Source organism: Arachis stenosperma, chromosome 5, assembly GCF_014773155.1.
Source record: "Arachis stenosperma cultivar V10309 chromosome 5, arast.V10309.gnm1.PFL2, whole genome shotgun sequence".
Lineage (NCBI taxonomy): Eukaryota > Viridiplantae > Streptophyta > Magnoliopsida > Fabales > Fabaceae > Arachis > Arachis stenosperma.
In genome coordinates, this window is record NC_080381.1 from 20,768,433 (window position 1) to 20,833,188 (window position 64,756).

General features: G+C 38.5%; 6 protein-coding genes and 2 non-coding genes across 9 annotated transcripts; 4 read left to right on the forward strand and 4 right to left on the reverse strand.

The window, feature by feature from the left end:
- The first annotated feature begins 12,019 nt into the window (after nucleotides 1-12,019).
- Nucleotides 12,020-13,277, forward strand: LOC130979667 (uncharacterized protein At2g34160-like). The gene is made up of 5 exons (XM_057903154.1): nucleotides 12,020-12,261; nucleotides 12,508-12,556; nucleotides 12,824-12,886; nucleotides 12,998-13,059; nucleotides 13,174-13,277. Exons 1-5 carry the CDS (start codon nucleotides 12,112-12,114, stop codon nucleotides 13,258-13,260), a joined length of 411 nt encoding a protein of 136 aa, XP_057759137.1. The 5' UTR covers nucleotides 12,020-12,111; the 3' UTR covers nucleotides 13,261-13,277.
- A 519-nt stretch (nucleotides 13,278-13,796) lies between these two features.
- LOC130982211 (protein CDC73 homolog) lies at nucleotides 13,797-15,567 on the forward strand. The gene is made up of 3 exons (XM_057906107.1): nucleotides 13,797-14,959; nucleotides 15,102-15,184; nucleotides 15,309-15,567. Exons 1-3 carry the CDS (start codon nucleotides 13,885-13,887, stop codon nucleotides 15,399-15,401), a joined length of 1,251 nt encoding a protein of 416 aa, XP_057762090.1. The 5' UTR covers nucleotides 13,797-13,884; the 3' UTR covers nucleotides 15,402-15,567.
- Nucleotides 15,568-16,350: 783 nt separating this feature from the next.
- On the reverse strand, nucleotides 16,351-17,457 carry LOC130982213 (non-specific lipid transfer protein GPI-anchored 5-like). The gene is made up of 3 exons (XM_057906110.1): nucleotides 17,048-17,457; nucleotides 16,784-16,879; nucleotides 16,351-16,693 (listed from the first exon to the last, which is right to left on the reverse strand). The coding sequence occupies exons 1-3, from the start codon at nucleotides 17,388-17,390 to the stop codon at nucleotides 16,569-16,571; spliced, it is 564 nt and encodes a 187-aa protein (XP_057762093.1). The 5' UTR covers nucleotides 17,391-17,457; the 3' UTR covers nucleotides 16,351-16,568.
- A 1,654-nt stretch (nucleotides 17,458-19,111) lies between these two features.
- Nucleotides 19,112-20,362, forward strand: LOC130982212 (non-specific lipid transfer protein GPI-anchored 20-like). Of its 2 annotated transcripts, none has more exons than XM_057906108.1 (4): nucleotides 19,112-19,564; nucleotides 19,684-19,710; nucleotides 19,836-19,910; nucleotides 20,005-20,362. In XM_057906108.1, the coding sequence occupies exons 1-4, from the start codon at nucleotides 19,225-19,227 to the stop codon at nucleotides 20,202-20,204; spliced, it is 642 nt and encodes a 213-aa protein (XP_057762091.1). In that variant the 5' UTR covers nucleotides 19,112-19,224; the 3' UTR covers nucleotides 20,205-20,362. The 2 variants fall into 2 exon arrangements, with proteins under 2 accessions (XP_057762091.1, XP_057762092.1); XM_057906109.1 differs by having other exon boundaries at nucleotides 20,029-20,362.
- Nucleotides 20,363-20,759: 397 nt separating this feature from the next.
- LOC130980541 (non-specific lipid transfer protein GPI-anchored 25) lies at nucleotides 20,760-21,577 on the forward strand. The gene is made up of 3 exons (XM_057904208.1): nucleotides 20,760-21,105; nucleotides 21,219-21,275; nucleotides 21,372-21,577. The coding sequence occupies exons 1-3, from the start codon at nucleotides 20,760-20,762 to the stop codon at nucleotides 21,575-21,577; spliced, it is 609 nt and encodes a 202-aa protein (XP_057760191.1).
- Nucleotides 21,578-21,864: 287 nt separating this feature from the next.
- Nucleotides 21,865-26,491, reverse strand: LOC130982210 (probable RNA helicase SDE3). The gene is made up of 5 exons (XM_057906106.1): nucleotides 26,339-26,491; nucleotides 25,003-25,820; nucleotides 24,713-24,886; nucleotides 22,740-24,191; nucleotides 21,865-22,394 (listed from the first exon to the last, which is right to left on the reverse strand). Exons 2-5 carry the CDS (start codon nucleotides 25,789-25,791, stop codon nucleotides 22,158-22,160), a joined length of 2,652 nt encoding a protein of 883 aa, XP_057762089.1. The 5' UTR covers nucleotides 25,792-25,820; nucleotides 26,339-26,491; the 3' UTR covers nucleotides 21,865-22,157.
- A 21,976-nt stretch (nucleotides 26,492-48,467) lies between these two features.
- LOC130984806 (small nucleolar RNA R71) lies at nucleotides 48,468-48,575 on the reverse strand. Its single transcript, XR_009088714.1, has one exon. It is a non-coding gene; the product is annotated as a small nucleolar RNA R71 (small nucleolar RNA).
- A 9,753-nt stretch (nucleotides 48,576-58,328) lies between these two features.
- LOC130983622 (small nucleolar RNA R71) lies at nucleotides 58,329-58,436 on the reverse strand. Its single transcript, XR_009087604.1, has one exon. It is a non-coding gene; the product is annotated as a small nucleolar RNA R71 (small nucleolar RNA).
- Nucleotides 58,437-64,756: the final 6,320 nt, after the last annotated feature.

The window sequence follows — 64,756 nt, forward strand, 5'->3', positions numbered from 1 at the left end:
ATCAAAATTTCCAATATTAGGAGGAGAGAATAAGCCTCTTGAAAAGGAACTTAATTGAAATGCATCATTTTTTATGCGTTTAGATCCTCGATCAAGGCAATATGAACTAGAAGTTCAAAAGATTATACATTTGCAAAGAATAGCAAATGAATTGCCTGATGCATATTCTGATACGAAAAAGATCACTAAATCCTATATACCAGCTGAAAATACTATAATCTGAATTGATGTCCCAATCAAATAAATGGCCATTAAAACAAATTCACGTCAGAAGCATGGTAGGCCTGTCGGTTCCAAAGACAAAAATCTTCGAAAAAGAAAAGAGGTAAATACTATTCCTATTAAAAAAGATAATGACATAATAAAGACACTTGCAGTTGTCCAAAATTCTGATATAGTTTTGATGCCAAAAGATGTTCAGGTACCTAAAAATTGTGAAAATGATGAGATCTCGATAAATCATGTCTTTACAGGAGAAAAATAGGACTGAAATAAGACAATTGTCAATGAAATATTTGCATATAATGTGGCATTAAATAAGACAATTGTCAATGACGGAAGCAGGTCTTTCAGTGACCTAGGCAAAACCACGAATCGTATAATTTAAGAGCTTCGTCATCAGGTCCAAACTTTAGAAGGGAGAATTGCCACCAATGAGCACTATCAAGCATATCACACAAGTGAGGCGGCCTTTCGGACTGCATTCTGTAAATATTAAAGAACTAGATCTCCAAATAGGCGTCATAGAAGACGAAGAAATTGCATCCACTCATGGGAATCTGACAATCGGCGAGATAACAATAATGGAAAATCCTAAAGAGACCTAAAATGGAGAAGAAATTAGCATGTAGTGATGAGGATAACCCCCTTTACCAAGAAAATCTTGAGAGTCAAAATACCAAAAAACTTTGACAAACCAACGGACTTGAAGTACGACGGTACCAAAGACCCTAAAGAGCATATCACCGCGTTTGAGACGAGGATGAACCTTGAAGGAGCAGTAGATGCGGTCCAATGTCGCACCTTCTCAGAGACTTTATCCGAACCAGCCATTAAATGGTTCAATGCATTACCACATAGCCTTTTCGATGCTTCCCTTCCTTGTTCGGAATGGTACAGAGGAATAAGTATAGAAAAACCTTGACCCGAGCAGAGATCTCTAAAAATTCGCACACCAACTCAAAAGTACGAATAGCCGCCAAATTATTCAAAGCAATTGAGATGGTGCCACAAAATATCTATTCAAAAGCGACTAAACAAAGTCAGAGAAGGAAAAACAAACCCTGGTCTTTGTAATAAAGGCTCATGAACCTAGATCCAGTTGGGGACCAGGGGAGACTTCAAATTAAGGTAGCAAACTCTCTTGTCCTCCCCGAGAAGCACCAATTCATATTGACGCTTCACCTCAACGTCGCCTCATATGGCACCCTCGTCCCGTAGTTTTTGCAAGTCGTTCTCATCCAACCTAGAGGGCGTCCTCGATATATCAAAAGTCACCCAGTAATAACGATCGGGGACGCCCCTTGTAGGGAAGAATGGATCCCGATATTCCTGGTCAAGTCTCTTCCCTCTATGCGCAACAAATGAAGCAAACAATGCCATATGTATAGAAAGCAAAATACAAATCATAATACAAAACAAAAGAAGAAGGATGTGTGTACCTTTTTCTAAAAAACAGTAGGAGAGAAATGGCAACAAAAATTAGAATCACACACAACGATAGAAAAGTTTCTAGAGTAAAAGAAGATGGAAGAAAGGAAGGAGAAGAAACAATTTTCACAAGTTTGGAGAAAAAAGAGTAGAGAGAAAATAGAGAGGAAGAAGAATAATGAAATAAAGAAAAGGGATAACAATTAATAAGCAACAAAACCCTCCCCCAATCAAACTGAAATATAAAAAGACAGGGGTAAAAGGAAAAATTCATGAGCAAAGGGTAAATTTGGAATTAACCTAAAATCCCTCGATCTTTTCTGAACACGCCGTTATGATGCCTAAAAGGGCATAACACGTCCAGTCACCAACATATCCAGAACCATCCAACAAACTGTCGAAGAGGCTCGGCTCCAAAAAAGACTCACGTTGATAGCTCATCGATCACACGAAGACATGAAAATAGTACCCCCTGATGCCGATAACGTCAATCAATCCTCTTAACGATGAGACCTGACCTTGCGAACTCTTTTGCTTCGAAGACAACTATTAAAGGCATTTTGTGATATACAATAGCTTATATATTCATGAGAATCTTGTGATAGCTGATTGCTAGTAACAAATATCTGTTTAGTGTAATACCCTACGACATAGATCTTTACGCCTAGCTCGTAAATTAAAGGTGGTGAGGTGCTACGACCTCTAAAAACAAAATTCATACATAGACGTATATGAAAAATAGTTTAACTAGGAGTCTTGAAGAAAAAAAGTTAAGCAAAACCAAGACCAAACAATAACGTCACACTCGAAAAGCATTAAGATAGAAGGCTTATACATAAAAAAAAAGAAGAGACATAATATACATAGAATTTCAAATACAGAGATACATAATCAAGCTCTAAACTCGAAAACGTGTATTAGAAATTTGAATTTGTTTATTCGACCTTTTTTAATATTTTGAAATATTCGGAAATATTGAAAGTATTATGCAAAGATTCAGAAAAATAAATAATTCTATTTATATGTTCACTCTTTTTTTATTATTAACTGAAGCCTTTACAAAAGAGATAAAACCGACGAATAAGAAATAAAACTCATTAGGAAAAAAAATATTTTATCTTTTATTCTTATATAACCTAAAAGAAAATCAAAAGAAAATACAAGTTCTAATTCTCTAAGTATACCTCTAAGAGGGACAAAATATAAGTGTATATAAAGTGGAGAATACACACACACACATGCACACACACACAGGCTAAGTACATAAAATAAAAGTTCCAAAAGTAGATCTTCGCTTCTGAAAGAGTCTCCAGCATGCCCAGCGAGGTGCCTCACGTCCTTCATCTGAAAAATAATAGAATATGTATGGAATGAGAATCGGGAGTTCTCAGTATGGTAACAGTGTCCAAATAGTTAAGATATAAAGTTCTAGGAAGCCGAAGATAATCCTAAACTTCTACAACTCAAATCAAAGCCTAGAGTTTGCACTAAACCAAAATTAGGGTGATTATATCTAAGGATTCTAGTCTAACACTTCATATTCCGTTCTTTGCAAACCTCCCAATCGCCAAATGGAACAACCCTTAACATTCATCCACCACTGAGGGATCTCTCAGAAACAAACATAAACAAGAGAAACAAGACAAATAAAGAAAACACAAATATAAAAAACAGATACAACAATTAGATCAAGTAGCAGTTAATTACAGTTAAGCAATTAGGCAAGCCAAAACAAATACATACTCAAACAAAACATATAAGTGCATATGATGCATGTCTGCCCTATGGCTAATGAGTTCATCTGTCGGTTATACAGGCAAACCCGACATGTCCGATAGCTAATCCAGACATTGTCTTTTTGTTGTGCACAAATAACTCAGCACATCGGTTGACATTAGAGGGAGAGTACCCTATCACCATTAGAGGGAATACGTGCCATGTCACCATTAGATGGGATATGTGCCATGTCACCATTGCAACCAAAGAGAAATTATAAACAAACGGAATCATCCTCTATCATTGCCAAACTTATCACATTCAATGTCTTTTTATCCATTTCATTCGTAATCTTATCTCACTCCATCCATAATCACTATCATAATCGATCAATATCATCATCGCTATCGATCATCACTCAAAGTTTCAACATTCATAATATATTTATTCACATAATTCACATTATTATTACCTCATTCAACAGTATTAGTTCATCATTAACTCAATTCGTCACTCCACAATCTCTCTCAATATCAATCTAACTTCTTCAATGTGTTCACTCTTATTTCAAAGCCTAAAGACTAGCTATTGGACCTTAGATAGGGATGACAGATGTTTGGAAAGTTAGAAAAATTGTTAGAAACTAAAAAATATCACTTTTGCAAAATAGGATGGTCATGCGTATACATGCCACCCCTTACATACGCATGGCTTAAAATTGACAAAGTCGCGTATGTAAAACAGTACTGTGTATACGAGAGTGCTGGGCAAAACCCAAAACTCGCATCGCGTGGAGCCTTCCGCGTACGCATACCTTAGGTTTTTTAGAAAAGCTGTTAAGTTGCAGAAATCAATTTTTTTACACCAAACTTCAAACGCGCATAACTTTTTTGTTAAAATTAATTTTAGTCTGTTATTCAAACGTCATAAATTTCACAGACCCAATTTTTATTTAAAATAAGTTTTCCAAAATTTGGGGGTCCGAAGGCCAAGTTATGGCCCGCCAAAATTAATAAAAAATAAGCTTTTACCAAAAACTTACGAATCCTTTAGTTTTCCAAAAATTCTCAATTCAAAACCAACCAAACCACAACCAAATTTAAACTCAAACATTTACATACATCACCAAATACTAATCCCCTACTTATCAATCACCTAAACACCTAAAATATCAAATTTCTATTTTTAACTCATCATCATACTCATCCTACATCACATATAAACACATTCAATAACTTCACAATTATTCCAACACATATCCTTTTCAATTCATATCATCATCATATTTCATAATTCTATTAAATTTACGTACACATGTCCAATATCAAAATCAAATGCAAATATATGCACATTTAATCCACCAAAATCAACAATTCAAAACATTCAAGCCTATCTTATGGCAACTAGCCTAAGTTTTTACGCAACATTATATATTAACTACAAAAAATCAAAACTATACCTTGACCGATTTTTTCCAAGTTTAAAACACCACAAAACTCATCTTTTACAAGATTTCAGACCTCCAAACGAAAAATCAACAAATCCCGGCCACCAAAGCTGAGTTCCATGCTCTCCAATTCACCGATTCAACCTTAATTTCACATAAACTCAATCTAATTCATATAATTTACCAAAATTAATACTAGGATTCACAAAAATGACAAATCACAAGGGTTTAGAGGATCTTTACCTTATCCATTGATGGTTGGAGTAAAACTCAATAATTATCCAAAGTTAGATTGCACCTAAACCACAAAAATCATTAAAATCTCTCAATACCTACAACCAAAATGTGAAAACAGAAAGGAATGGAGAACTGGGCATAAAAATCAGAGATCCTTACCACTTTGTTTAGATGGATTTAAAAAAAAATTTAAGACAAAAGTGTGACCGCATACAGCTCGTTAATCGGAGTTTCGAATTGAAAATTATGAGAAATTGAAGTTTGAATGGATTTGGGAATTAAGTTTTGTTTTCCTTCTCCCCTCCTTCAGCGTGGCATTAAATGATAGAGCGAAGCTGATTTGCAGCCTTATATGAAGTTTAGTGTGAGTAGACTTAAACCCGCTTGGACCCGGTTTATTCAATTTAATCCATTGGCCTAACTTTGAGTTAAAATATTTAAAATTAATATTTTAATTCATATTTTAAATACTTTTATCTCTTCAAATTATAAAATTTAATTTCTTAATTTCTTTGACTCTTAATTAATTTATTATTTAATTATTTATTAATTTATGAAACTTTACATTTAGCTCTCTTTAAGAAAATCTTTTAAGCTTGTCCATATCTTAGTGGTGACAATTCCTGTAGTTCTCACAATAGATCAAATTTATAAACTATAAAGTAGTAGTACTTCGAAGTAAAGACTTATTCTTGTTAGGAAGAGGAAGTGCACAAAAATTTAGCTCACGACTAAGAACAAAAATTTCATATTTCATATAATATATCTATTATATTTTACTAATTTTATAATTAAAATGTGTAATATTACTTTTCATTGTAATTAAAATCAAATTTTTCATTTTAAATTAAAGAGTTTTTTCTCTCTCTTTATCTCTCATATATTATTATTATTAGAGTAAAGTATCGTTTTTGTCCCCAACGTTTGCGGTAAATCTTATTTGTGTCCCTAATATTTAAATTGTCCTATTTGTATCCTAACGTTTGTAAAAATGATTCAATGTTATCGTGCCGTCAATTACACATCATAAACACTTTAGTTTGAGTTTTAAAAATCTCTTCTTGAAGTTAGAATACAAATATTTGGGATATAATCGATGATCCACTCCGAAAAATAGCTTATCAAAAGTTGAAATTAATTCCTACAACATTTACATAATTCACTTTTCTAGGGACATAATTGAATCTAAACACAAATAGTGGGTATAATATTAAAATCGAACACATCCAAGTGAGACCTAATTGAGAATGAATACATCTAAGTGAGAATAATTGAAAAATATAATCTGATTTATTAGTATAATTGATAGTAGGATAACATTGAATCACTTTTATAAACGTTAGGGATACAAATAGGACGATTTAAATGTTAGGGACACAAATAGGACTTACTCCAAACGTTGGGGACAAAAACGATACTTTACTCTTATTATTATTATTATTATTATTATTATTATTATTATTATTATTATTATTATTATTATTATTATTATTATTATTATTATTATAAATTTGACAATAAAAATATGTAACATGATATTCTCTAATTATAAATAAAATTAAATTAAAATTAAAAGTGAAATATAGCTATATTATATTATTAATTTAACAATCAAAGTGTGTCACATGACACTCATTAAAATTGATATGAAATATTTTTCTCTAAAATTAATAAATTCCCTTCTTCCATTCTCTTATCTACCTCTCTCTCCTTCTCTATTTCTCTCTACCATTCCTACTATATATATAGCTTATAATTTATATTTTATATTAATAATTTGACAAACCAAAATGTATTATGAGATATTTTTCATTATAATTAAAATAAAATATTTTTCTTTCGAATTAACAAATTTTTTCTCTCTTTTTTCTTCTTTTATCTTTCTCTCTTTTTTCTCTCTTATTTTTTATTTTTCTTTACTTTTTTGTTCTAAAAAAATAAAATTAATAAGATAATATAATTCAAATAAATTAATAAAATTACAAAGAATACGTTAAATTTATAGTTAAATATAATTAAAAAATAATCCTGTAATATTATTCATATAAAAAATATATTATTATTATATTCATATTTTATTAGTTTTAAATTTTTATCTTTTATCTTTTTAATCTATATTTTTATTTTTTTAAATATTTATTATTTATAATTTGAAGAAAATACTTTACATTGTGACTAATAATTAGAATTAATATTCAATTATTTTAAAAAAATGACTTTGAATTAATTTTATAACTATTAATATAAATTATTTTATACTAATATCTAATTATAACGGTAAAAAATATTAGTAATATACTAATATTCAAGTAAAATTTATAACGATGAAAGAAGTAGAACCTTCTTTTTTTTTTTGGAAACAAGATTGGATGGTAAAAGATCATTGATTATTCATATCAATGTATAGTTAATAATTAAAATAAACTCTTTTGAAAAAAAAATGTGGTTTCTGAATAGAACAATTGGATGTAAGGACTATTGAGATAGTAGAAGGGGATCATAATAATGGCGGGGCATAGCGATGATTGAATTAACTGTGTGTTTGTGCTAACATACTCGGTATGTTTTCTCTCTATAGTCTATTGTGCTACCCTTTTTGACTCCTTTGGCTGCGAAATCGCAGATCTCATATCCCATCCCAAAGTATCATATATTTTGTGTGCCCACGTAATTAAAAATCCAAACTGATGTAATTGATGCTATACAATAATTAATTGTACGGACTGGTATGTCTAATTAATTAGTCTTAGCAATTAGCAAAAAACATTCAAATTGGATTTTATTATGCACGTATCATTATCTTCATAGAAACATATAATTGTAATTTGTGGCATAAAACATGCACCTAATATATATATGATTGCTATTTATATAGAGAAATTTTTTTTCCAACAATTTTTTTAATATTTCTTGTGATTATTTAGTTAGTATAAATATTAAATTATTTTATTAAATAAATTTTATAAATATATGTGTGTCAATTTTAAAATATTTAAGTGCAAATTGTATTAATTTATGTGTGTAAAATTCTAATAAATATAGATACAAACTATATGTTTTTTATGTGCAAAGTATTTATAAATATGAATGGAAATTATTGTTGGCTAAATACCGATAAAAAATAATAATATTTACTGATGATATAAAATGTTTATTTATATTTATTAGAAATATAGATACAAATATGTTTATTATTTGTTTAATAAGACACAAAATATAATAATACACAGAATATATATTAGTGTTTTTCCAAAAAATTAGGACACAAATATTATATTAAATGACATAGCTTTTTATTATAATTTTATCTTTTCAAAATTTTTAAAATTCTAATTATCACCTTGATTTTCAACAATTTCTTCCATATTAGAAGTAAATTAATTTTTAATCAGAAATGTGTATATGACCTTTTACTAGTATTTCAATAACCAAACAAACTAAATATATTTATATCATTACATGTATTTCTGTGTATTAGTGTATATATATATATTTTTGTATTTGTGTTTCTATTATCAAGAGACAGTAAACAAATTAAACAGAGAGTATATTCACATTCACATATACATATGAGCAAAGGATTGGAGAGTCTCATTGCATTGGATTGAACAGTAAGGCGTAAAGGCATAGAAACAAGACCATGAGACCCACAAGCTCATTCATGCATGGCAGCATGACCCACACGGTATTGAAAAGAATGGTTATGATTGCAGTCTTAGGGTTGAAAGAAACACAAACTAAAAAGATACATCTTTCATTGGTTATTTATTACTTTGGTTTTGGATCCCTCCCCTCTCATCTACTCTATAACTCAAAAAGTGAAAGCTCCAAAACTTATATTCTTTGCAACCCTTCACAAGCAAACCCAATTAACCAAAACTTTTTTCAGTCACATTTTCACACTCAGACCTCTTTGTTTTTCAACCAATTTGTTGGAAAAGAACAACTAACTGACAGTGCTTAATGAACCTCTTTGTTTCATTCAAATTCATTCCCATTTTTCCTTCACTCTGATCTCCTTCTCTATAATGTATATAATTACTCCATGACCTTTTACATAATAAACTGGATTTGATGTTGTTGAAGACTAAAGGATTCAAACACATGAAAACAGAAAAACTAAACTAGTTACCCTGCACTTTCTCTACTTTCTACAGCAAATAAATTTGAACAAAGGAACATATAAGCTTTTATGTAAGAGAAAAGAAAACTCTTACACCCTCATTGAATGATAGCAAACACACCTTTGGAGAAACTTTGAGCTGGGGGGAATGAAGCCTGGTCCGAGATCATTCTGACCATCCGCATATTGGTTAATGGAAGGAATGGTCTCGAACCAGACAGCATTCCCCTCAACTCCTTCATCATATGTATACGTGTGTGTGCGGGGAAAAGTGGGAGAGAATTAAAGAATGGAAGATTAGTTAGTTTGAGAGGAGAGGGCAGAGAGCACTGTTGGATATTGATATGGCCATGCATTGCCTTTCATGGTCCCTTCTTATATACGTGAATGTGGGGAATGTGTCGGAAAATAAAACTCCCCCACTTGCTTCCCAACCAAATTGTTGCCATGGATTCACTATTTTACCTTTTCATATATATATAAATCCATAGGTATGTGTATATTGTATAGTTTACTAAACATATAATAAAGTAAGCTTTAGTATTTTTAGAGTTCAGGTCATGGATTTAAACCGTAAAATCAGTTATTGATGTAATTATCAGATTAGGCTATTTATATTCTTTGGGTCTAGTTTTTTTTTTTTTTTTTTTAACTCTACATTAAGATAGGATATTTGTATACTGAGTTGTCTTTTCTCTACTTTTTATTATCTTTTTTCTTGCAACTAAATAGTGAATTATCTTTTGAATGTGAATTTCCTTTGTCCTTTTGATGATTTTTCTTGTGTGTGGGTGGGGGCAAGCAGGTAGAACTTTCTGACCTATATGGTTGTCTGTTTATAATTAGGGGTTCCCATTTATATTATTTATAGTTATACTTGTTGCAGATGTGTACTTTTATTTGTTTTTCTTAAACATAGGCAAATTTATATAAGTCTTTGAAAATGAAAAGGAAAGATAAATTTATGGAATGTAAAGTGGTAAATAACTAAACAGGACCCATATTTGCCTTATTGATGGTAAATGCTTTCACATCAATAAAAGATTGGTTGGTTAGTAGTGATGCAAAAGTAACAACCTCTTTTAGTATTTGTTAAAGGACCTGCAAAGCTCCCTTTAAATCCTGCCTTCTTTATTCCCATTTCTTGGAATATTGATTGATGTCTTTATGGTGGAGAATTATATTTTTCTTCAAACAATGAATATGTAACATAATTACATAGCATTCTTTGTTAGCTAAATATATAAAATTGATGATATTGTTTTACTTATATACAATTCCATGGACATTTTGCATGAGTGTGAGACCAGAGTTATGAATTGTTGCATTAAACAGTGATTAAAAGCAAATAAGACAGTGTGTATAATGATCAAGATCTTTAGATAGGTGTTTAAAGTAGTTCTCTCTTTTGCTTGCCACTTGAAAAAAAAAGGGGCCCCTAGAACAGTGAGATTGATCAAGGGAAGAAATGGGGAACCTTTATATTCTTCATTGATCAATGATGCTCTCAAACAGTGAGATTCCAAGCTTATATAGAAAGAAATCCTGGTTGTGCTAGAACAGATGCAGTGATAAAGAGGAAGTGGTAAGAAGACAGAGGATACCCAAATAGAAAATTTTTAAAATGAAACAAATTAATTGGTTGAAAATGAGGAAAAGGTTAAAACAATTTAATGGGCGGAGTCATTATTCTAAGTTGTATATTTTGATTATTTTCTCGCTATGCCCACATGTCTTGCCATATTAAGACAGGGACATTAAATAGCTTGAGATAATGTTAGTATTTTTATTTTATTTTTTCTCAGTGGAGGACAATGTTAGTTTATATTACAATGCTATTTAGCTACATGACTATGCATCATCTATGGATATTTGGCAATTATTTCTGGCTGCTCAATTGGCTACAACAACAAAGAGAAGAAAACAAAATGCATTTAATACGAGTGTGGTCTACAAAGTAAAAACAAACTTGAGGCTGTGAGTTTTGAAATTGAGAAATATTTGTACTACTATCTTATTTTGTGAAATAACATTGAGAAATGCTAAAATAATTATGCTGTGATGATAAGTCTAATTGATTATATAACAGATGGAATGTGTTTGTTTGAATTGATTGAAAAACAATTGGTTTTATATGTTAGAATTACATACTACTATTCTACCAATAAATAAATAAAATGATCTTAAATCCACATGCAATATAAGGCATTATTTCATCAAAGTTGCAACGCGCAGATTACTTCAAATTTATTTATTGACCTATGTATACCCTTATTAATATCCACTTACAAGTAAAGATAGTGTGGAGTTGAATTTTTAGGTGAATGCCATGGCATCTATAATATTGTGTTTAATTTATTAAAAAAGACAAATAAAAAATATTTAATAAATTTTAAATATTTTATTTTTATTTTATATGTTTTATTGTTTATTTATAAAAATAAATTAGACAATTTAAACACTATAATAAAAGACACCATAAAACTCACCAAATTTTTATAATGTAAATCCTTAATATCCACTTCTCTTCATTAATGTAACTGAATGTAGGTGAAATTAAAAGGATAAAAAAAAACTGTTTCCAACTATAAAAAGAAAGTAATTTAATAAAGAATGGCGATGACGAGACCCCATAACCGCCAAAGAGTAAGAAAAAAATCCATAACGGCCAAAGTAAGATGGAGGGAAAAAAATGGACACGCGTCGCAGTGTGATAGGTAATGGTTTTGAGAAGTTATAACTGAAAGGCACTATAAGAGAATAGTGATCACTTGATGGAACGTGCATTTCTTGTTGAAGAAGCTTCTGAGTTCTGAGCTGAGAGAAAGAGATCGGAGAGAGTAGCTAGCTAACTACGAAAGTTGAGTTCAACAATTGTCGCTGAGAAAGAGAGGGGAAAAGCGCACGCGAAGGAAGAGAGAGCTCGCAAGTTGCAATAATGGAGGTGATAGTGAGTGCTGATGCTGTTAGTGCTGAGAACAACAACGAGGCGAATCATCGTCGTAATGAAAAGGAGGAGAAGAAGATCGTTCGCATTCAGGTTTCCAAAACCAAGAAACGCCTCGATTTCTACCTCAACCTTTCTAAGGTATCTTTCTTCGAGTTCACCTTCACTTAATTTTCGGTTTCATTATTTTTACATTGAATCAATCTGTTTCGGTTTTGGATTAGTTTAGCTTTGTAGTGATTCTTGTACGTTCTTGATTTGATTTCTTACTGATCGTTCACCTTACTGCAATTTGCAATCCAATGATAACATAACGTCTTCAATTCATATATAGATAGAATTAGATTCAAATACCTTATATTTATCTGTATTTTTTTGCTGATGCAGAGGTATATAAAGCAGAACAATGACGTCGCTCTCTGCGCGCTCGGCATGGGTATTGATTTCTTTCACTTCTCTGCTTTCTTTTGTTTCTGCACCTTATTACCACATTACTTCTTTTTCCATTAGGCTCCATCAGGAAAATTATCATTGTGTTTCAATATAAACGATGGAGTACAACTACTTCACTGATTGTGGGAAAAGCAATTAAGAATGAAGATACAGGAATTTTAGAAGATGAAATATGTTCCTTTCTTTCTTGAATTGCGATCCATTCTTTCTTGTTTTCTAACTGTATTTTTTGTTTAATTGAATTATTCAGCTATTCCAACAGCTATACTCATCTCTGAAATTCTGAAACGCAATGGGTGGGCAACTGAGAAAAGTACGATCACTACTACTGTCCTTAATTAGTGTCTACAAAGCAATACGTTTATTCTAACTAATGCTAAGTTTCAATGGAAGTGGATTTCATATGGCCCTGTATGTGATGCAGATTTAGCGATAGCCACTGTTGCCGCTAAAGTCAAGGAAGGCCGGGCGATTCACAAGCCTAAGGTTTTTTATTATTACCCTGCATGCTTGCTTTCTTTCTTTTATATCTTGATTGTCACTTATTTGTTCAGTGTGCTGTGTTAGTGACCTAGCTGATATTAATTTCTTTTTGCACAGATTGAGATTGTTCTGGGTAAGGATAATGAAGTTGACGGAAGCACTGTTGCTGAGACATTGGAGAATGGTGCTGAGAATAAGGCGTAAAAGTAGTGTCGTGCATGATGATGCTTCTCCGCATCTTCTGTATGCAATGGAGTTAGAACCTGTATATGTTCGTTCGTTCATTCTGTTAATCTTTTTCTTTCTTTCTTCGGGGATGAGTAGGTGATAAAATGCAAAGTGTACTCTACCCACACTTTCAGATCTTTCAATGATACTTCATACTATTACTGAATCACAATGAAATGAAATGCGCGCTAGTTGTCTTGATTCAGCCACATTACTCTCTGTCTCAAATTACATTTTAAAGCCACTTATCAAATCACACCAGTTAGAGTTAGAGAAGCCACAATTTGGCTAACGACAAGTCACAAGATTCACAACTTTTGAGATTTTGATGAAATATCGATAGGTAAATCCTTGTTCTGCATGAAGCCATTAATTTGATTATATTATTGTTGATGAAGGTGGCAAGCAGAGATTGGATGATTATTATTATTATTATTATTATAAAATAAACTTTCCATGGGTGGTCGCTTACGTTCTAATGACATTCAATTAAAGTAAGTGTGTATATTTATTATTAACTACGGCAAATAAAAACCTAATTTGCGTCTTTGGGAGGCGGAGCTGCTAGTGTGAAAACTTGCAAGTGTAGTTAGAGAGAGAATGGATCCGCTGTCAGCTCTGAGAGACTTCACGATGAGAGGGGAGCTGGAGAAGATCGTTAGGGTGAACGGCGAGTTCCGGTTCGGGGAGGAGTACTCGTTCCCCTGCTCGGCGGAGACAGCGTATCGGTCGACGAAGGGGAACAGGTACACACTGGAGACGCTGGTGCACTACATAAACAACCACCAGCTGAAGCACACGGAGTACTTCCAGAGCACCTTCGCCCTCGGCATCCCCTCTGTCACCCTCCCTGATCGCAAGCCCCTCCTCCAATACCTCCAGGGCTCCCTCTCCTCCACCGACTCCGTCGAGTATCGCCCGGAGGATATCCCCCACCCTCTCCCTCTCCCTCTCCCTCCCAACCCTAATAATCCACCACTCCTCCACCAACAACAACTTCCCTCCGGCGTCATTCCCCAAAATGCCCCTCACCCTCACCCTCCCCCTTCTCATACCCCTGCCGCCCCGGAGGAGCCCCAATTGGACTTCATCTCCCTCATTCGCTCCGCCGAGAAGCCCCTCAAGGACCGCGAGTCCCTTCTCGAGTGCAAGAACAGGGACTTCTACAGCGTCCTCGTCGCCGCCACCAAGCGTGAGGAGGAGCGCCAGCGCATCGAGTCCCAGCAGCGCAAGGACGGCCTTGTCGCCAAGAGCCGTCTCATGGGCGCCGACGAGAGGGGTTTAGGGTTTGGTGACGACATGAGCTACGACCCCACTCCCAAGCCCAAGATGCATCTCAAGGGTTCCAAGATTGGGGAAGGGGTCCCCATCATTTTCGTGCCCAGCGCGTTTCAGACGCTGATCACTATTTACAACGTGAAGGAGTTTCTGGAGGATGGGGTCTATATACCCACCGATGTTAAGGTGAAGCAGATGAAGGGCGCCAGGCCTGATTGCGTGACGGTGCAGAAGAAGCTGAGCAGGGACAGGGTGGTCACCGCTTATGAGGTCAGGGATAAGCCCTCTTCCCTCAAGGGTGAGGATTGGGATCGTGTTGTCGCCGTTTTCGTCTTGGGCAAGGAGTGGCAATTTAAGGAATGGCCTTTCAAGGATCATGTCGAGATTTTTAACAAAAGTCAGTCAATTTTTTATGCTTTGTGTATTTCTATCTGTGCTTACGCCTCTGCTCTCCTATTCGGATTGTCAGTTGAGAAATGCCACATTCATGTTTTTTATGTTGATGATGATCGTGTTGACCATTTGAGATGTTCTTGCAGTTATTGGGTTTTACATGCGTTTTGAAGATGATAGTTTGGAATCAGCAAAAATTGTGAAGCAGTGGAATGTGAAGATTATATCGGTGGGTGCCCTACCTTGTTGGTTTTATTTTGCATGCTTGTTCAAACTATTGCTCTTCTTGCTTCCTATATATTTCCTCTTTTCTGGCTTGCGATCTAACTAGAAATTTCTAATTTTTTTTGCAGATTAGCAAGAACAAGCGACATCAAGACAAGGCTGCAGCATTGGAGGTCTGGGACAGGCTAGAAGAGTTTGTACGGTCACGATCACATTCTTAATGTGTGTACCATATTTATAACCCTGTATGTAATATTCGTTTCCTCAAACTGAATACTAAACATTTTTGGCTGTCTTATGATGTGTTATGAGATGAGATAAATAGTCCAAATAATTTATTGTTAGTGAAATTAGTATTGACAATTTGTTGATTTCTTTTTTATGCTACCCTTGCTTGTTTTCCAATGCATTAGGTAAACATAATTGAAGATTGTGTATTGCTGAAAGTTGAAGCATTTGCACTCTCAAGTAATCTGATAAATTATAGGATTAGTCACCTTGGCTGGAGTTGTTGAACTTAGTAACTTTGAGGATTTATTAATGTCTAGAATCTAGTTGAGCTTTTACAGTTTTTCTGTTAACTCTTCCATGGCTAGAAAACTACAGAGTACAGAGAACCCTTCAATTCCATAACTAAGATGTTAGAAAATAGATAGAAAAGTAATCTTGAATCCATGGAATGATCAGTTATGCTCCAATTACTTGGTCTGGTTTCACAGATTTTGAAGCTTACTCGAGTGTCGTTAGTCATTAGTCAAGGTTGTCGTTACTATTAAATGTAAAGGGAATGATAATCTCCTGAAATCTTATGAAAAGTTTTACAGGGAAGCCGCTGATTCAATAGATACTAAGTATATAATTCCTTCAGAATTGTGGTTTCTTAATTGGCTTTATATTCAGTCTTCCATTGCTTCGGCAACTTTTGTATTGTTAAAAGTTAAAACCATTCAAAAACTTTGCATATTAATATTCATTGGACTAGGTGTGATAAACATACATTAGTTTCTTTGACAGGTTTCAAGTGATAGTTGATTGCCTTTGTCAGTGCCTAAAGGTGCTAGAAACAAAAGCTTAGCTTGTTATTGTTTTTTGTGTTTTCCCCCTTTGGGAGCTTGGGTGAGGGGGGCAGGTTGTCTCAGTAATGTTTGTTTCGAATTAGGTCATAGTAGCAAACCACAATTACAAGCATTTATTCATATGGGAGAAAATGATATCTCCATGATAATACAGAACAGCATAATCCAATATAGGTGACAAAAATGAATAGATTGAACCCCTCAGCCTAAGGGTTTCTCAATAATACATGAGGAAAACAATGAAAATTGACAATGGCAATAAAAAGGAAAAAGAAAAAAACATAAAAGGCAAGCCAGCCAGCAGGGAAAGAATCAGTATGTTCTGAAAGCTGAAGCGTATATTACTGCCAAAGTAAGGAACAGAGGAACCGATAACTTGACAGAATTGCCACTGGATGAGCCACTATCCGTTGTAGGTACGCTCTTGGATCCGGATCCTGCAATTTTATGTCAACTTGAATGGTTAACACAGACAAACTTGGAAAATGAATTCATCAGGTATAAGCTGAGAAGTTAGTATATTGTACCTGAAGAATCTGTGGTTGGAGAGTTGGGAGACTCTGCTGCTGTTCCTGTTCCTGTTGCTGATCCAGCTGGTGAGTTTGCTGGGGAGGGAGAAGAAGCTGTTGACAAACACATAAAACTTATTAGCAGAAATGATGTGGATTGGAATAGGATGTACTTGTAGTAGAGGTTTCATAAGATTAGAAGGTTAGATATTTGCCTAGTATGTCTCCATATTCATTGTGAAGGTTTGGATATGCATATTTGAAGGGATTTGTTGCCTTTACCTTTACACTGACTGACAGATGGGGTTTTCCCCAACTTGCAAGCACTGGGAAGAGCCAGAGCCTGAGTTTGGTTGATGTTGATCCCCAATGATGAACCACCTCCGTTAAGGACCTGGCAGAGGCATTGTGGCTGCGAGCCCAGCACACTGGAAAGCTGGGAACAGCATCCTGAAGATGGGGTTGAGGAGTTCCCTGTGATATAGTTAAGGCAGGGTGACAGGCTCACTATAACATTGGTGCAACTCGACGATTGTGCTGCAGCCCCTGCACACAGCATTGCCATCACCACCATAGCAAAGCTCATCTTAGATATTCTGTGTTCCATTGTAATTGTTTGATGCATATATGTTTTCTTTTTGTCTTTTGGTATTGAAGAAATACTATGTAGTTTGATGAGAATGGTGTTGAAGGAGGGAGGTAGGGGATCCCTTTTGTAGAGAAAGGATGCACAGAAAGTCAGAAACTGACAATGGGAAGGTGATGCTGTTGAACAACTCCTCCCACTCTCTTAACGGAATTCGTTTAATACTTTGTGGCGGCCATTATTCTGTAATATAATAAGCGTAAATGTGAAATTCGGTTATGCAGATAACCAACTTTTTGCTCATGTGTTCACCTGGCAGTGGGCCAGAGGCAGACTTTGAAAACATGACATATCCAGAGATTTCCACGTGTCTTACGGTGGGACAATGTTGAGCAAGGAGTCTAATGGTGTCCTTGCTTGCTATATTGTAACTTGTATTCTTGTAACCCCAGTTATCAGATTGCGGGCATGACTGGGCATGCTAAGCTAGTGATTTAATTTAACACAATTTTTTCGCACTTTCTATGAAGAATTTAATTCGATTATTTCTTTTGTCACCATTTTTTTCATTTAAAGAATATATATATATATATATATATATATATATATATATGGTGAATTTTATCATACTCTCTCTAAAATAAAGGGTAAATTATCCCTTGTGATATATATATATTGAAAATGATTCACCAGATGAGTTTTATGAAGTGGAAAAGATATTTACGAATGCAATTGATGCACTCGAAGGTAAATGAGAGCTTATGGTCCGTGATGATAAAAGTCATAAAGACATTTGAAAATATTCTTTAAATCCTCAAGTCATAAACACAGTTAAAAGCATTATTGTTGATGATGTCAAATACAAGTTTCAAGGGATGGCAGACAATAGGATTTGCAAGATGAGGTGACAATTATGCATTTAATCACTTTCATGAGATAAATTTTGCAGAGAGTGAGCTTCGAGAATGTTATCACCATACAGAAGAGGGTGGAGGAGGTGCAGCGAGTATATGCTGAGGTTGGGAAGGAGTTGTGCCTATGTAGCAGAGATTTTCCGTACCTCGATAGTATAAATGTTGCGACGTGTAATAAGCTGAATACGTACTTGCACCTTGTTGATGGGTTTGTGAGTTCACCGCAAAGAGATTTTTCTGGCGGTGACAGCCACCACCACTATCATAAACTGGTGGTGCTAAACTAAATTTAAATAATCACAAGAGAGAGAAAGAAAAGTAGAGAATATATACTTAATTATTATGGTTAATATTCAACTTAATTGTAATTATAAACACTATATAAAAAATAATTTATTTTTTATTTTAAAGAGGACATGGTAGCATTCACATATATATATATATATATATGGCAATTTAAAGCGATTTTGATACTTGTCATATTCAAGTGAATAATAATAATAATAATAATAATAATAATAATAATAATAATAGTAGTAGTAGTAGTAGCAGCATCTGCAGCAAAGACAAAAAGATTTGGTAAGCTATGTTTCATTGGCAAGTTGACCAAATTTAACATTTGGTAAGTCATACGAGTAACAATTAAATATTCAAAGTAGTAGAGGGGCAAGGAAACCAATGAAGAAAGAACTGCTACATGGATTCGGTTATCCACCTTAGCGGCTGACCTAATAAAGAATGATTCTGTTATCCATTTCCCAACGATTAGTGATTAGTTATGGTAGTTGAACTCTTGAACCAACTTTGAGTTTCCCTTCCTAAATATAAATTGGTTCATCCTGTTCTTTCCCAATCATAAAACTCCCTGACCCAGTTTTTCTTTGTACTTCCTGAGCACAAGAAGTCCACTAGAGAATCCAAACTCCTAGCAAATCCAAAATCTTAAGTAGAAAACACACATGGAACGCTTGGTGCCTCTGTGCCACATAGTCGCGGTATTAGCCGTGGTCATGGCAATGGTTGTGCCGGCCTATGCCCAGATCAGTACCCCTTGCAACACATCAACGATAAGCACTTCCTTCACCCCATGTGTTGGCTACCTCACAGGCAGCAGTTCCAATAGCACCTCCCCCACCGCGGCGTGCTGCAATTCAGTCAAGTCCCTCACAAGTGGCGGCATGGATTGTTTGTGCCTCATCGTCACCGGCAGTGTTCCCTTCAGAATACCGTTCAATAGAACCTTGGCCATCTCTCTTCCTCGTGCTTGCAATTTGCCTGGTGTTCCTGTTCAATGCAAAAGTATATATATTTCTTCAATTTTATTACTCATTAGTAATAATGTTTATTTGTGAAATCTAATTCTGATTTCCCATCAATAAGACTAAGACATTTAATTTTCTCGCTTCATTACTTTGCAGGCACGGGTTCTCCTCTTCCTGCTCCAGGTAATGCCAGTATTCAATTTTCCTTCCCTTCTGAAATTTCTTGGCTTCTTTTTATGCAAGTAAAGTATAAATCTTTTTCATTTGAACTAACTAGTACTTTGAATGATTTTGATTTGTTCTTGCAGGACCAGCAGCACTTGGACCATCTCTTTCCCCTGCATCTGCTCCTTCTGGATTGATTCCATCTCCAAGTCCTCAAGGTACTTTACTAATATTCACCAAAAGAACTTAGTGCAACAAAAATACTTATCTCAACTGGGAATACCAATATCAGCTTCTCTTTTGTTTTAACAGATTCTCCTCTTCTCCCCTCACCAGTTACACCTTCTCTGTCCCCGGAATCTGACACGACCCCTCCATCGGTGGACTCCGGTGCCCCTTCTGCGACAAGTGGCCGTGCCGGTCTGACTCCATCATCCGCCGTCTCATCTTACAGTCTCCTGCCTTCTGCCGTACTTGTTGCGTTGGGATATGGTGTTCTTAAACACTACTAGGTTGTGTGCAATGCATGGTTATTTCTTTGGGTTTTGCTCTGATTCATTCATACCCGCATTGGGAGACACACTATTTATCAAATGAAAAGGCAATGATTGTATCCACAAATGACCACAATAAATTCTTATTGTTTCCATTTAGTCTACACGTTAATTTACTTATTCTACTTCATTTTTAAGTGATAAAAGAAAATGGCGGAATTATGCACCAACAAACTTTAATTTAACTTTTATTTTTCATAAAAATATTTTTACTTGAGTTGTAATGACTCAACGCAGTTATGCAAAAACTCGAAGGGCAATTGCGGGAATTCAGTTAAACTGTGCGGGTTCCCTCCCGCCAATGCAGAATTAGTCCCAACGGTCTGCCTGTTCAAGTATTCATTTAAATCGAAATTAAACTGGAATTAAGATCAATAGTAAATGAAAACACAGCCAAACGCACCCTAATTGTTTGATAGTTATAAAATTAACTAATAAAAAGAAAGTTTTATGCGTAAAGCTAGTGAGAGCGTAAACGTAATCTCAATTCTCTTGCTCCCGTGAATGCCAACGATGGCTACCGGCGTCACTGCAGCATTCGTCCTCCTCCTCGCACTGGTTGCACATACGGAGGCGCCGACTTCCCCGACGGCGACAGGTGGCTGCACCGACGAGCTGCTGTCGTTCTCAGCGTGTCTTTCATACGTGTCGTCCCCGCCCAACGACCTCAACGAGAGACCTTCCGCCAACTGCTGCGCCGCCTTCAACTCGGCGGCGGAGTCCGGCCGCGCAATCTGCCTGTGCTACTTCGTACGCTACCCTAACATCCTCGGGTTCCCTATCAACTCCACAAGGCTCATCTCGCTTTCTTCCATTTGCAATCCAACTCCTCCTCTTTCCTTGAATTTCCTCTGCTCAGGTTCTTCTTCTTTCTTTCTTTTCTTCAATCTTTCACATGTTCTTGGTTTTTCTATCATCACGATTCGCATCACAATGTTCTCACTCATCCATTCTTGTTCTTTTCACGTGCAGCATCACCGGCTCTGCCACCTCTCAACAGCGCAGCGACACTGGGATTCACCATATCTGGTTCTTTAACTCATTTTTGGCTCTTATTCTCTCTAATCTTTAATGGTTTTCAAGTACGATAATGAACACTAACGTTTTGGTGTTTGTGATTGACAGGGATCCAGGGTGGCGGTGGAGGAAGTTCAACAGCACCTAAGATTGGTGGTAGGTCACCAAAAAGCGCCGGAAGAGGAAGGCCGTTTTTCTTTCCATTGTCATCAAATGGAAATGGCGCAGCATCAACACACTTGTGCAGCAGCAACACTCTGCTACCACTCTCAGTAGCACTTGCCATCTTTGTGTCACTCCTCAACACTCAATAGTGTACAGTGCTCAATGTGTATGTGTAACTATTACCCTTCATAACTGGTTGCTACGTAGCATGATTTTCTTTACTATCATTGCTCTCAGTAGCAGTTGTATATACGTGACTAGTTGGTAGTCTATATCAATAATCACACTTTTTTGCTAACTACTGCTATTAACTGTTACTGTGTTACGCCTCCATTACTTATTATTGAAAAAATGATAGCCTTTTCACAATCCAAATGTTCTCGTTTCTTCAACACTTCAGGATTGAAACTCAGGAAACTTGTGAAAAATCACATATGGTTAAAGTTTTCTTTTCATTTTGGAAATACATCACCAATGGTTAAATAATACTATAAATAGTGATTAGTGAATTCCTCCAGGTTTTCAATATCACAGCTTGGCCCGGGTTTATAACTGAACGGGACTCTTCTTTTCACCCCATCGTAACAAAACGTAACATTGATATTTTTTCCACACATTCCTAAGTAAGACTTCTAACATAGTAGTAGTTGTAGTAGACTAGCAGTAGCGAGTACAAGTTCAAACTTGTAAATAACATGCAAAATTATATCATTTCTAAGTCGGATATCTTCAACTACTTCTCCAGCCATCAGACCATTCAGCCTCATCAGTAACAGGTTTGGGAATCTCCACCTGGTATAAATCTTGACCCCATTCTACAGAGTCCTCTCCATTGACCTCTCCATAAGGCTTCACATTGTTGTCTCCAGCGTCCTCAACATAAGTCTTTGGCCTATCAGGAAGTTTACAACCCTGATAAGATTTATTGTCGACGCAGTGCCACAGCATTTGGCTCCAATAATTGTCCTGTCAAACAAGTGGAGATTAAAATGTGTATAACTATCAAAACCAAGGATCTATCTAACAATAGGGTTTTATCCACTTTTCACTATTAATCATCTTCATTTTTGTATATTTTCTAGCAATAATTATCCTCTAGAAAGACCAACCGAATTAATGTCTAAAGTAAGCATTTCCGATTTCTCGGTATCATTCATACAAGTAATAGTAATACTACCTTTAAGTGAATATGGAATGCAATCTTTCAGATAATATATGGAAATACCCCATTCATAGCATAAAGCTCATCATATAGATTATAGACAACTAACTGGACATCAACTCATGGCTAATTAGAGAAAAAGGCAATACCTTGCAGATAATGTGTGGATTCCCGATGATAACCAACAATGATATGGCACGAGTTACAGCCACATTAAACCTTCTATGATTGCTCAAAAAGCCAAGACAGTGGACTCTGTCAAACTCATTGTGTTTGATGGTTGATCGAACAGTTGATATGATAATAACTTCCTTCTCTTGTCCTTGAAACTGTTCAACACTACCAACTTTGATATCAGGCATCTCTTGATTTTCAAGAGTCTGTTTAATTTTGAGTACTTGTTGCCTATATGGTGCTATTATGCCAATGTGTTCCTCCATTATATTCCCACCAGCTGTCAGCCTCTTGACAACTTCGACAACTTTGCTCACTTCAATTCGGTTGAACCATGAGGGGTTATTCCCTTCTCTTTCATCACATCCTTGGATGCCAAAGAAAAGAACGGGAAACTCCTCATTAGGGAGGAAGCCAGGACTCACCATGAAAGTTGTCTTGTCTCTGCATGCAATCAACGCCCCATTATAAAACAGCTTTGAAGGGAGATGTAATATCTCTGGATGGCATCGATAATTATTAACCAATGTCGTTGCATAATTTGCATCTCCACTTGCATACATCTCACATTGAAACAGTCGTGCCAGGTATGATGTCCCCAATCCATGTGTATCTGCTTTCTTCGAATAAATTACTGGACCCAACTGCATTGGGTCTCCAGCTAGAACAACAACAGTTTCCCTTCTGCAGAGATGGGATATAGGGATCATGGTTTCAGGTTCTGAGGCTTGGCCAGCCTCATCCAAGAAAATGTGAGAGAAATGACCCCGTGAAACATCTTCTGCATAAAGAAGACAGGCACTCATATATGTTGATATTATAATCCTATAATGCCTGAGGGCACTGACTGGCGGGCACTTAAATATCAGCTCATCAAAGAAGCAGAAACGGATAATTTCAGGTTTGACATCCTCATATGGCCTGGTAGAAGCATTGAGCCTGAATATTTCATTTTCTTGAAACTCAACAGACTTCTCAGCAAGCAGTTTCTCTAATATGTGGTCTGCTGCACTATTTGATGGTGCACAGACAAGAATGCGGGCATTCTTATTATGTTTGTAGAGCTGGAGAACTGCTTCTACTACTGTCTTAGTCTTTCCCGTACCTGGAGGCCCATAAATCAGATACGGTGGCGCCCCTTTGCAACCAAGAATACTTTTGATTGAAGAAATCTGCTCATCATTAAAAGTACCAGATATGGGAATCAGATCAGTGGTTTCAATGAACCTCTTCCTGGATAAAGTAGATGGAAAAAGGAATTCGGATCCTAAGCCACTGGCTGCCTCAACTGCTTGATACAACCTTCTCATATTGATCCTATTGTAGGTGAAGTGAACATCATAAAGATTTCCATCTCTATGGCGCAGGTGAAATTCATTATCAAACTTCAAATAGATCTCATCAGCTTCAACACGATGGATAAATCCCTACAAAAATTGACATATGATTTTACATTGGCAGAATACTGACAGTAACTTGATAAATATATTCTCAGACTTGTTTGAAAGAAAATCAGATATGAACATATTATGAAAAATAAAATATCCAATATATATATATATAGCTTTGGCTAAATTAAAGTTCAGAATACCAGTCTGTAAGTTCAAAAAAAATTATAATAGTATAATATAATTTCTAGATTCTACAATTTATGATTACCAATTATATATCAATACAATCATATTCATATGCATATCTTAACAGTAATTGTCATTTCCCAATTGCATGCAATCAAATTATAAATGCCATAGATTCCTAATTAAGAGTCCAAACAAAGTAATAATAACTCCATTGATAAAGCTGAAATATATGAATGAATAATTACTGTTAAGCATCTGCAGACTAGTTCTAACGACCAGATTCTGGTATAATGATTTCTAGTTAATAAATTGATTTGTGCAAGGAGTATGAAAAGACAATGTGATATGCAGCTAAATAATTAACAAACCTGATAAGGGCGTCCAGCGTTCTTATCATTTTCAGATGCTAGTTTGGCAAAGATGAAATCCCCATGAACCAGTGATGGTCTTCTCTCAGCAAGCCCAGGAACCAACATGGACAAAAATTGATTGGGTCTCTTCCTCATTGTTACGCACTCCATGTCATAAGTCCTCATGTCTTCCTGAAGCATAAGTCGGTGACAAGAATACAGAGGGAACCAAGATCAGTCTTTGCATATGATCATTCGTAAACTACTCTCTTTTTGTTCTTTCTTTATGAATAAACAAATTAGCTTACCTCCAATTGTATTTCTTCCATTATCACCAATGTTTTGAAGAAAGAAGCATAATTCTTTCTTGTTAGACCACCTTCAACAGCTTCAGGGATCTGATTGCTCTCAAGCAACTGTCTAATATCCCCGGGAATATCATATTTTGGAAGCCTATTAATGTAGGCCCGATTTGTTTTCCCTGCAGGACGTGAGCCTGCGACGAAATTATCTACTGCAAATTTGTCCTTTCTTCTTTGTCGAGAATAAGGCCTCTTAGAAGCCAACGATTTCGAAATCTTGTCTTCAACCAAGACAAAAACCACCCTTTCTATTCTTTCTTCTCCAACATCAAAATACACAATTGATTGGTACATGCCCATTTCTTTTGTCTTGCAAGACAACCATACTTTTAAAATCTCACCAGGCTGAAGCATTCTATCCTCCAAATCAAATGATTCGAGAAAGCCCTCATCTGAATCTCCATTTGAATTTAAATTTGCTGATGGAGGTTCCATCAGAGAAAGAGTGAAAGTGTCCTGAGGATTTGAGGCAAAAATATGAACAGTCCACAACTGCACAGGCTCTTTGGTGGTATTATTGATGGTTATTAAATCCACAGCAGTATCTCCAACAAACACTGATTGAGGCTTCCCATCCACAAATGGAAATGGGACGGATATGATAACCGGATCGCCATCATCAATAGCAGCGTAACTACAAACAGATTTCTCTTCTTCAAAATCTAGAAACCCGATTTCTCCCTTTCCTCCAACATAAGAGCATTCATCATCTGACCTATATCCAACAGTACTCATCGGGGATGAATAGAACTTCCAACTCAGTTCTGCAAAAGATACAAGATGAGAATTTCAGAGAAGGAAAAAACATAGATGATAAAGTCAAAGCATCCCTAAAGAGAGTAGTTGTTAGGTCACTCCACCATAAAAATAGTGTATCTCAGATAAGAGAAAACTCTCTTGTCATCAAGCAAAAGGAGAGGATCCAAAATCATTACTAAGTTAAAAGATTATCTCTCAATAGAACCTAAATTACACATTTATCTCTTCAATAACATACAACCAAATACAGGAGAAACAAACACGAACCAACAAAACAAAATTACGCCCACAAAACAATACGATAGCATTAGGTAAACTTGCAAGCAGCTCTTCAATATTTGTGATTTTGCAGAGGACATAAATCGCAAACAAAATACTGAGAAAATAAAAATAACAATGCGATGAAAATTTGAAATTTGCAGGGTGGCAATTATGTGACGTGGTTTTGTTATTTATTTCTACGGAAAAATGACTTTGGGGAATTCGAAAAAGGAAAAGGAGGATTTTTGCGATTAAAGCTTACCAGAGAAGAAATTCTGGAGATGAAAATGGGTGAGAGTGAGAGTGAGAGTGAGACAGATACTCACACTCCCCTGCTTCCTCGGAAACACTCTTCAGCTTCGGCAACGTTTAGAAGGGAGGTGAAGCGAGAGCCCAGAGGCTGAGACTATTTTGTACTGATATAAAATGTATTGAATCGAATTATGTCTAAATATTATTTTTTATTTAAGATAAATATAAAAATTAAGAATTAAATTTAAAATTTAAAATATTAAACAAAAATATTTTAAAAAAATATTATTAAAGATTTTTTATTTCAAAAACTTTTAATTCTCTCTTCTTATTTTTAAAATTATCTAAAATTAAAACTTTAATTTTAATATTTGACTATTATCGGGAATTTAATTTAGTCCCCAAATTTAATTCAGTCTCAACCTACTGCCCACTGTTATCACATTAGATTAAACACTCGAATTTGGTCACTATCAAGTAACCAAGAAGTTGTAATCTCTTTGTAATTTAATGGATGCGTTTTTAATAAAAAAATTTATTAAAAAGTAATTAACTTTTTAAAAATATTATTATAAAATAAATTAAAAACCAATTCGTCTGAGAATAATAAAGAGATTTATCAACAACAAAAATACTCATTCAAAATTTTATTTTATTTTATTTTTTGTTTTTCACTAATTTGGGTGTCTTGCTCCATTTCTTCCTTCGTACTCCAAATGAAAGGAAACAAAAGTAAGGTATATGAGGTGTGTTATTCCCTTCCGTTTCATGCTTACGATTTACGATACTCGATCCACTTATATAGTCATCATATATGGCTATATGCGTCACAATACTAGTCAGATGACATATATAACTTCAATCACATTGGACTTATATTCCTTCTACTACTAATATTCGATCATTTTGTTCCAAATTATTTTTCACCTTTTAGTTTTTAGAATTTTAATATTTGTATACCAAAAGTTACTATTTATTTGTGTATTTATAAGGTATTAGAACTTTAGAAGTGAATCCATAAAAAAATGCTCCACTATAAGGTTGTTCATACCCTGACCCAATAATAAAGGCACAGGTCCAAATAAAAGGCCTAGTCCAGAGGATTGAGCCTTGCTGAACGCCAACCTTCGCACTAAGAAGTCGGTGTTAAACCCGACTTACTCCAAAGAAGTCGGAACGGAGAATAGCTGACAGATAAGCACTCATTTAAATGAGTAACTGCCCCTAAAATCTCTCTAACTACTTTATCGAGCCATATCTTAACCTCCCTAAGATAGTGGGACGGTTAATACCCTAAAAATATGGCACTACTCCAACGGTGGTTATTGGCTCACCACTATAAATACACTGACTCCCCTCAGGTATCTCTAAACCCAATACTCTCTAGACCTGCTCACATCCTTGCTAACTTAGGCATCGGAGTGTCTTTGCAGGTACCACCCCCCATTCACTCACGTACACAAGTCGGAAGGAGGCTCCAGCGTGCAAACCAGCTCGGAGACTACCATCCACAGACGATTGGGCCAACTAGCGCCATCCATTCTATTAATCTCCGGTTACCTACCGTAACATTGGCGCCGTTGCCGGGGACCCGAGAGATCATCCATCGATGGCGGACAGATCCCACGAAGAAGGCCATGTGGAGACAGATTCTGAGCAAGAGAATCTGGACACAGGCAATAACGATGTGGACTTCACCCTCCACCAGGAAATTGATAATCAGCACAGAGAAGGCACCTCCGGAGTAAAGAACCCGAAGGTAAACTCCTCAGAAGGGCGCGAGTCTGGAAAAGAAGGACCACCCCATGTAACTGAACTCATGGGATTAGTCCACAGCCGCCTGAAACAGTTATAACAAGAGCGGGAGCGACAAAAGGAAACTGAAAAGAGCCTGAAAGAGGAGATGGAACGACGAAAAGAGTTAGAAGGAAAACTCTTAAGGTTAGAATCCTCCCTCAAAGGTCGCAACTCCCGGGACGAACAAGAAGAGCCACCCTTAGGTGGGGAGGATCCTTTCAGCGAGGACATAATGAGGACAAAGGTTCCAAGGAACTTCAAAAGCCCTGATATGGACCTCTATGACGGAACCACGGACCCAAAGCATCACCTAAGCAACTTCAAAAGTCGGATGTACTTAGCTGACGCTTCCGACGCTACGCGATGCAAAGCCTTCCCGACCACTTTATCGAAAGCAGCGATGAAGTGGTTCGATAGCCTCCCCCCGAGGTCGGTTACTAGCTTTGAAGACCTCTCAAGGAAGTTTTTGATGAGGTTCTCGATCCAGAAGGACAAGGTGAAACATGCACCGAGCCTCCTGGGAATAAAACAGGAGGTCGGAGAATCTTTACGAGCCTATATGGAAAGGTTCAATAAAGCATGTTTGGAAATTCAAGACCTGCCCACAGAGGCAGTCATAATGGGGTTAGTCAATGGACTCAGAGAAGGTCCCTTCTCGCAATCCATATCTAAAAGACACCCCGTTTCTCTAAGTGATGTACAGGAAAGAGCTGAAAAGTACATCAACATGGAGGAAAACGCCAAATTAAGGGACCTGAGTTGGCGACCTGGGCCCCCTCCCTCAACAAAAGAGAGGGAAAGGGAAACCAAGAAAAAGGAAGAACTCGGTCTCGAGAGGCCAAGAAAATATCACTCTTATACTCCCCTAAAAGTCTCTATAGTGGATGTATACAGAGAGATTTGTAATACTGAAAGACTGCCACCCCCTCGACCCATTAAAAATAAAAAAGGGGGAAGCCGCAACGATTACTGCGAGTACCATAAAATATATGGTCACTCCACAAACGACTGTTACGACCTTAAAAATGTGATAGAAAAGCTGGCTAGGGAAGGTCGGCTTGATAGATATCTCATAGAAAGGTCGGACGGTCATGGGAAGAGAAAGCGAGACGATATGGATAGAAGAGACCCACCACCGCAGACACCAGAGAAACATATCCATATGATCTCAGGAGGGTTCGCGGGAGGGGGACTTACCAAATCCTCTCGCAAAAGACATCTCAAAAGAGTCTACCAGGTCGGGGAAGAGTCATCCGACCTTCCTACCATTTCGTTTACTAAAGAAGATGGGCAAGGAATAATCCCTGGACATGATGATCCAGTGGTAATAACTATGATTCTAGCCAATGCCCATCTCCACAGAACCCTAGTAGACCAAGGAAGCTCAGCGGACATCCTTTTTAAGCCCGCTTTTGACAAACTAGGGTTGGATGAGAAAGAATTAAGAGCCTACCCCGACACCCTATACGGATTAGGGGACACGCCAATAAAACCACTAGGATTTTTGCCCCTTCACACCACTTTTGGAAAAGGGGAAAAATCAAAGACTCTGAGTATAGACTTCATAGTCATTGATGTGGGGTCAGCATATAATGCTTTAATCGGCAGAGCTACCCTCAATCGACTCGGAGCAGTGGTATCCACTCCCCACCTCTGCATGAAATTCCCGACCTCAGCGGGAATAGCTACGGTAAAGGGAGACCAGAAATTGGCGAGAAAATGCTACAATGAAAGCCTAAATCTGAGAGGAAAGGGCAGAGAAGTTCATACGATAGAGCTCGGTGGCGCAAGGGCCAGAGAAGAGCTGCGACCACAACTGGGAGGAAAAACCGAGGAGATACAGGTCGGTAAAGAGGAAGGGAAAAATACTCATATAGGAGCCAACCTAGGGGAAACCCTAAAACAAGGATTGACTAAGCTCCTAAGAGATAACTCCGACCTCTTTGCCTGGAAGGCCTCAGACATGCCTGGGATAGACCCTGAGCTCATGTCCCACAAACTCTCGGTTTATCCGGGATCCCGACCTGTACAGCAAAGAAGACGCAAGCTCGGCCCAGAACAAGCCCTAATAGTAGAAGAACAAGTACAGGCACTCCTGGAAGCTGGCTCCATCAGAGAAGTCAAGTACCCAACATGGCTAGCCAATGTAGTGCTAGTCAAAAAACAGAATGGCAAATGGAGAATGTGTGTCGACTATACTGACTTAAATAAAGCATGTCCCAAGGACCCTTATCCCCTACCAAGTATTGATACCCTAGTGGACTCCAGCTCGGGGTATCAATACTTATCATTCATAGACGCCTACTCGGGATATAATCAAATCCCGTTGTATGAGCCCGACCAGGAGAAAACATCATTCATCACACCCAGAGCTAATTTCTGCTACGTGGTCATGCCATTTGGATTGAAGAATGCAGGAGCCACATATCAAAGGTTGATAAATAAAGTGTTTTCCCCTCACCTGGGGAGTCTAATGGAAGTATACGTCGACGACATGCTGGTAAAGACCAAGAAAGAAGTCGACCTCTTATCAGATCTCTCTCAAGTCTTTGACACCATAAGGCTGCACGGGATGAGACTAAATCCCGCAAAGTGTGCCTTCGCGGTGGAGGCAGGGAAGTTTCTAGGATTTATGCTAACACAAAGAGGGATCGAAGCCAATCCCGATAAGTGTAGAGCCATCCTAGAAATGAAAAGTCCGACTTGTTTAAGAGAAGTTCAGCAGCTGAATGGTCGACTCGCAGCCCTCTCCAGAGTTTTGGCAGGATCGGCACTGAAATCCCTTCCACTATTTTCCTTATTAAGAAAGGGATGCCAGTTCGAATGGACTCCTGAATGCGAGGAGGCGTTCCAGGAGTTCAAAAAGTTTTTAAGCCAACCTCCTATTCTAACCCGACCAATACCTGGAGAAGATCTCGTCCTGTACTTATCCGTAGCGGACAAGGCTGTCTCATCAGCCTTGATAAGAGAAGACGAGGTCGGACAACATCCAGTCTATTTCATCAGTAAAGTTCTACAAGGCCCTGAGCTAAGGTACCACAAACTAGAGAAGTTTGCTTACTCCTTAGTAATAGCCTCACGAAGGCTACGACCTTACTTTCAAACTCATACAATAAGAGTCTGTACGAACCAACCCATGAAGCAAATCCTCCAAAAGACGGATGTTGTAGGGAGAATGGTCCAATGGGCAATAGAGCTCTCCGAGTTCGACTTAAGATATGAAACTCGGACCGCGATCAAAGCCCAATGCCTCGCCGACTTCATTGCAGAATACGCAGGGGATCAGGAGGAAAAACCAACTACATGGGAACTCTATGTAGACGGATCCTCCAACAAAACAGGAAGCGGCGCAGGCATAATATTGGTAGATGAAAGAGGAACCCAGATAGAAGTTTCCTTAAAATTTGAATTCCCAGCTTCAAATAATCAGACAGAATATGAAGCCTTGATTGCTGGATTGAAGCTGGCAGAAGAAGTCGGTGCTACAAAGGTGATGATATACAGCGACTCACAAGTGGTGACCTCCCAAATAAGCGGAGAATATCAGGCAAAGGACCCTAATATGAAGAGGTACTTGGAGAAAACTTTGGAGCACCTTGGGCGCTTTGCAGAAACCGAGGTCAAACACATAACTCGGGATCTAAACAGCAGAGCGGACGCCCTATCCAAGTTAGCAAGTACCAAACCAGGAGGGAACAACAGAAGCCTGATCCAAGAAACCCTCCAGGAACCCTCAGTAGTAAAAGCAGAAGACAAACAAGAAGTACTTGAAGTAGTCGGTTTAAACCTCGGATGGATGAATCCCTTAGTCGAATACATGAAATTCGACATCCTCCCTGAAGAGGAGAAAGAGGCTAAAAAGATCTGAAGGGAAGCACAACACTACACCTTGGTGAAAAATATTCTCTACAGAAGGGGGATATCAACACCACTGTTAAAGTGTGTACCGACCTCGAGAACTGCCGAGGTGTTGGAGGAAGTACATAGTGGAATCTGCGGAAACCATCTCGGAACAAGGTCACTAGCCAGGAAAGTAATCCGAGCTGGATTCTATTGGCCGACCTTGCAGAAAGATGCCACAGAATTCGTGAAAAAGTGTCAACCATGCCAGATGCATGCAAATTTCCACGTGGCTCCACCAGAAGAGCTTATCAGTATCACTTCTCCATGGCCTTTTGCAAAATAGGGAATGGATTTGTTAGGTCCTTTTCCCCAAGCGCCAGGACAAGTCAAATACCTGATCGTGGGAATAGATTATTTCACAAAGTGGATAGAAGTAGAACCATTGGCTACCATCACTGCCCAAAGAAGTCGGAGGTTCCTCTACAAAAATATCATCACAAGATATGGGATACCTTATTCCATCACTACGGATAATGGAACCCAATTCACCGATGCTAACTTTAGAAGCTTGGTAGCCAGTATGAAAATCAAACATCAGTTCACCTCGGTGGAGCACCCACAAGCCAATGGGCAAGCCGAGGCAGCCAACAAAGTCATACTGGCAGGGCTAAAGAAGAGATTGCAGGAAGCAAAAGGAGCTTGGGCTGAAGAGCTCCCTCAAGTGCTATGGGCTTACAGGACAACGCCCCAATCCGCCACTGGAGAAACACCCTTCCGGCTAGTCTATGGTGTAGAGGCAATGATACCAATAGAAATCAATGAGCAAAGCCCAAGGGTAATTCTCCATGACGAGATCGGAAACATACAGGGGCACAAAGAGGAGCTCGACTTGCTCCCCAAAGTCCGAGAAGATGCCCAGATAAGAGAAGCAGCGTTGAAGCAAAGGATGACTACAAGGTACAACAAAAAAGTCATTCGATGAACATTTGCTCCGAATGACTTGGTCTTAATCAGAAACGACATCGGAGTCAACAAATCAGGAGAAGGAAAGCTCGTCGCAAATTGGAAGGGACCATACAAAGTCAATGAAGTTTTAGGAAAAGGTTATTATAAAATAACCGACCTGAACGGCACTGAATTCCCAAGGTCGTGGCATGCTTGTAATATGAAAAGGTACTATAGTTAAAAGCGAACTCTACTCCCTGATGTACTCTTTTCCCAACTTCATGATTTTTTCCCAAAAGAGTTTTTTCTGGAGAAGGGTTTTTAACGAGGCATCGTAGTAGAGGCTAAGGGAAAATAGGCTCTTAAAACCCTTAGTAGCAAGAAGGTACCTCCCCAATTAATAAAGATCTTTTTCATCTACAATATCTCTTAATCCTTTTTATTTTCTAAGTCTTTCTACGAAACGCGCCGACTTAAGCTCGACAAAACGTGAAAATCCCATGAACCGACCTAGATGGTCGTCAGGATAAAACGACGAGGTACAAGTCGGTGTAAAGAGGTTATATGAGTTGATCGTAAAAAACTCGGGAACAATCCGACTCATAAGTCGAAATGAGAACTCGAGTAGAAAAGCTCGGAAATACTTCGACCCGTAAATCGGAGTGAAGGACCGAGTAGAAGAAAAACGCATCGCAAAAATAACCTAAGTCATAAGAACTCGCTAGAGCGAAGTTGAGTATAAGGGATAATAAAAAGAGATTGAAAAACCTAGGAAAAAGTTTAAAGTCTGTCTCAAAAGTCCTTAAACAAAAGGCTCAGAAAAACAAACAAGCCAAAGGGAAAGGTTTTCAAGAAAAGATCAAGGGGACTTCGGAAAATCAAAAAAGCATATACGCATAAGGTAACTTAAACCTTTATCCAAAAAAGGGTATTTATTTTGTTAAGTTAAAACCCTTATTAAAAAGGGTACTCATAAAATATTTTGTTTACGGCCTTAAAAGGCCAGAGGAAATTGTTCAATCAACACCACCAACCAGAAATAAATAAAGAGTTTAAAAACGGGGGGCCCACAGGCCGGACCCCCAAATAGCCACAAATCATTTTTTAGAAGAAGGATCACCACCACCAGAGTCAGGAGGAGCGCCACCAGAGGCATCCATGGGAGATGAAGAGATAGGAGGATCTACTGAAGAACTCGGAGCGTCTTTAGAACGAGGAGGGGACTCAATAATCCTCTGCCCCCGAGTCTTCAATTCTGACTCGAAAACGATTACGGGGGCAGGAGGATCCACAATGGCACCATCAATAACAACTTTGTCAGGATGTAAAGGAGAAAGATCCAAGTCGGGAGCAATAACTCTGACTTGCTCCAGGAAGATCCTCCAAGACTCCTCGGCGCCATCAGCAATAGAGTCCTCCAACTCATCATATGCCTTCCGAGAATTCAGCAGATCATTCTTCACAGACACAAGATCATTGAATAAACTTTGATAGCTGGCCTGCGCTGTTTTCCTCAACTCCATCTCCATGTTGCATTGGGCCTGCAAAACCTTCCCTTTCTCCCGGAGGGTATCTCTCTCCTCCCTCAGCTTGGCGATTTCCTTCTTCAACTCTCCCTCATGCTCTTGGTATGAACGAAGCCTTCCTTCCAGCTCCTCGACCCTCGAGGTCATCCCTAAAGAGCTGAGAGGAGCCTTCTCGAAAATATCCAAGAGTTTGCCACAGACCCCCGCCGCTTTGAGACTCTCCTCGATCATAGTGGTAAGGTGGCTCCGAACGGACATATCATCCATGCTTATACGAGCATGGGGATAGATATTCTTTCGGACGAATTCAATAGCATCCGCCTTAACCTCACCAGAAGAGCCAGACTCTAAGGTCTTGCGCTTCTTTGGATCAGGGGAAGGTCGGACGACGGGGGGCGGCTGAGAGGGAGCGGAAGAAGAAATCACAATGGGCTTGGAAAGAGTCCCAACGTTCCGAGGAGGAGGAGGAGGAGAGATAACCCTGGCACCACCAGTCCGAGCGCGAGACTTGGCTTTGGCCTCCTGGACTCTTTGGAAAGATTCCTGAGCGTTTGTCTTTGCCATTTCTGAAAAAAGAAAACAATAGCTAAGGAATCAAACAAGTCGGAATGATCAGTTAACAAGTCGGGAATCTAACAAACAAGAGAAAGCTACCTAGCTGTGCTTGGATATAGGTTGGAGACCCTTGGAGAAACTTTTTAGTATCCAAGTATGGGGCCCTCCCCCACACTTCTCGGAGGAACCCCACAATGGCTGCCTCTACTTCATCCAGGTCATCCAGACCATATTTCTCACAAGGGGAGGCCTCCAGCCAATATAAGGGAAAGCGAGGAGAAGAGTTATCATCCAGAAAAAAGGGGTGGTGACCCTCTACAGCTTGCACTTTGAAAAAATAATTTTTGAAGTCATGGAAGGATTCGTCAAAAAGGGTGAAAATTCTCCGACCTTGTATGGCTCGGAAAGACACCCATTGCTGCTTGTTGTTTAGCCCACTAAAGGGCTTAGTCATGTGGAAAAGAAAAAAGAAAATCCTCAAAGAGGTCGGGAAGTCCAAAGCATGACTAATAAATTGATAAATTTTCAGAAAACCCCAAGAATTGGGGTGAAGCTGGGTAGGGACAACTCGACAGTGGTGCAAAACGGATATCTCAAAATCCGAAAAAGGAAGAAAGACACCCAAACGGGTGATCATACATTCATACATAAAGAAAAAATGAGAGGCCACCTCATTGGCCCTCCCAAAACAAACCCGGTCTTCTGGACCCGGGACTACCAACTCATACTTTGGCTCGTCATCCTCAGAAACACAAATCCTGTGGTGAGTACGAAGATGAGTAATAAACTCAGCATCGACCAAGGGTTCCTCTCCTAGGACTGTGACATCAACCCATTGAGAAAGAGCTTCTACAGAAGACATTTTTCTAAAAATACGATGAAAACCTACAAAGGAAAAAGGAAAAAGAATAAAAAATGAGAGTCCCTAAGGGGATACGAAAGCCTACAACGTCACTTCTCCCTCTCCAAAGAAAATAAAAGCATGCAAACACAAAGCATGTCATAAAAATAAACACTAACCTTTGTCCAAAAGTGAAGGTTGGAAGAAGCAGAGGTCTCCAAACGCAAGAATGAAGCACGAACAAAGCAAGAAGAAATTTGAAAAATTGCAGAAACGAAAAAATGAAAGAGAGGGAAAGTATTTATAAACATGCTAAGGGGCATAATGGTAAAAGCGGGGCAGTCATTAATGAGAATGCACCGTTACCAAAGTCTACGCACATCCCTAACGGACACGACGCTTGATTAGACGTAACTGTCAGAACCAAAAAGACACGGAAAGTCACGTCGGTTTCAGAAAATCACGTCGGTCCTCCAACAAGTCGACTACGACCCCGAGTAAAATACTCGAACCCAAGTCTTATAAAGATCTTGGGCTCAAGTAGAGGCACTGTTCATACCCTGGCCCAATAATAAAGGCCCAGGTCCAAATAAAAGGCCTAGTCCAGAGGATTGAGCCTTGCTGAACGCCAACCTTCGCACTAAGAAGTCGGTGTTAAACCCGACTTACTCCAAAGAAGTCGGAACGGCGAATAGCTGGCAGATAAGCACTCATTCAAATGAGTAACTGCCCCTAAAATCTCTCTAACTACTTTATCGAGCCATATCTTAACCTCCCTAAGATAGTGGGACGGTTAATACCCTAAAAATATGGCACTACTCCAACGGTGGTTATTGGCTCACCACTATAAATACACTGACTCCCCTCAGGTATCTCTAAGCCCAATACTCTCTAGACCTGCTCACATCCTTGCTAACTTAGGCATTGGAGTGTCTTTGCAGGTACCACCCCCCATTCACTCACGTACACAAGTCGGAAGAAGGCTCCAGCGTGCAAACCAGCTCGGAGACTACCATCCACAGACGATTGGGCCAACTAGCGCCATCCATTCTATTAATCTCCGGTTACCTACCGTAACAAAGGTTTTCCGTTTGTTAATCTATACACAAACTTCGTGTTCTCTTTTTTTTTTTTGTTAAACTATCTTACATTTTTGTGCATTCTCGTAATTTTTTATTAATTCAAGATTATAATAGTAGTAGTTTATTTTATTTTACTTTTTGACAAAGAGATTATAATAGTAATTTGATTCCTTAAAAGATATATATTATATAATATTAAGATCCAGTTTGAGTAAACAACTTAATTAAGTTATTTTTTAAAAAAATAGCTTAAACAAATGATTATATTAAAAGTAGCTTATAAATAAGTTATTTTGTATTTGGATTTTTAGTTCTAAAAGTACTTGTTCTATAGATATGATAAAAAGTAGACAAGAAGTAGCATTATGAGAGAGGTTATTTTTTTAACTTTTCTATAAGTTCCTAAATAGCTTCTTAGAAAGTTTTAATTTGATTTTAAAAATTATACCAGATATTAATACTACTAATTTTCATAAGTCAAAAACTCAAAAAAAATATTTTTAAAACTTCCCAAACAAACCCTAATTTAGTCTCTAAAACGATAAGAATAACATTACTCAAAAATCAAAATAAACAAAGGATATAACATATTATTTGATCTCCACTTTTAAACATAGTCATATCATGGTATTCATGGAACATATTTAGCTATTATTTTTTATTATTAAATATGAGCCTTGAATTTTATTTAATAATGTTAAAGTATAATTGAGATCAATTAAGATCATTTAGTATCAATTATATTTATTTAACATATTTGTATATTTATTATATATATGATATTATGCGTTTATTGCTATGCTTCTTTTAGTACCTATACATATCCTTATATATTGTATCATTCGAGCATCACACTCAATAATACACAATCACTTTCTTCTGATTACTCTCTTATTTCTAACATGGTATCGAGAGCATATATTTTTTTTTATGGAAATTAGTTCTTAGCCTTTCATGTTTTCTTCTTCCGACAGCTTTTTTGTACCTGTTATCAACCCATTTTCCGACATTTTCCTTCGTCAATGACCATACCATCGTCTTCTTCTTGTCGCTCTAAGTCCAACCACGTCGCCAGAATCCTCCAATGCGCTGCCACGCGTCGCTGGAAGATCGTTGCCCGCTTCCTCTTTCTTCTCCTTCCAGATGCATCCAGCATTGTTGATCAACGTCTACGATCAACGGTCCAAACTCCTCCACGTGTCACAGACCGTGCTTCCCGTCGACCCGCGTGTCAACCTAGACCGACCCGCTTCCTGACCCGCGTGCCAGCTTCTCACCGCGTCAGCGTTGATGTGTCTCCTCTTCCTCTTACACGTCGCCACGTGTCCTCCACTGCTGATGTGGCTGCTGACATGGCACATAGTGGGACCCATCCTAAGATTTTTTGATTGAGATCTTTTCGATTTTGACTTTTGTTTTCTCGATTTTTGTTCCAATCTTGTAGTTTTCTTTCTTCTCTTTCATCTTTATATTTATTATATATTATGGAAAAATCATATGTGTTTGTTGCCACAGATAGAAAGGGTAAATTTTGTCGAAATTGTAACTATTCCGGACACCTCTTCTCAGGCTGTCCTTTTATTGAATGTCGCAATGCAAACATAAAGGTCACATTAGCTACAATTGTCCAAAACTGTTCTGCCATTATTGCAAGCTCTTGAAATATTTGATTACTACCTGTCCTTCTCGTCCACCACGTTCAGATCAGAACAAGTATTATTCTCGTCTCAACTACTCTAAGAATGTGCCTGTTTTTACTGTTGCTGCTACTGCTAATGAATCCACCAACTCTGCTTCTCTCAACCCACCTTCAGTCTCTCCATTTGGTATTGAGTTTCTTCTTAAGCAACTTTTCTCTTTTTCTAGTAATACCTCTACTACTTTTTTCACTCTTCCAAGTAATTATAAATGGTATTTTGATTCTAGTTGCTTTAATCACGTGTTTCCTTTGTGTTCTTGTTTCTCGTCTTTGTCTACCATTACAAATGCACCTTCTGTCAATACTGCTAATGGTTCCCTCTTGCATGCAATACATAAAAGTTTTATTTCACAGTCAAATCTTATTCTTTCAAGCACTTATTTTATTCCAAAATTAAACTTTAATCTGATCTCTGTTGGTCAACTTATTGATCTCAGTTTTGATGTCAATTTTTCTATTTTTGGTTGTCGTGTGTAGGATCGTTGGACGGGAAAGATCATTGCGACTGGATGTAAGGTCGAAAGTTTGTTTGAACTCAAGAATCTTCATATTCCTTTTATGTCAAATCTTTGTGTTATTTCTTCTCCATTTACACTATACTTGTGGCATCGTCGTTTTGCTCACAACTCCTTAGAAAAATTGCGTCATCTTATGTCTAAAGATGTTTTAGGCCAAGTTAATCATGAGTCTTTTGACTGCATTTCTTGTCAAATTGCAAAACAGCAAGTATTATCTTTTCATAATAATATGTCTTTTGCTTACTCCCATTTTGATCTTATTCACTCTGATGTTTGGGTCCTCGCTTCCATCGCTTCTATGGGAGGGGCTTGATACTTTGTAGTATTTATTGATGATTATTCACGTTTTACTTGGGTTTTTTTATGACTAATCATCATGAGCTACCTCAACTTTATATTAACTTTGCCACTATGATTAAAACTCAATTTTTCAAGGTCATCAAAGTCTTCTAGCACAATAATGTTATGGAATATCGTGACTCCAAACTTTTAAATTTTCTCGCTTAACAGGGTACTTTGTCTGAGTTTTCTTCTCTTAGTACCTCTCAACAAACTGGAAGAGTTGAACGCAAACACCGTCACATTATTGACTCTATTCGTGCTATGCTTATTTCTTTTTCTTGTCCTGAACGTACTTGGGTGAAGTTGTTCTCACTGCTGTCCATGCTATCAATAGACTTCCTTCTTTTGTCTTTGGTAATGCTACTCCCTTTGAGTGTCTTTATCATACCTCTTTAGATTATAGCTCTCTTTGTATTTTTGGTTGTATCTGTTTTGTCCTTCTTTAGCCTCATGAGCATAATAAACTTGAACCTCGGGCTCGCATATGTTGTTTTCTTGGTTATGGCATTGAACACAAGAGTTATCGTTGTTGGGATCCTATCTCTCGATGTATTCGTATATCTCGTCATGTTGTATTCTGGGAGTATCATATGTTCTCTAGTTTCTCCTCTTTTGAGTCCATTCCTTCTACTCAGTCACTATTTTTCACTAACCCCAATGTTGATCTTTTTCCTAATGATAATATTACAGGTTCTATCTCAAGTCAACTTCTCGAGCCTCCTACTCTTCTGCCTTCTCCATCTCTCGATGATTCCAGACTACACGATGATCCTACTCTTGATGTCATGTCTCCTTCCTCCACTCGTTCTTCTAAGGTAAAAAATTCACTTCATCGTCTTCTTGATTATCATTATTTTCCTACTATTCTTCATCACTATAAACCTAAGTTATTATGAAAAACCTCCACAAATCCAAATTGGTAGCAGGCGATGCAAGAAAAAATCCAGGCACTTAAAAAAGCACATACTTAGGACTTTGTTAATCCTCCTTCTGATCAAGAAGTTGTGGATAATAGATGGGTATATAAGATCAAGACTCACTCTGATGGTTTTATTGACCATTATAAGGCATGATTGGTTGCTCAAGGATGTATGCAAGAATATAGTATTGATTATGAAGAGACTTTTACTCCTGTTGCTCGTCTGACATTTGTTCCTACTTTTCTTGTTATTGCTACCATAAAAAATAGGCTCTCAGTCAGATGGACATGAAGAATGCATTTCTTAATAAGGATTTGAAGAAGAAGGTTTATATGAAACCACCCTCGAGATATCCTTATCCTTCTAGTAAAGTTTGTTTCCTTCATAAGGCACTTTATGATCTTAAACAAGCTCCTTGTGAATGGTTTGAAAAGTTTAATATTGATGGCAATTAATTATAACCCACAAACTAACCGGCAAATGCACTGGGTTGTACCAAGTAGTACCTCAAGTGAATGAGGGTCAATCCCACGAGAATTGATGGATTAAGAAATAATGGTCAAGTGATTTACTTAGTTAGATAGACAGAAAAGAGTGTTGAGAGTTCAAATGCATCAAACAGTGATTCAAAGAATCAGAAAAACAAGCAGTAAATAGGTTGTGAAGTATATATGGAGAAACAGTTAAGGCTTCAGAGATATCTATCTTTTGAATTGACTTTTTTTACTAACTATTTTAATCATGCAAGATTTAATTCATGGCAAACTATATGTGACTAAACCCTAATTTCTTAGACCTTTTTAGTCTCCTCTAACATTCATCAACCGTCAGTTCCTTGGTCACTTAATTCCAATTAGAGGGTGAAGTTCAATTCTAGTTTATATGCCACAAAAACCCTAATTACCCAAATATAAGAGGATTATATGTCACGTATCGCGTTAAGTCCAGATAATTAGTGATTTAGGAGAATATGTTTTCAAGTTTTTGTTCAAGTAAATAGCTTTTCCAAGTTATACAAGAACTCAATTAGAACAAGGGTCATACTTCCGTTCCACCCAAATTCATAAGATAAAGAACAAAAATAATTCTCGAATTATAAATCAGTACATGAATTAAAATAGAAAAATAATAGTATCAATCCATATAATAGACAGAGCTCTTAACCTTAACAGTGGAGGTTTAGTTGCTATGATTCAGAGAAAAAAACTAGAATTCTGAAAAAAATATAAATTGCCGAATGAGGTAGAAGGGAAGAGAAGAGCCCGAAGGGCTGATTCTTTTCCCTTTTATATCTAATCCTAATTAATGAAAAAATAAATTTCTTATAATTAAATAATATCTTTTCTTAATTATAAATAAAATAAAAAGTTTAAATCAAAATTTAATGAATGATTTGTGCGAGCCTTTGGACGAATAGGGACCACTTGCATTCTCAAGATGTGGCGCCAAACTTAGAAGAATCCAAGTTTGGCGTGAGGGTGCGTGAAGCTTTCCTTTGGAGCCTTTGAGTTGGCGCTGGCGTGGAGGTGACAGCAAGCTTTCTTGGAACTTCTTGTTGTGGCGCCAAATTTGGGGACGTGGAGTTGGCAGCTTGTATTCCTTGGAGTCTTTGAGTTGGCGCCAAACTTGAGTGATCTCAAGTTTGGCGTGGAAGTGGCCGCCTTTATTTCTAATCTCTCATTGTTCCATCATTGGCTCCAACTCTATTAAATTCGTCCAAAATACTATTTGAAATAAATAGAATTGTACACAACTCAAAGTAGCATTCATAGTGGCTAAAATATATTAAATTTTGATTAAACTTAGCAATTTAAGTGCAAATTCACTAGGAAAAGATAGGGAAGATGGTCACGCATCAGTAGGAGTACATAAAGAGTACATAAGGTTAACCACAAAACAGGGGTGCAACAGGAGGTAATGGAGGTTGTCAAGCTTTTGCTGCTAGACCAGGCTCTGTTCTTTTAGGATTTGAGGTCGTCTCTATGGTGAGAACTACAATTCTCAGCCACAGTGTCATAATTGTTACCCAGATTATTTTTTTTATTAGTTTAATATTGATGGTAATTAATTATAGTAGAAGTACATACGGGGTACATAAGGTTAAGCACACAATATTTTTTCAGTTTTTTATTTTTATTCATTTGAAATTTTTAAAAAAGAAGAACCAATCTCTCTCGACAAATAGAAATTAAAGTGGTAGGAGGAACCAGAGGAGGAGGCTGTGGCGGAGCCGCACTAGCTTGTTGCGGCAGCACCCGCTAATGAAGGCTGGGCGTAGCAAGAGGTATCGGAGGCTGTCACTGTACTAAGAGCTCTGTCTTCAAGACTAAGCTCTGTTCCTGACTGGAGGTGGTCTCTGCGGTGAGAACTGCGGTTGTTTAGCCACAAAATGTCATATTCGGGGATGGAGTCCCAAAGAGAGGTGTCAAAATGCCGATGTGTTGCTGCAGACATGCATCATATGCGATGCTGTTTGCTGTATGCTTTCATTAGAATTGTCAAAATGGTAAGAAAGAAGACAAAAACTCTTAGTCTCCTGAAGTGATCATCACACAATTATGAGTCCAGTTGGCAGCTTGTATTCCTTGGGATTTCAAGTTTGGCGTAGAAGTAGCAGCCTTTATTTCTAATTTCTCTTTATTTCATCCTTGGTTCCAACTCTGTTAAATTCATCCAAAATACTATTGAAATAAATAGAATTGTACACGACTCAAAATAGCATTCATAGTAGCTAAAATATATTAAATCTTGATTAAACCTAGTAATTCAAGTACAAATTTACTGAAAAAAAAAAATAGAAAAGATGCTCACACGTCATTAGGAGTAGATAACGAGTACATAAGGTTAACCACAAAATAGAGTACACCAGGAGGTAATGGAGGTTGTCACTATACCAAGAACTTTCGCTGCTGGACCAGACTCTGTTCTTACAGGATTGGAGTTCGTCTCTACTGAGAACTCTAGTTAGTGTCATAATTGTTATCTTTTTTTTATTAGTTTAATATTGATGATAATTAATTATAATAGAAGTACATATGGAATACATAAGGTTAACCACACAATATTTTTTCAATTTTTTGTTTTTATTTATTTGAAATTTTCAAAATAAGAAAAACCAATCTCTCTTGACAAATAGAAATTAAATTGGTAGGAGGAATCAGAAGAGGAGGCGGTGGCGGAGCCGCACTAGCTATTTGCGGCGGCAACGCCGCCGCCGATAACGAAGGCAAGAGGTAACGGAGTAAAGAGCTCTGGCTTCAAGACTGGAGGTCGTCTGAGAACTGCGGTTGTTTAGCCACAAAGTGTCATATTTGGGGATGGAGCCCGAAAGAGAACCTTTTTTTTACTGCTTTGCAGGGTGTCTTGAGAAGGAATAATGCCGATGTGTTGCTGTAGGCGTGCATCATATATGATGCTGTTTATTGTATTGGAGAAAATAAAATATTGGAGAAAATAAAACAGTTAAGGCTTTCGAGTTATCTATTTTTCCGGTATTAACTATTTTAATCATGTAGGATTTAATTTATGGCAAACTATATATGACTAGACCTTAATTCCTTAGACCTTTCTAGTCTCCTCTAAAATTCATTAACTGCCAATTCCTTGGTCAATTAATTCCAATTAGAGGGTGAAAATCAATTTCTAGTTTATATGCCACAAAAATTCTAATTACCAAAAAATAAGGGGATTATATGTCACGTATCCCGTTAAATCCAAATAATTAAAATTTAGGAGAAATTATTTTCAAGTTGTTGTTCAAGTAAAGAGTTTTTCCAAGTTTTATAAGAACTCAAATAGAAAGAGTGTCATACTTCCGTTCCACCCAAATTCATAAAATAAAGAACAAAAACAATTCTTAAATTATAAATCCATGCATCAATTAAAATAGAAAAAGGAATAAAATCAATCCATACAAATAGACAAAGCTCCTAACCTTAACAATGGAGGATTAGTTGCTCATGATTGAGAGGGAAAATAAGGATTCAGATAAAAATGTACAGTACCCATCCATCTGACGGCATCTAAATTCCTATTTATAACTAATCCTAATAAATTTAAAATCTAATTATCTAAAATTAAAAATATCTTTTCCTAAAAAAATAAGATTTGAATTTAAATTTGAATTAATTAACAAGTCTTTAGCTGATGGGTGGGGACCACTTGATTTGTCCATTTTACAGCTTCTAATCTGTGTTTTCTGGGCTGGAAACTGGGTTAAAATAGCCCAGAAATCGCCCCCAGCATTTATCTGCGTTTTCTGCACGTGGCGCATGTCACGCGTACGCGTCAGTCACGCGTACGCATCGATGGTATTTTTCGCAAGTCACGCGGATGCGTCGATCACGCGGACGCGTCAGTCACTGATGAGCGGATAATTTGTACGCTTTTTGGCATTGTTTTTAGTATGTTTTTAGTAGTTTTAGTTGAGTTTTTAGTATATTTTTATTAGTTTTTAGTTAAAATTCACTTTTCTGGACTTTAGTATGAGTTTGTGTGTTTTTCTGTGATTTCAGGTATTTTCTGGCTGAAATTGAGGGACCTGAGCAAAAATCCGATTCAGAGACTGAAAAGGACTGCAGATGCTGTTGGATTCTGACCTCCCTGCACTCGAAGTGGATTTTCTGGAGCTACAGAAGCCCAATTGGCGCGCTCTCAACGGCGTTGGAAAGTAGACATCCTGGGCTTTCCAGCAATATATGATAGTCCATACTTTGCCCAAGATTTGATGGCCCAAACCGGCGTCCAAAGTCACCTTCAGAATTCCCAGCGTTAAACGCCGGAACTGGCACCAAAATGGGAGTTAAACGCCCAAACTGGCATAAAAGCTGGCGTTTAACTCCAAGAAGAGTCTCTACACGAAAAATGCTTCATTGCTCAGCCCAAGCACACACCAAGTGGGTCCGGAAGTGGATTTTTATGTCTTTTACTCATCTTTGTAATTCTTAAGCTACTAGTTCCCTATAAGTAGGACCTTTTGTTATTGTATTTTCATCTTTGGATCTTAGATCATCTTAAGATCTTTGAATCTTTTGATCATGGGAGGCTGGCCATTCGGCCATGCCTAGACCTTGTTCTTATGTATTTTCAACGGTGGAGTTTCTACACACCATAGATTAAGGTGTGGAGCTCTGCTGTACCTCGAGTATTAATGCAATTACTATTGTTCTTCTATTCAATTCAGCTTGTTCTTGTTCCAAGATATCACTTGTTCTTCAACTTGATGAATGTGATGATCCGTGACACTCATCATCATTCTCACCTATGAACGTGTGACTGACAACCACCTCCGTTCTACCTTAGATTGAGTGAATATCTCTTGGATTCCTGATACACGATGCATGGTTGATCGCCTGACAACCGAGTGCTCGCCTGACAAACGAGCCAGCCATTCCGTGAGATCAGAGTCTTCGTGGTATAGGCAAGAACTGATGGCGGCATTCAAGAGAATCCGGAAGGTCTAACCTTGTCTGTGGTATTCTGAGTAGGATTCAATGATTGAATGACTGTGACGTGCTTCAAACTCCTGAGGGCGGGGCGTTAGTGACAGACGCAAAAGAATCACTGGATTCTATTCCGGCCTGATCGAGAACCGACAGATGGATAGCCGTGCCGTGACAGGGTGCGTTGAACATTTCCACTAAGAGGATGGGAGGTAGCCACTGACAACGGTGAAACCCTTGCATAAGCTTGCCATGGAAAGGAGTAAGAAGGATTGGATGAAGACAGTAGGAAAGCAGAGAGACGGAAGGGACAGCATCTTCATACGCTTATCTGAAGCTCTCACCAATGATATACATAAGTATCTCTATCTTTATCTTTATGTTTTATTCATATATCATCTATACTCATTTGAGTCTGCCTGACTAAGATTTACAAGGTGACCATAGCTTGCTTCATACCAACAATCTCCGTGGGATCGACCCTTACTCGCGTAAGGTTTATTACTTGGACGACCCAGTGCACTTGCTGGTTAGTTGTGCAAAGTTGTGTTTATGCCATGGTATTGAGCACCAAGTTTTTGGGGCCATTACTAGGGATTATTTGAGTTGTGAAAAGTAGTGATCACAATTTCGCACACCAAGTTTTTGGCGCCGTTGCCATGGATTGTTTTGTGTATGGACAACTGACGGTTCATCTTGTTGCTTAGATTAGGTATTTTTCAGAGTTTTTAAGAATGAATTCTAGAGTTTCATGATGATCTGTTGAAGTCTGGCTGGCTGTGAAGCCATGTCTAATCTTATTGGACCGAGGTTTCAACTGATCATCACAAGAGCTTGATGATTTCTATCAATCTTGCTATTGGAGCAATGATCTGCTAAGGCTTGGCTGGCCATTGGCCATGTCTAGTGTTTTGGACCGAAGCTTTCTTTGAAAGCTTGGCTGGCTGTGAAGCCATGTCTAATTCCTGGACCGGAGTCTTAGACTAACATTGCAATGATTCCTGGAATTCAAATTAAGAATTCTGAAACCTTCATTTTCTATTTTCATATAATTTTCGAAAAAGCACAAAAAAAATTTTCAAAATCATAAAAACCAAAAATATTTTATGTTTCTTGTTTGAGTCTAGTGTCTAATTTTAAGTTTGGTGTCTTGCATGCCATGTTTATTTGATCTTGGTTCTATTTTCAAGTCAATAGTACAGGGACCTGAAGATTCAAAACATACAGCAGAGAAATTACACAGAAAAAGCTGGGCGTTCAAAACGCCCAGTGAAGAAGGACAGACTGGCGTTTAAACGCCAGCCAGGGTGCCTGGTTGGGCGTTTAACGCCCAAAAAGGTAGTGCACTGGGCGTTAAACGCCAGAATGTGCACCATTCTGGGCGTTTAACGCCAGGATGGCAAAAGGGGGAGGATTTTGCTTTCAAATCAATTTTTTTTCAAGTTTTCAAGGTTTTTCAAAATCAAATCTTTTTCAAATCATATCTTTTCAATCAAATCTTTTTCAAAATCAATTTCTTTCCTTTTTCAAAGATACTTGCTAACAATTAATGATTTGATTGAACAATTCAAGTATGTTGCCTTTTCTGTTGAGAAAGGTTTAATGTTTGAATCATATCTTTTCTTGTTAGGCAAGTCATTAATTTTTAAAATCAAATCTTTTTTAAAATGTTTTTGAAATCATATCTTCTCAATCACATCTTTTTAAAAAGCATAACTTTTCAATCATATCTTTTTAATCACATCTTTTTCAAAATGATTTTCAATCATATCTTTTTAATTTCTAATTTCAAAATCTTTTTCAAAAATTACTTGATCTCTTTCTCACTCTTGATTTTCAAAAATCAAATTAAAGTTGTTCAAAATGTTTTTAAATCTTTTTAATTTAATTTTCGAAAGTTCTTCCCCTCTTCTCACATCCTTCTATTTATGGAGTACCACTCCTCCTCAATGCACAATTCGAACTATATCCCACTAAGTTCGAATTCTCTACTTCTTCCTTCTAATTTTCTGTTCCTCTGACACCTCAAGGAATCTCTATACTGTGACATAGAGGATCCCATATTTTCTTGTTCTCTTCTCTTTCATATGAGCAGGAACAAAGACAAAGGCATTCTTGTTGAAGCTGACCCTGAACCTGAAAGGACCTTGAAGCGAAAGCTAAGAGAAGCTAAGGCACAACTCTCTGTAGAGGACCTAACCGAATTCTTCAAAGAAGAAGAACACATGGCAGCCGAAAACAACAACAATACCAACAATGCAAGGAAGGTGCTGGGTGACTTTACTGCACCTACTCCCGACTTCTATGGGAGAAGCATCTCTATCCCTGCTATTGGAGCAAACAAATTTGAGCTAAAGCCTCAATTAGTTTCTCTAATGCAACAAAATTGCAAGTTCTATGGACTTCCATTGGAAGATCCTCATCAGTTTTTAGCTGAATTCTTGCAAATCTGTGACACTGTCAAGACAAATGGGGTTGACCCTGAGGTCTACAGACTTATGCTATTCCCTTTTGCTGTAAGAGACAGAGCTAGGACATGGTTGGACTCACAACCTAAAGAAAGCCTGGACTCATGGGAAAAGCTAGTCAATGCCTTCTTGGCAAAGTTCTTTCCACCTCAAAAATTGAGTAAGCTTAGAGTGGAAGTCCAAACCTTCAGACAGAAGGATGGAGAATCCCTCTATGAAGCTTGGGAAAGATACAAACAATTGATCAGAAAATGTCCTTCTGACATGCTTTCTGAATGGAGCATCATAGGTATTTTCTATGATGGTCTCTCTGAACTATCCAAGATGTCTTTGGATAGCTCTGCTGGAGGATCTCTTCATCTGAAGAAGACGCCTACAGAAACTCAAGAACTAATTGAAATGGTTGCAAATAACCAATTCATGTACACTTCTGAAAGGAATCCTGTGAACAATGGGACAAATCAGAAGAAAGGAGTTCTTGAGATTGATACTCTGAATGCCATTCTGGCTCAGAACAAGATATTGACTCAACAAGTCAATTTGATTTCTCAAAGTCTGTTTGGAATGCAAAATGCACCAAGCAGTACTAAGGATGCTTCATTTGAAGAAGAAGCTTATGATCCTGAGAACCCTTCAATGGAAGAGGTGAATTACCTAGGAGAACCCTATGAAAACACCTATAATTCTTCATGGAGAAATCATCCAAATTTCTCATGGAAGGATCAACAGAGACCTCAACAAGGTTTCAACAATAATAATGGTGGAAGAAACAGGTTTAGCAATGGCAAGCCTTTTCCATCATCTTCTCAGCAACAGACAGGGAATTCTAAGCAGAACCACTCTGACTTAGCAACCATGGTCTCTGATCTAATCAAAACCACTCAAAGTTTCATGACTGAAACAAGGTCCTCCATTAGGAATTTGGAGGCACAAGTGGGACAGCTGAGCAAGAAAGTTACTGAACTCCCTCCTAGTACTCTCCCAAGCAATACAGAAGAAAATCCAAAAGGAGAGTGCAAAGCCATCAACATGGCCGAATTTGGAGAGGAAGGATAGGCAGTGAACGCCACTGAGGAAGACCTCAATGGACGTCCACTGGCCTCCACTGAGTTCCCCAATGAGGAACCATGGGAATCTGAGGCTCAAAATGAGACCATAGAGATTCCATTGGACTTGCTTCTGCCTTTCATGAGCTCTGATGAGTATTCCTCCTCTGAAGAGGATGAGTATGTCACTGAAGAGCAAGTTGCTAAATACCTTGGAGCAATCATAAAACTAAATGACAAGTTGTTTGGAAATGAGACTTGGGAGGATGAACCCCCTTTGCTCACCAAAGAACTAGATGACTTGTCTAGGCAGAAATTACCTCAAAAGAGACAAGATCCTGGGAAGTTTTCAATACCTTGTACCATAGGCACCATGACCTTCAAGAGGGCCTTGTATGACCTAGGGTCAAGTGTAAACCTCATGCCTCTCTCTGTAATGGAGAAGCTAGGGATCTCTGAGGTACAAGCTGCAAGAATCTCACTAGAGATGGCAGACAATTCAAGAAAACAAGCTTATGGACTTGTAGAGGATGTTTTGGTGAAGATTGAAGACCATTACATCCCTGCTGATTTCATAGTCCTAGAGACTGGGAAGTGCATGGATGAATCCATCATCCTTGGCAGACCCTTCCTAGCCACAGCAAAGGCTGTGATTGATGTTGATAGAGGTGAATTGATCATTCAAGTGAATGAAGAATCCTTTGTGTTTAAGGCTCAAGGATATCCCTCTGTCACCATGGAGAAGAAGCATGAAGAGCTTCTCTCAAATCAGAGTCAAACAGAGCCCCCACAGTCAAACTCTAAGTTTGGTGTTGGGAGGCCACAACCAAACTCTAAGTTTGGTGTTGAACCCCCACATTCAAACTCTAAGTTTGGTGTTGGGAGGTTCCAACATTGCTCTGAGCATTTGTGAGGCTCCATGAGAGCCCTCTGTCAAGCTACTGACATTAAAGAAGCGCTTGTTGGGAGGCAACCCAATGTTATATTTTATCTATTTTCCTTTGTTATTTTATGTTTTTTTTTGTAGGTTGATGATCATAAGAAGTCACAAATCAATTGAAAAAGCAAAAACAGAATGAAAAACAGGAAGAAAAACAGCACACCCTGGAGGAAGAACCTACTGGCGTTTAAACGCCAGTAAGGCTAGCAGGTGGGCGTTTAACGCCCAGTCTGGCACCATTCTGGACGTTTAACGCCAGAAAGGGGCACCAGACTGGCGTTAAACGCCAGGAAAGGGCAAGAACCTGGCGTTAAACGCCAGAAATGGGCACCAGCCCGGAGTTTAACGCCAGAATTGGCTCAAAACGCGTTTCTGCATGCCATTTGGTGCAGGGATGACTTTTCCTTGACACCTCAGGATCTGTGGACCCCACAGGATCCCCACCAACCCCACCACTCTCTCTCTTCTTCACCCATTCACCAATCACCTCAACACCTCTTTCCCAAAAAAAAAAAAACCCTTCACCTATCAAATCCCATCTTTCTCTTCACCACTCACATCCATCCTTCATAAAACCCCACCTACCTCACCATTTAAATTCAAACCACTTTCCCTCCTAAACCCACCCATACATGACCGAACCATGAGCCCCCCTCTCCTATATAAACCCTTCTTCACCCCTTCATTTTCCCACAACCTAAACACAACTTCTCCCCCTCTTTGGCCGAACACAAAGCCATTTCCTTCTTCCTCATTTCTTCTTCTTCTACTCTCTTCTTTCTTCTTTTGCTCGAGGACGAGCAAACCTTTTAAGTTTGGTGTGGTAAAAGCGTTGCTTTTTGTTTTTCCATAACCATTTATGGCATCCAAGGCCGGAGAAACCTCTAGAAAGAGGAAAGGGAAGGCAAAAGCTTCCACCTCCGAGTCATGGGAGATGGAGAGATTCATCTCAAGGGTGCATCAAGACCACTTCTATGAAGTTGTGGCCTTGAAGAAGGTGATCCCCGAGGTCCCTTTTTCACTCAAAAAGAGTGAATATCTGGAGATCCGACATGAGATTCGAAGAAGAGGTTGGGAAGTTCTTACCAACCCCATTCAACAAGTCGGAATCTTAATGGTTCAAGAGTTCTATGCCAATGCATGGATCACCAAGAACCATGATCAAAGTATGAACCCGGATCCAAAGAATTGGCTTACAATGGTTCGGGGGAAATACTTGGTTTTTAGTCCGGAAAATGTAAGGTTGGCATTCAACTTGCCCATGATGCAAGGAGATGAACATCCTTACACAAGAAGGGTCAACTTTGATCAAAGGTTGGACCAAGTCCTCACTGACATTTGTGAAGAGGGCGCCCAATGGAAGAGAGATTCAAGAGGGAAGCCGGTTCAATTGAGAAGGCATGACCTCAAGCCCGTGGCTAGAGGATGGTTGGAGTTTATCCAACGCTCAATCATTCCCACTAGCAACCGGTCCGAAGTTACTCTAGACCAGGGCCATCATGATTCATAGCATCATGATTGGAGAAGAAGTAGAAGTTTATGAGGTTATAGCCCAAGAACTCTATAAGGTGGCGGACAAGTCCTCTACCTTGGCAAGGTTAGCCTTCCCTCATCTCATTTGTCACCTCTGTTATTCAGTTGGAGTTGACATAGAGGGAGACATCCCCATTGATGAGGACAAGCCCATTACTAAGAAGAGGATGGAGCAAACAAGAGACCCCTCTCATCATGAGATCCCTGAGATGCCCCAAGGGATGCACTTTCCTCCACAAGACTATTGGGAGCAACTAAACACCTCCCTAGGAGAATTGAGTTCCAACATGGGACAACTAAGGGTGGAGCACCAAGAACATTCCATCCTCCTCCATGAAATTAGAGAAGATCAAAGAATCATGAGAGAGGAGCAACAAAGACAAGGAAGAGACATTGAGGAGCTCAAGCACTCCATAAGACCTTCAAGAGGAAGAACAAGCCGCCATCACTAAGGTGGACCCGTTCTTTAATCTCCTTGTTCTTTATTTTCTTGTTTTTCGAAAATTGTGCTTTATGTTTGTCCATGTTTGTGTCTTATGATCATTAGTGTCTTAGTGTCTATGCCTTAAAGTTATGAATGTCCTATGAATCCATCACCTTTCTTAAATAAACAATGTTCTTAATTGAAAAAGAGAAGAATTGCATGAATTTTGAATTTTATAACAGTTTAATTATTTTGATGTGGTGGCAAAACTTTTGTTCTCTGAATGTATGCTTAAACAGTGCATATGTCTTTTGAATTTGTGGTTCATGAATGTTGGCTCTTGAAAGAATGATGAAAAAGGAGACATGTTACTGAGGATCTGAAAAATAAAAAAAAAATGATTCTTGAAGCAAGAAAAAGCAGTGAATACAAAAAAAGGGGAGAAAAACGAAAAAAAGAGAGAGAAAGAGAAAAAGAAAGAAAAAGAAAGAAATAAAGTTGTGATCCAAGGCAAAAAGAGTGTGCTTAAGAACCCTGGACACCTCTAATTGGGGACTTTAGCAAAGCTGAGTCACAATCTGAAAAGGTTCACCCAATTATGTGTCTGTGGCATGTATGTATCCGGTGGTAATACTGGAAGACAGAGTGCTTTGGGCCACGGCCAAGACTCAATAAGTAGCTGTGTTCAAGAATCATCATACCTAACTAGGAGAATCAATAACACTATCTGGATTCTGAGTTCCTAAAGAAGCCAATCATTCTGAATTTCAAAGGATAGAGTGAGATGCCAAAACTATTTAGAGGCAAAAAGCTAAAAGCCCCGCTCATCTAATTAATACTGATCTTCATAGATGTTTTTGGAGTTCATTGCATATTCTCTTCTTTTTATCTTATTTGATCTTCAGTTGCTTGGGGACAAGCAACAATTTAAGTTTGGTGTTGTGATGAGCGGATAATTTGTACGCTTTTTGGCATTGTTTTTAGTATGTTTTTAGTAGTTTTAGTTGAGTTTTTAGTATATTTTTATTAGTTTTGAGTTAAAATTCACTTTTCTGGACTTTAGTATGAGTTTGTGTGTTTTTCTGTGATTTCAGGTATTTTCTGGCTGAAATTGAGGGACCTGAGCAAAAATCCGATTCAGAGACGGAAAAGGACTGCAGATGCTGTTGGATTCTGACCTCCCTGCACTCGAAGTGGATTTTCTGGAGCTACAGAAGCCCAATTGGCGCGCTCTCAACGGCGTTGGAAAGTAGACATTCTGGGCTTTCCAGCAATATATGATAGTCCATACTTTGCCCAAGATTTGATGGCCCAAACCGGCGTCCAAAGTCACCTTCAGAATTCCCAGCGTTAAACGCCGAAACTGGCACCAAAATGGGAGTTAAACGCCCAAACTGGCATAAAAGCTGGCGTTTAACTCCAAGAAGAGTCTCTACACGAAAAATGCTTCATTTCTCAGCCCAAGCACACACCAAGTGGGCCCGGAAGTGGATTTTTATGTCTTTTACTCATCTTTGTAATTCTTAATCTACTAGTTCCCTATAAGTAGGACCTTTTGTTATTGTATTTTCATCTTTGGATCTTAGATCATCTTAAGATCTTTGAATCTTTTGATCATGGGAGGCTGGCCATTCGGCCATGCCTAGACCTTGTTCTTATGTATTTTCAACGGTGGAGTTTCTACACACCATAGATTAAGGTGTGGAGCTCTGCTGTACCTCGAGTATTAATGCAATTACTATTGTTCTTCTATTCAATTCAGCTTGTTCTTGTTCCAAGATATCACTTGTTCTTCAACTTGATGAATGTGATGATCCGTGACACTCATCATCATTCTCACCTATGAACATGTGACTGACAACCACCTCCGTTCTACCTTAGATTGAGTGAATATCTCTTGGATTCCTGATACACGATGCATGGTTGATCGCCTGACAACCGAGTGCTCGCCTGACAAACGAGCCAGCCATTCCGTAAGATCAGAGTCTTCGTGGTATAGGCAAGAACTGATGGCGGCATTCAAGAGAATCCGGAAGGTCTAACCTTGTCTGTGGTATTCTGAGTAGGATTCAATGATTGAATGACTGTGACGTGCTTCAAACTCCTGAGGGCGGGGCGTTAGTGACAGACGCAAAAGAATCACTGGATTCTATTCCGGCCTGATTGAGAACCGACAGATGGATAGCCGTGCCGTGACAGGGTGCGTTGAACATTTCCACTGAGAGGATGGGAGGTAGCTGATGAGCGGATAATTTGTACGCTTTTTGGCATTGTTTTTAGTATGTTTTTAGTAGTTTTAGTTGAGTTTTTAGTATATTTTTATTAGTTTTGAGTTAAAATTCACTTTTCTGGACTTTAGTATGAGTTTGTGTGTTTTTCTGTGATTTCAGGTATTTTCTGGCTGAAATTGAGGGACCTGAGCAAAAATCCGATTCAGAGACGGAAAAGGACTGCAGATGCTGTTGGATTCTGACCTCCCTGCACTCGAAGTGGATTTTCTGGAGCTACAGAAGCCCAATTGGCGCGCTCTCAACGGCGTTGGAAAGTAGACATTCTGGGCTTTCCAGCAATATATGATAGTCCATACTTTGCCCAAGATTTGATGGCCCAAACCGGCGTCCAAAGTCACCTTCAGAATTCCCAGCGTTAAACGCCGAAACTGGCACCAAAATGGGAGTTAAACGCCCAAACTGGCATAAAAGCTGGCGTTTAACTCCAAGGAGAGTCTCTACACGAAAATGCTTCATTGCTCAGCCCAAGCACACACCAAGTGGGCCCGGAAGTGGATTTTTATGTCATTTACTCACCTTTGTACACCTTAGGCTACTAGTTTTCTATAAGTAGGACCTTTTACTATTGTATTTTCATCTAAGGATCTTGGTAGCTATCTTTGAGTTTTATGCTATCTTAGATCATTGGGAGGCTGGCCTCACGGCCATGCCTAGACCTTGTTCTTATGTATTTTCAACGGTGGAGTTTCTACACACCATAGATTAAGGTGTGGAGCTCTGCTGTACCTCGAGTATTAATGCAATTACTATTGTTCTTCTATTCAATTCCGCTTGTTCTTTGTCCAAGATATCACTTGCTCTTCAACTGATGAAGGTGATGATTGACACTCATCATTCTCACTCATGAACAAGGTGACTGACAACCATTCTTGTTCTACAAGCATACGAGGCTTAGTGAATATCTCTTGGATTCTTTAAAAGGAATCTTCGTGGTATAGGCAAGAACTGATGGCAGCATTCAAGAGAATCCGGAAGGTCTAACCTTGTCTATGGTATTCTGAGTAGGATTCAATGATTGAATGACTGTGACGTGCTTCAAACTCCTGAGGGCGGGGCGTTAGTGACAGACGCAAAAGAATCACTGGATTCTATTCCGGCCTGATTGAGAACCGACAGATGGATAGCCGTGCCGTGACAGGGTGCGTTGAACATTTCCAATGAGAGGATGGGAGGTAGCCACTGACAACGGTGAAACCCTTGCATAAGCTTGCCATGGAAAGGAGTAAGAAGGATTTGATGAAGACAGTAGGAAAGCAGAGAGACGGAAGGGAAGGCATCTTCATTCGCTTATCTGAAGCTCTCACCAATGATATACATAAGTATCTCTATCTTTATCTTTATGCTTTATTCGTTTATCACTATACCTATTTGAGTCTGCCTGACTGAGATTTACAAGGTGACCATAGCTTGCTTCATAGCAACAATCTCCGTGGGATCGACCCTTACTCGCGTAAGGTTTATTACTTGGACGACCCAGTGCACTTGCTGGTTAGTTGTGCGAAGTTGTGTGTATGCCATGGTATTGAGCACCAAGTCTTTGGAGCCATTACCGGGGATTATTCGAATATGGACAAAGTAGTGATCACAATTTCGTGCACTAAGTTTTTGGCGCCGTTGCCGGGGATTGTTTGTGTATGGACAACTGACGGTTCATCTTGTTGCTTAGATTAGGTATTTATTTTTTTTCGAAATTCTTGAAGATGAATTCTAGAGTTTCATGATAATTTGTTGAAATCTGGCTGGCTGAGAAGCCATGTCTAATTTCATTGGACCGAGGTTTCAACTTATCATCACAAAAGCTTGTTGATTTTTTTTTCAATCTTGCTTTTGGAGCAATGATCTGCTAAGGCTTGGCTGGCCTTTGGCCATGTCTAGTGTTTTGGACCGAAGCTTTCTTTGAAAGCTTGGCTGGCTGTGAAGCCATGTCTAATTCCTGGACCGGAGTCTTAGACTAGCATTGCACTGATTCCTGGAATTCTCATTAAGAATTTTGATATCTTTTTCCACTTAATTTTCGAAAAAAGCACAAAAAAAATTTCACAAAATCATAAAAAAACAAAAATATTTTATGTTTCTTGTTTGAGTCTAGTGTCTCATTTTAAGTTTGGTGTCAATTGCATGTTTCTGTTCTTCTTGCATTTTTCGAATTTATGCATGTGTCTTCATTAATCTTCAAGTTGTTCTTGATGATTTCCTTGTTCTGATCTTTGAATTCTTTTGACTTGAGTGTTTATGTGTCTCATATAGTGTCAGTAGTATACAAACTACTAAGTTTGGTGTCTTGCATGCATTGTTATTTGATTCTTGTTGCATTTTGATTATTAAAAATCCAAAAATATTTTTTAAATTGTGTCTTTTCAAGTCAATAATACAAAGAATTCAAGATTCAGAACATACTGCAGAAGAATTATACAGAAAAAGCTGGGCGTTCAAAACGCCCAGTGAAGAAGACAGACTGGCGTTTAAACGCCAGCCAGGGTACCTGGTTGGGCGTTTAACGCCCAAAAAGGGTGCATTTTGGGCGTTAAACGCCAGAATGGATACCATTCTGGGCGTTTAACGCCAGGATGGTGCTAGGGGGAAGATTTTGTTTTTCAAATCAAATTTTTTCAAGTTTTCAAAGTTTTTCAAAATCAAATCTTTTTCAAATCAAATCTTTTCAATCAAATGTTTTCAAAATCAATTTCTTTCCTTTTTCTAAGATACTTACTAACAATTAATGATTTGATTGAACATCTCAAGATTGTTGCCTTTTCTGTTGAGAAAGGTTTAATGTTTGAATCATATCTTTTCTTGTTAGGCAAGTCATTAATTTTTAAAATCAAATCTTTTTAAAATTGTTTTCAAATCAAATCTTTTTAAAATTGTTTTCAAATCATATCTTCTCAATCACATCTTTTTCAAAATAAGTTTTCAATCAAATCTTTTTAATTTCTAATTTCAAAATCTTTTTCAAAAATCACTTGATTTCTTTTCTACTTTGAGTTTTCGAAAATTATCAATCAATCTTGCAAAATGTTTCTGACATCTTTTTAATTAATTTTCGAAAATTCTCTTCCCCTCTTCTCACATCCTTCTATTTATGGAGTATCACTCCTTCTTAATGCACAATTCGAACTCCATCTAATTAAAGTTCGAATTCTTCTTCTACCTCTTTCTTCTATTCTTCTGTTCTTCTGACACCTCAAGGAATCTCTATACTGTGACATAGAGGATTCCACATTTTCTTGTTTTCTTCTCTTTCATATGAGCAGGAACAAAGACAAAGGCATTCTTGTTGAAGCTGACCCTGAACCTGAAAGGACCTTGAAGCGAAAGCTAAGAGAAGCTAAGGCACAACTCTCTGTAGAGGACCTAACCGAATTCTTCAAAGAAGAAGAACACATGGCAGCCGAAAACAACAACAATGCCAACAATGCAAGGAAGGTGCTGGGTGACTTTACTGCACCTACTCCCAATTTCTATGGGAGAAGCATCTCTATCCCTGCCATTGGAGCAAACAACTTTGAGCTTAAGCCTCAATTAGTTTCTCTAATGCAACAGAATTGCAAGTTCCATGGACTTCCAATGGAAGATCCTCATCAGTTTTTAGCTGAGTTCTTGCAAATCTGTGACACAGTCAAGACTAATGGGGTTGACCCTGAGGTCTACAGACTGATGCTATTCCCTTTTGCTGTAAGAGACAGAGCTAGAATATGGTTGGATTCTCAACCTAAAGAAAGCCTGGATTCTTGGGAAAAGCTAGTCAATGCCTTCTTGGCAAAGTTCTTTCCACCTCAAAAATGGAGTAAGCTTAGAGTGGAAGTCCAAACCTTCAGACAGAAGGATGGAGAATCCCTCTATGAAGCTTGGGAAAGATACAAACAATTAATCAGAAAATGTCCCTCAGACATGCTTTCTGAATGGAGCATCATATGTATTTTCTATGATGGTCTCTCTGAACTATCCAAGATGTCTTTGGATAGCTCTGCTGGAGGATCTCTTCACTTGAAGAAGACACCTACAGAGGCTCAAGAGCTAATTGAAATGGTTGCAAATAACCAATTCATGTACACTTCTGAAAGGAATCCTGTGAACAATGGGACTAGTCAGAAGAAAGGAGTTCTTGAGATTGACACTCTGAACGCCATTCTGGCTCAGAATAAGATATTGACTCAACAAGTCAATTTGATTTCTCAAAGTCTGTCTGGAATGCAAAATGCACCTGGCAGTACTAAGGATGCTTCATCTGAGGAAGAAGCTTATGATCCTGAGAACCCTTCAATGGAAGAGGTGAATTACCTAGGAGAACCCTATGGAAACACCTATAATTCTTCATGGAGAAATCACCCAAATTTCTCATGGAAGAATCAAGAGAGACCTCAACAAGGTTTCAACAACAACCATGGTGGAAGAAACAGGTTTAGCAATAACAAACCTTTTCCATCATCTTCTCAGCAACAGACAGAGAATTCTAAGCAGAACCCCTCTGACTTAGCAACCATGGTCTCTGATCTAATCAAAACCACTCAAAGTTTCATGACTGAAACAAGGTCTTCCATTAGGAATTTGGAAGCACAAGTGGGACAGCTGAGCAAGAAAGTTACTGAACTCCCTCCAAGTACTCTTCCAAGCAATACAGAAGAAAACCCAAAAGGAGAGTGCAAGGCCATTAACATGGCCGAATTTGGAGAGGAAGGAGAGGCAGTGAACGCCACTGAGGAAGACCTCAATGGGCGTGCACTGACCTTCAATGAGTTCCCTAATGAGGAACCATGGGAATCTGAGGGTCAAAATGAGACCATAGAGATTCCATTGGACTTACTTCTGCCTTTCATGAGCTCTGATGAGTATTCTTCCTCTGAAGAGGATGAGTATGTCACTGAAGAGCAAGTTGCTAAATACCTTGGAGCAATCATGAAGCTAAATGACAAGTTATTTGGAAATGAGACGTGGGAGGATGAACCTCCTTTGCTCACCAAAGAACTGGATGACTTGTCTAGGCAGAAATTACCTCAAAAGAGACAAGATCCTGGGAAGTTTTCAATACCTTGTACCATAGGCACCATGACCTTCAAGAAGGCCCTGTGTGACTTAGGGTCAAGTGTGAACCTCATGCCTCTCTCTGTAATGGAGAAGCTAGGGATCTTTGAGGTACAAGCTGCAAGAATCTCACTAGAGATGGCAGACAACTCAAGAAAACAGCTCATGGACTTGTAGAGAATGTTTTGGTAAAAGTTTGAAGACCATTACATCCCTACTGATTTCATAGTCCTAGAGACTGGGAAGTGCATGGATGAATCCATCATCCTTGGTAGACCCTTCCTAGCCACAGCAAAGGCTGTGATTGATGTTGATGGAGGTGATCTGATCATTCAAGTGAATGAAGAATCCTTTGTGTTTAAGGCTCAAGGATATCCCTCTGTCATCATGGAGAAGAAGCATGAAGAGCTTCTCTCAAATCAGAGACAAACAGAGCCCCCACAGTCAAACTCTAAGTTTGGGTTGGGAGGCCACAACCAAACTCTAAGTTTGGTGTTGAACCCCCATTCAAACTCTAAGTTTGGTGTTGGGAGGTTCCAACATTGCTCTGAGTATCTGTGAGGCTCCATGAGAGCCCTCTGTCAAGCTACTGGCATTAAAGAAGCGCTTGTTGGGAGGCAACCCAATAATTATATTTTATCTATTTTCTTTTGTTATTTTATGTTTTTTGTAGGTTGATGATCATAAGAAGTCACAAAATCCATTGAAAAAGCAAAAACAAAATGAAAAACAGGAAGAAAAATAGCACACCCTGGAGGAAGATGTTGCTGGCGTTCAAACGCCAGTAAGCCTAGCAGTTGGGCGTTTAACGCCCAGTCTGGCACCATTCTGGGCATTTAACGCCAGAAAGGGGCACCAGACTGGCGTTAAACGCCAGAAAAGGGCAAGAACCTGGCGTTAAACGCCAGGAATGGGCACCAGCCCGGCGTTTAACGCCAGAAATGGCTCAAAACGTGATTTTGAGCAACATTTGGTGCAGGGATGACTTTTTCTTGACACCACAGGATCTGTGGACCCCACAGGATCCCCACCAACCCCACCACCACTCTCTCTCTTCTTCTCCATTCACCAATCACCTCAATACCTCTTCCCCAAAAACCCCTCACCAATCAAATCCCATCTTTCTCTTCACCACTCACATCCATCCTTCATAAATCCCCACCAACCTCACCCTTCAAATTCAAACCACTTTCCCTCCCACACCCACCCATAATGGCCGAACCCCATCTCCCCTCTCTCCTATAAATACCCTTCTTCACTCCTTCATTTTCACACAACCTAAACATCACTTTCCCCCTCCTTGGCCGAATACATAAGCCACTCCCTTCTTCCTCATTTCTTCTTCTTCTACTCTCTTCTTTCTTCTTTTGCTCGAGGACGAGCAAACATTTTAAGTTTGGTGTGGTAAAAGCGTTGCTTTTTCGTTTTTCCATAACCATTTATGGCATCCAAGGCCGGAGAAACCTCTAGAAAGAGGAAAGGGAAGGCAAAAGCTTCCACCTCCGAGTCATGGGAGATGGATAGATTCATCTCAAGGGTGCATCAAGACCACTTCTATGAAGTTGTGGCCTTGAAGAAGGTGATCCCCAAAGTCCCCTTTTCACTCAAAAAGGGTGAATATCCGGAGATCCGCCATGAGATCCGAAGAAGAGGTTGGGAATTGCTTACCAACCCCATTCAACAAGTCGGAATCTTGATGGTTCAAGAGTTCTATGCCAATGCATGGATCACCAAAAACCATGATCAAAGTGTGAACCCGGATCCAAAGAATTATCTTACTATGGTTCGGGGGAAATACTTGGATTTTAGTCCGGAAAATAAAGGTTAGCATTCAACTTGCCTATGATGCAAGGTGATGAACATCCTTACACTAGAAGGGTCAACTTTGATCAAAGGTTGGACCAAGTCCTCACAGTCATATGTGAAGAGGGCGCACAATGGAAGAGAGATTCAAGAGGCAAGCCGGTTCAATTGAGAAGGCATGACCTCAAACCCGTGGCTAGAGGATGGTTGGAGTTGATCCAACGCTCAATCATTCTTACTAGCAACCGGTCCGAAGTTACTCTAGACCGGGCCATCATGATTCATAGCATCATGATTGGAGAAGAAGTGGAAGTTCATGAGGTTATAGCCCAAGAACTCTATAAAGTGGCGGACAAGTCTTCCACCTTGGCAAGGCTAGCCTTTCCTCATCTCATTTGTCACCTCTGTTATTCAGTTGGAGTTGACATAGAAGGAGACACCCCCATTGATGAGGACAAGCCCATCACCAAGAAAAGGATGGAGCAAACAAGAGACCCCTCTCATCATGAGATCCCTGAGATACCTCAAGAGATGCACTTTCCTCCACAAGACTATTGGGAGCAAGTAAACACCTCCCTAGGAGAATTGAGTTCCAACATGGGACAACTAAGGGTGGAGCACCAAGAACACTCCATTCTCCTGCATGAAATTAGAGAAGATCAAAGAATCATGAGAGAGGAGCAACAAAGACAAGGAAGAGACATTGAGGAGCTCAAGCACTCCATAAGACCTTCAAGAGGAAGAACAAGCCGCCATCACCAAGGTGGACCCGTTCTTTAATCTCCTTGTTCTTTATTTTCTTGTTTTTCAAAAATTGTGCTTTATGTTCATCCATATTTGTGTTTTATGATCATTAGTGTCTTAGTGTCTATGCCTTAAAGTTATGAATGTCCTATGAATCCATCACCTTTCTTAAAGAACTGTTCTTAATTGAAAAAGAAAAGAATTGCATGAATTTTGAATTTTATAACAGTTTAATTATTTTGATGTGGTGGCAACACTTTTGTTCTCTGAATGTATGCTTGAACAGTGCATATGTCTTTTGAATTTGTGATTCATGAATGTTGGCTCTTGAAAGAATGATGAAAAAGGAGACATGTTACTGAGGATCTGAAAAATCATAAAAATGATTCTTGAAGCAAGAAAAAGCAGTGAATACAAAAAAAAAGAAAGCAAATGAAAAAAAAAAACCAAAAAAAGAGAAAAAAGAAAGAAAAAGAAAGAAATAAAGTTGTGATCCAAGGCAATAAGAGTGTGCTTAAGAACCCTGGACACCTCTAGTTGGGGACTTTAGCAAAGCTGAGTCACAATCTGAAAAGGTTCACCCAATTATGTGTCTGTGGCATGTATGTATCCGGTGGTAATACTGGAAGACAGAGTGCTTTGGGCCACAGCCAAGACTCAATAAGTAGCTGTGTTCAAGAATCATCATACTTAACTAGGAGAATCAATAACACTATCTGGATTCTGAGTTCCTAAGAGGCCAATCATTCTGAATCCAAAGGATAAAGTGAGATGCCAAAAATTCAGAGGCAAAAAGCTAAAAGCCCCGCTCATCTATTAATACTAATCTTCATAGATGTTTTTGGAGTTCATTGCATATTCTCTTCTTTTATCTTATTTGATCTTCAGTTGCTTGAGGACAAGCAACAATTTAAGTTTGGTGTTGTGATGAGCGGATAATTTGTACGCTTTTTGGCATTGTTTTAGTATGTTTTTAGTATGATCTAGTTAGTTTTTAGTATATTTTTATTAGTTTTTAGTTAAAATTCACTTTTCTGGGCTTTACTATGAGTTCGTGTGTTTTTCTGTGATTTCAGGTATTTTCTGGCTGAAATTGAGGGATCTGAGCAAAAATCTGATCCAGAGACTCAAAAGGACTGCAGATGCTGTTGGATTCTGACCTCCCTGCACTCGAAGTGGATTTTCTGGAGCTACAGAAGCCCAATTGGCGCGCTCTCAATGGCGTTGGAAAGTAGACATCCTGGGCTTTCCAGCAATATATGATAGTCCATACTTTGCCCAAGATTTGATGGCCCAAACCGGCGTTCAAAGTCACCTACAGAAATTCCAGCGTTAAACGCTGGAACTGGCACCTAAATGGGAGTTAAACGCCCAAACTGGCATTGATGAGCGGATATTTTATACGCTTTTTGGGGGTAATTTCATGTAGATTTTAGTATGTTTTAATTAGTTTTTAATAGAATTTTATTAGTTTTTAAGCAAAAATCATACTTCTGGACTTTACTATGAGTGTGTGTATTTTTCTGTAATTTCAGGTATTTTCTGGCTGAAATTGAGGGAGCTGAGCAAAAATCTGACTTAGGCTGAAAGAGGACTGCTGATGCTGTTGGATCCTGACCTCCCTGCACTCGAAATGGATTTTCTGGAGCTACAGGATTCTAATTGGCGCGCTCTCAACGGCGTTGGAAAGTAGACATCCAGGGCTTTCCAGCAATATATAATAGTCCATACTTTGCGCGAAGATAGACGACGTAACTTGGCATTGAACGCCAAGTTCATGCTGCTGTCTGGAGTTAAGCGCCAGAAAAACGTCATGATCCGGAGTTGAACGCCCAAAACACGTCATAACCTGAAGTTTAACGCCAAGAAAGGCCTCTACTCGTGGATAGCTTTAGTCTCAGCCCCAGCACACACCAAGTGGGCCCCAGAAGTAGATTTCTGCACCAATTATCTCTGTTTACTCATCTTCTGTAAACCTAGGTTACTAGTTTACTATTTAAACAACTTTTACAGACATTTCTTGTACCTCTGACATTTCAGATCTGAATTACATACTTTGACGGCATGAGTCTCTAAACTCCATTGTTTGGGGTGAGAGCTCTGCAGCGTCTCGATGATTTAATACAATTCCTTTGTTTACCATTCAAACACGCTTGTTCTTATCTAAGATGTTTATTCGTGCTTAATTGTGAAGAAGGTGATGATCCGTGACACTTATCACCTTCCTCAACCCATGAACGTGTGCCTGACAACCACCTCCGTTCTACATCAGATTGAATGAATGTCTCTTAGCTTCCCTAATCAGAATCTTCGTGGTATAAGCTGGATTGATGGCGGCATTCATGAGAATCCGGAAAGTCTAAACCTTGTCTGTGGTATTCCGAGTAGGATTCCGGGATTGAATGACTGTGACGTGCTTCAAACTCCTGAGGGCTGGGCGTTAGTGATAGACGCAAAAGAATCAATGGATTCTATTCCAACCTGATTGAGAACCGACAGATGATTAGCCGTGCTGTGACAGAGCATAGGAACGTTTTTCACTGAGAGGATGGAAAGTAGCCACTGACAACGGACACCCTACATAGAGCTTGCCATGGAAGGAACTTGCGTGTGAGAAGAGGATTTCAAGGAAGAGTTGAAGTTCAAAG

Bases quoted from the DNA above. Each gene is read 5' to 3' on its own strand.
- LOC130982211 (XM_057906107.1), top strand. From the start codon at position 13,885: ATGGATCCGCTGTCAGCTCTGAGAGACTTCACGATGAGAGGGGAGCTG. The intron at 14,960-15,101 runs GTCAGTCAATTT...ATGTTCTTGCAG, and splicing joins TGTCGAGATTTTTAACAAAA to TTATTGGGTTTTACATGCGT. The intron at 15,185-15,308 runs GTGGGTGCCCTA...TTTTTTTTGCAG, and splicing joins GGAATGTGAAGATTATATCG to ATTAGCAAGAACAAGCGACA.
- LOC130980541 (XM_057904208.1), top strand. From the start codon at position 20,760: ATGGCTACCGGCGTCACTGCAGCATTCGTCCTCCTCCTCGCACTGGTT. The intron at 21,106-21,218 runs GTTCTTCTTCTT...TTTCACGTGCAG, and splicing joins CTTGAATTTCCTCTGCTCAG to CATCACCGGCTCTGCCACCT. The intron at 21,276-21,371 runs GTTCTTTAACTC...TGTGATTGACAG, and splicing joins ACTGGGATTCACCATATCTG to GGATCCAGGGTGGCGGTGGA.
- LOC130979667 (XM_057903154.1), top strand. From the start codon at position 12,112: ATGGAGGTGATAGTGAGTGCTGATGCTGTTAGTGCTGAGAACAACAAC. The intron at 12,262-12,507 runs GTATCTTTCTTC...TTGCTGATGCAG, and splicing joins TCTACCTCAACCTTTCTAAG to AGGTATATAAAGCAGAACAA. The intron at 12,557-12,823 runs GTATTGATTTCT...TGAATTATTCAG, and splicing joins TCTCTGCGCGCTCGGCATGG to CTATTCCAACAGCTATACTC.
- LOC130982210 (XM_057906106.1), bottom strand. From the start codon at position 25,791: ATGAGTACTGTTGGATATAGGTCAGATGATGAATGCTCTTATGTTGGA. The intron at 24,192-24,712 runs GTTTGTTAATTA...CAATTTTTGTAG, and splicing joins ACGCTGGACGCCCTTATCAG to GGATTTATCCATCGTGTTGA. The intron at 22,395-22,739 runs GTATTGCCTTTT...CTTGTTTGACAG, and splicing joins ATCCACACATTATCTGCAAG to GACAATTATTGGAGCCAAAT.
- LOC130982213 (XM_057906110.1), bottom strand. From the start codon at position 17,390: ATGCATCAAACAATTACAATGGAACACAGAATATCTAAGATGAGCTTT. The intron at 16,880-17,047 runs GTAAAGGCAACA...GTTTGTCAACAG, and splicing joins ATCTGTCAGTCAGTGTAAAG to CTTCTTCTCCCTCCCCAGCA. The intron at 16,694-16,783 runs GTACAATATACT...ATAAAATTGCAG, and splicing joins TCCAACCACAGATTCTTCAG to GATCCGGATCCAAGAGCGTA.
- LOC130982212 (XM_057906108.1), top strand. From the start codon at position 19,225: ATGGAACGCTTGGTGCCTCTGTGCCACATAGTCGCGGTATTAGCCGTG. The intron at 19,565-19,683 runs GTATATATATTT...ATTACTTTGCAG, and splicing joins TGTTCCTGTTCAATGCAAAA to GCACGGGTTCTCCTCTTCCT. The intron at 19,711-19,835 runs GTAATGCCAGTA...TTGTTCTTGCAG, and splicing joins TTCTCCTCTTCCTGCTCCAG to GACCAGCAGCACTTGGACCA.